This window comes from Erinaceus europaeus, chromosome 3, assembly GCF_950295315.1.
Source record: "Erinaceus europaeus chromosome 3, mEriEur2.1, whole genome shotgun sequence".
Lineage (NCBI taxonomy): Eukaryota > Metazoa > Chordata > Mammalia > Eulipotyphla > Erinaceidae > Erinaceus > Erinaceus europaeus.
Window position 1 is genome coordinate 99,704,518 of NC_080164.1, and position 72,089 is coordinate 99,776,606.

Genomic DNA, 72,089 nt, shown 5'->3' on the forward strand with positions numbered 1-72,089 from the left:
AGGGCTAGAGAATGGGAAAGCTATCGGGGGAGGGGGTGGGATATGGAGATTGGGTGGTGGGAATTGTGTGGAGTTGCACCCCTCCTACCCTATAGTTTTGTTAATTAATACTTTCTTACATAACTACTGCAGGGCATTGGTTTAATCCCCACTGGTTCATGATGTGTTTCTGCTCTGCCCCCTCTTGTAGTACACCCTGATTTGCACCAGTCACTTTTCGCTCCACCTTCTCTATGTCACATCATGTTTCCACCCTACTTGGCCAATATATATAAGGACAGAATAGTTCTTAAATATAGTAGTTAGTTTAGCTTAGCTCGGCTTAGATTGCGCTGTGTTCTGCATGAATAAAGAGATACTGCCTACAGCTCAACCATGAGTCCCGGGTCGTCTGTCAATGAAGCTCAGCCAGACATTTAGCAGTGGTCTTTTAAAAAATTGTTTTTATGAGTGAAAGGTGATAGACGATAGATTGATAGATGATGATGCTGATAGATAGATGATAGATAGATAGATAGATAGATAGGTGTATGGATAGATAGATAGAGATAAATAATAGATGTTATATGGGTGGTAGAAAAGAGTTCTGCTCAGCTCTGGCTTATGGTGCTGTGGATTGATGCAGGGACCTCAGAGTTACAAGCATGAGAGATTCTATTGCACAACACTTATATTGTCTTAAGAATCCTTTTAACAGTGGTCTTAAGGATAACCTTTTTTGCAATCCAGAGGATAGTGCACTGCACATTAAATATATTTAATTTTAATACTGCTGCAGCAGAGCTGCTCTTTGTTTCAACAGTATTTCACTGTGGTCGAAATGTTTACAGGAATGATTTGCAGTTCTCTCTGAGATAAAATTTTGTAACAATAGTTTAATAAAAAAGTGCATTATTATATACTTCCACAAATGCCTTTCCCTTCAATAAAACTTTTAGTTATGTGGACACTCCATCTTTTAGAATGACAAACTGATGAGATTTCTGCCTTGACTTTTGCATTCCAATAAGGGGTGGTGGAGCAAAATCTATTCCTCAGAACATGACCCAATCGCTTAATGACTTGTTTAACGGAACATCAATCTTTGCAGCTGCCATGTCTTTTCTCTTTTCTTCAGATAAGCTGGAATAATGCTGATGTGGCTCATAAATATACACATTGCACTCTGTCCAAGGGGGATAATCCTTAGCATTACCTCAGTGCAATTTGAAAGGTATCTCTGCTCTTAGAGACAACCCTTTTCTCCTCAAATAAAAGACAGTCTGCTCTCTACTCTTTCCAATACCCATTTGACTGGTGAAAGTAAGTTAAGTTTGGATAAATTACATACAAACTTTTTTACTATGGGTTTTATTGGAAAAAAACAGCTAAGATTCTATCTAAGGGATAATATTAGGTTACTCAGAGATTACTTGGTTTTTTCTTTTTATTTTCTATCATTATTTTCTGAATTCTGTCTTGTATGACTTCTGATTTAAACCCTTATGTTGCTTGGTCACAGATATAACAATTCACACCTCAGGTCCATACATGAACTTACTCTGCCATCCCTAGGACCACTAAAATTAATTTTACTCTTCCATGTGAATGAACTAAGGTTTATTCAGGCTAATATAATGTATTCCATATACTGTATGACTAATAAAAAGCAGGGATTTAGTTATTACAATTTAGAATCTGAGAAGTGCACCTTAAAGGAACTGGTAATTTTGGGGTTTGATGAAGAACTGCTTCTTGCTTTACAGAGGTAAGGTTGTTCACTGCATGGTAATAGAGCATGAGGGAATTCTTTGGAGCCCTATTTGGGTGGTGGTGCACCGAGCCAGGTGCATATATAACCATGCAAAAGGGTCCAGGTTAAAGTCTCTGCTCCCCACCTGTAGGAAGGGAGCTTCACAAGCAGTGAAGATAGTCTGTAGGTGTCTATCCACCTCTCCTTACTCCTTAGATCCCCCTCCCCTCTCAGTTTCTCTCTGTTCTATCCAATAAAATAGAAAGAAAGAAATATACTTTTTGGACACCACAGCTTCTCTTTGTGACCATGAAGAAGCTCTGCTTGCCTGACTTTTCTTTGGGGAAAGGTGTATTTGCAAACAATGAATCTTTCATTAAAGTGTAGTAACTTTTTACTAGCCCAACTTGTTTCTGTTACAGAGAACTGTGTGCTTCCAAAAAGAACATATATAATAAATACAAACAGAAATTAAAGAGCTAAATAATACAGTAGATTAACAAGTATCCAAATACTCAACAGCAGCTTGGCAGAGGCTGAAGCAGCTATCAAGCACAAAATAACTGTTGAGTCAATAAAGACATTAAAACAAATTAGAGACATATGGAATAGAAGATACAAGACATAAATCTATGAATACAACTAAAGAAGTGCTAAGAGGGAAATTCAAAGCAATACCACACCATTCACAGATCTCTAGTAAGAACTTTTTAGTCACTATCAGGCCACCCCATCAGCTGGGACTCTAGTTGGGGAGAGATGGGAGTCGTGGGATTCCCACACAACATAATGAGCCTAGACCTCAAATATATCCCTCTCTCCATTGTCACTGGTCATCTCCATCAGGGACAACATAATGGACCCCTTTGGGGGCCCCCAAAGGACCTTGTCCTTAATGTGGATCAACAATGGCAGAGAATGTTCCATCCTCTAATGGGGGTTAGATAATATACTCTATCTACAAGTTGAAGAAGATGGGTCCTGAAATTAGTGCAACTTGGAATGTTCCTACTCATGACCACAGAATGTGAGTTTGGACCTACAGGGATGGAGAGGTTACATATACTGAATACGGACCTCAAATCCAATCGATGGGGTTTTACAGTCAACAATATTATATATTTTTCCCATATGTGGGAGCTACTCTCTTCCCTGATCCAGCTTCTAGCCATTTTTCCCACCATGACATCATCTCCCCAGACAATAATCTGGGTCCACCTACCTATCATATGTCAGGATCAGGCAAAAACTAATAAAGTCATGGGCCCTTTGGAATATACCTAAAAGAGACCTACTTACTAGCTATTTCTAAAACGGAAACCCAAATATTCATCTGCAATATTGCAGCCTTTAGGTTCATGATTAGTCAACAATTTATATGGCTTTATATGTTAACTCTTTTTCAACCACCAGGTTCCATATGCTAACATGATGTCAGCTGGACTTCCCTGAGCAGAAGATCCCACAAATTTGTCCTGGAGCAGTGCTTTCCCAGAGCCCTGTCCCACTAGGGAAAGAGAGAGACAGGCTGGGAGTATGGATCAACTTGTCAATGCCCATGTTCAGTGGGGAAGTAATTACAGAAACCAGACCTTCCACCTTCTGTATATCATAATTACCCTGGGCCCATACTCCTAAAGGGTTAAAGAATAGGAAAGCTATCATGGGAGGGGAGGGGATATGGAGTTCCAGGGGTGGGAATTGGACCCCTTTTATTCTATGGTCTTTTCAGTGTTTCCATTTAATTAATTAATTAAATTAAATAGTATATAAAGTGTATATCAATAATTTTGATCTTAAAATCACAACACCTATTCATAATGAAATAAATCTGGAGAGATTTATATAGAGATAAAAATGTTAAACAGACAAATATATGATTGTAGTCTAAATCCTAGACTACTAGCATTTAATATGGTAACATAATATGGTTTGTCACCATTTCCAATTTGTAAATAAAAATTTAAAAAAGAAGGAACTGATATGGAACATTTCTTCATGATTCTGTGGGCCTTGTGTATCTCTTCTTTAGAAAATGGTTTGGTTCTTTGGCCCACTTTTTTTTTAATTTTTAAGATTTTAATTTATGAATAATATGCATGTACCAAATATGAGGATCTTTAGTATTCTGAGACTATGAAATACAAAAATAAATTTACTTAAATACAATTAACACCTCAAGCTTAGGTAGTTTTTTAAGGGCTGCAATAAACATGAGAATTCACACATTTAAAATATACCTCATAAACCAGAATACTCTGGAAATAAATCTCTTCAAGCACTCTACATTAAAAAAAAAATACATGTTTACAAGTGAAAATTTTAAGTTAATTCTCAGAATTTTGCCCACTATTTTGAATTTTACAAATCTTAATATAAAATTCAAAGTGTCTAAGTGCACAGCTATAAACTGACCCCCCCACCCAAGGGGGTTCTTATAAACAAAGGGCCCTAGAAAATGAACATACAAACACATCTATTGTAAACCCTGGACTGACTGTTCAGAAACCATAAACATATAAGAAACATATCCCACAAAACTGTCCTAGTAAAGAACTGTTTTTAATAGCTTTCCAGCATCACCACTCTTTGTTTTTCTGTTGACGAATAATAACTTACTATGATTCAGTGGGATCGTGGACGCTCATCTTAAGCCAGGAAATAATGAATGTTAGCTGTGATTTCAAAAGAATGAACAGGAAATGAACCTGGAAAGCTCCAGAGATACCAGTGTCAGTATTTAGCATCTGTCGGATCTAGTAAGATGTTTGTTGGCTCCGTATTCAACAGCAGATTGAACAGTATGTGGGAATTTTAGATTTGATGATGATAAGACTTTCACTTCCACCATGCTGCTCTAGTTTTTGTAATACACTGGTGATTGGCTCCTTGAATTTCTTGTCCCTTAGTCTCTTGGAAAGACTTGTAAGCAGATGCTTTAGATGGTCGTTTAGAGAAGGACCGACAGTGACACTTATCTGGACCAGCGCATTCAGTCCTCTCTCAAACACTTCATCATCAGAATGAACCAGAGCAGCCTTCAGTACAGGAATCAATTGAGGGAGCAAAGGCACGGCTTTTTCAGGAGCACCTTGGACTAAAAGTAATTCTCTGAAACCCTCCTTGGACACAAACGTGAATGGGTGTCTAGTCTCTCTCAGCCCCTCAGCTAAAGTAATAAGAAGAGGATCAAATGGAAGATTCTCAGGAGGACAGTCCCACTGTAATCTGTGCTTTACTGAACCATGGACCAACCTGCAAGGAATACCTCCTTTAGAGTAAATAGCAGCGAGTGCAGAAGGGGCTCGTGACTGTTCACCAAACGGGTTAATTGTTTTAGGATTAAGTTTATCACTTGGACGAGGATGAAGTTTTCTTGCAGACTCTGGAGAACTTGTCGATGATGAAGAGGATTTGCTTCCTTGAATGGTAGTCCTTTGTTGTACTTGCGTGCCTGTCGATGTCCTCTGATTACAGTTACCTGACACTCTGCTTCTCAACTGCACACCCCCTTGGCACTCGGACTTATGCATGGCTTCCCTTTCCACTCCGTCCACGTCCGCACGGGAGCCGCCACACCAGCTCGGCCACGGCCAGAGCGAGCCGGGCCGCCGGACCCAGTCACCACGCGCCCAGCAATCAAAGACCCGGTGTGGTCCCCGGATCTGGCGGCGCCGCTCAGTGACGTCGTCTTTGGCCCACTTTTGAGCTGGGTTATTTTTGCTTCTTCTGTAGCTCTATCTACATAAGTCTTGAGACTATATTATAATTTGGAATAAAATTGAGACAGGAACAATCCTCAGATTGCCCATCCGACTCCCTTGTTTGAGAGAATATTTATACAGGTAGAAGGAGATATGAGAAACTTCTTTGTCTAAAACAGAGGTTGGGGATGGGATGCAGGCAGTAGTGCAGCAGGTTAAGTTCACATGGCCCAAAGCCAAGGACCTATGTAAGGATCCCTGTTAAAGCCCTGGGATCCCCATCTATAGGGGGTAGCTTCACAGGCAGTGAAGCAGATTTGCAGTTGTTTGTCTTTCTTTCCCACTATGCCCACTCTGTCTTCCCCTCCTTTTTCAATTTCTTTCAGTCCTATCCAACAATGGCAATAGTAACAATAACAACAAAGGCAACAACAATGACAACAAAATGGAAAAAAATGGCCTCCAGGAGTAGTGAAGGCACAACAGGGTCACAGCAATAACCCCGGAGGGAAAAAAAAAAAAAAAGATGGAAGGTTGGAGTCTGGATAAAAATGATAAAACCTTGAAAACAGATTGTTAGCTGGATATCTAAATCACAATAGTTTCTGTGCATTTCCTTCTTATCAAAAGTTTAAAATTCTGTCACTAGCCTGGAGAACAAAGGCCAAGAATGAACAGACTCATTTTTTATGCTTTACTCTTTGTTTTTAAATTCAGTTTTTACTATTAACTGTTTCCATATATATATATATATATATATATATTTTTTTTTTTTTTTTTCAAATGAAGTGCTAACAATTGGTATCTTTTACTTAGCCTACTTTTATTTTTAACTTTAGGATTCTTTCTTCTCTCCAGGGCCTTATAAAGTATCCCTGCCCTTTAGGGTCAGTGATTTCATTATCAGGGTCAAAATATATTTCTCAATTATACATATGATGATACTTGTTATTTAACAATAATTACATAAGAACTTTTGCCCCACCAATTACTAATGATATTTTAAATATAAATAAAATGGATATTTCATGCTCAATTTTTCCAGTACCTTAATGCTGTTACAAAATAATAAAATATGCCCAAGACTATAAATTATAAACTTGCCAGTTAGACTCTTTTGCATGAAACTAGAGACTGGTTGTTTGGTTTTTCCATATTCACTTACAATCTAGTGGTGACAGCCATTTTTAAATATATCAGATAGAATGCAAGGACCTTGTTAATTCCAGAGACCTTCCCAACCTGTTAATTCCAGAGACCTTCCTGATGATTGATAATCATCAATCTCAGGTCCTGATCTTTCAGATTAATTTTCTATCTCCTAGACACCTTGTAGATTCCTGATCATTTAACAGAGACAGCTTACCCAACTGCTGATGGTCTATAACAGCACACATCAATATTGTCATACAAGAGCAACTGTCAAAGCATTAGCTAAGGATACAATTACATTGTGACATTTGACTAATTGTCATTCAGACCCCAAAGACAAAGATGCTGACTTTAAGTTCCAAAACTGACCTTTTCTGAATGAGTTAATTGAAAGGGTTCTCTCCCTTCTCAGGAACCTTCTATTTAGCATCTCTAAATACCTTACAGAAACATTTATTAGCATTAAGATCCATAGTACAGTCACTACCACTTACTTTGATCCTATTACATTTATCATTTGATCTGAAGTAGTAAAATCCTATCAAGTTCTTTCCTAATCTGTGGTAATTAACTCAAGTTGTTAACAGGCAATTCAATTTTAAGACCTTCAGAAATATGTCACTTCTAAAACAAGAAAAGGAACAATTAAAAAAAACTTAAAAAAACTGTGATGTGGGTGGGGGTAGATAGCATAATGGTTATGCAAAGAGGCTCTCATGCCTGAGGCTCCGCAGTCCCAGGTTCAATCCCCCGCACCACCATAAACCAGCGCTGAGCAGTGCTCTGGTGTTTCTCTCTGTGTCTTTCTCTCTCTGCATCTCTCTCAAAAGTAAAATAAATAAAAGACTTAAAAAAAAAAAACTGTGATGAACAGAGGCAGGGCCATAGAGAACTAAAAACTTAATTCAAAAAGTTTGTATAAGTATTTGAGTGAGTATACCTAAAGTTCTATTGGCAGTTTTTCTAAGAACTCAAAACTAAAGTTGCAGAAAACATTTGATAACCATTTATAGTTAATATGTGTTTTGGGATCTATGCTAATGCCTGTATACAGTTCATATATTCACATATATGCATTTGAAATATGTAGTCAAGCCTAATTCTTTCCAGTTATTAGAACATGCTAGTTTTAGCTTGTAGATCCTTAAGCTAAGTAACAAGTATGTTTGTAGATCATATGAAACAAAATACAGTTCCATTAGAAGTTGATACAGTAATGGGAATGCTAACAAAATAATAGATGCTTAGAATATTTATTGTCTTAACATCTTTGTGGATCAGGAATCTTGGTATGAATTATTTGGATTTTCTGGTTCAAGATTTCCACACAAATCTTTATTTGCTCACAAGTCATCTGGTGTTACATTTTTTTTCCTCCCATTTACAATGGTGAGGCCTCATGTGTGTATACTTTCATGCTACTCAGCTTCTTTTTTTTCTCTCAGGTAGACAGACAACAGCACAATAGCTTCTTCTGATGTCATCCAACGCCTGTGTGTTGCCAAAACTAAAATCTGGATGGTGTGTATTATCAACTATATGACCTACCCTGTGAATACTTTGACAACTTGAGTTGCAATCTCATTCCAGGCCAGATGAGGGAAGGATATACGTCCATACACATTCCCATGGTGGTTGACATATTTCTTTTTCTTATAGCTGATCATAGTGAGTCTTATTTACTCTGAGTTTTGGTCCAGCACCATCCTTAGTTTCTTGCCACTTGGTCCTCTTCACACAATGTGGCAGCAGCATGCTTCATCAGAAAAAGCAAGTGTGTCACAGAATAGGAGAAAATCTTTACATGCCATACATCAGACAAGAAAACAAATAACTCCATCCAAAAATGGGGAGGGAACATGGACAGAATATTCACCTAAGAAGAGATCCAAAAGGCTGAGGAACACATGAAAAAATGCTCCAAGTCTTTGTCAGAGAAATGCAAATAAAGATAACAGTGAGATATCACTTCACTCCTGTCATACATCAGAAAAGGTAACAGCAGTAAATGCTGTAGGAGTTGTGGGGTCAAAGGAATCCTCCTGCACAGCTGGTGAGTATGTAAATTGGTCCAGCCTCTGTGGAGAGAAGTCTGGAGAAATCTCAGAAGGCTAGAAATGCACCTATCCTATGATCCTGCAATTCCTCTCCTGTGGATATAGCCTAAGGAACCCAACACACCCATCCAAAAAGATTTGTGTACACATATTTTCTTAGCAGCACAATTTGTAATAGCCAAAACCTGGAAGTAACCCAGGTGTCCAACAACAGATGAGTAGTTGATCAAGTTGTGGTACATATACACAACTGGAATATTACTCAGCTATTAAAAATGGTGACTTCAACATTTTCAGGCGATCTTGGATGGACCTTGAAAAATTCATGTTAGGTGAAATAAGTCAGAAACAGAAGGATGAGTATGGGATGATTTCACTTTCCGGCAAAGTTGAAAAACAAGATCAGAAGAGAAAACACAAGTAAAACCTGAACTGGAATCGGCATACTGAACCAAAGTAAAAGACTCTGGGGTGGGCAGGGGGGAGAATAAAGGTCCAAAAGTGATAACAGAGGACCTAGTAGGGGGTGTAGTGTTATATGGAAAACAGGGAAATGTTATGCATGTACAAACTACTGTATTTATTGTTGAATGCAAAACATTGATTACCCAATAAAGAAATTTAAAAAAAAAGCAAGATCAAAAACCACAAAAGAGAGATACAATAAAACATAAAAAATAATGGTGTTTCCTGTCTAGGTGAAAAAAAAAACACATTTTTTCCCCTTTGATAACATTTTATTTGTTAGAAGCAAATCATTAGAACCATCTCACACACAGGGAAAGACGGTTTCATAACCATGTGAATCAGAACCACTATTTTAGAAGGCAATCTCCCCTAAGGAGTAATTAGGGTTTTGCTCAGTGTAGTCTCTCCAAGCTGATGCATCAAGTTTTCATACTTGAGTGGTGGCTCAAACTCTAATTCTGAACAACTTATTCAAGTAGCAGAATAAGAGGAAGATGACAGACGAGAGAAAATATAGGTAGCTAAATGTAGTTATATACAGATATAATTATTAAAACATGACCAACTATTATTTTTTGTTATTTTTGTTTTTCCATTTTGTTAGTTATATAGCAGTGTTTTATAGAATTATAAGATTTCAGGGGTACACTTTCACACTCATACAGTCACCACATCCTCTACCAAATGTCATGCCCCTTTATAGATAACTGTCATAGCTAATGGCATTATTTTCAGTTTACTAAAATTCCTTTTGCTGAGCAAGTATACTCCATATACTCCATATTACAAGAAAAGGTAATGAATTTGATGTCTATGTAACATAATTTTGAAAACCATTTAAAATTGTGTAGTCACTTGTAGGCTTCTAATACTAGTACACATACATTTAGCACTGTAAAAAAGTGATTGTTACATGATCCTATGCAAAGTTTAATACCTGTTCAAATATTGAATATATACACCTCCTTTGATCACATGTAATCTATATATCATTGTTCTGCTCTGTCAAACAATAACTGACATTCCTACCCTAGTTCTCTAACCCCTCCCATCCTCTGATCATGCCTGATCCATCTTCTCTCTGCCCTCAAGACTCCTCTCTGTCTTCTGGCTATTGATAACCCTATTTCCTCCTTCCTCCAACCAACTAAGCCCTTGCTTAACAGTCACTAATCAAACCCTGACCTTTTCTCAACCCTTAACAATTTCTTCTTTCCTTAGATCATTCACTAGAGAAACCCTGACCCCCTCCAGATACTTTGCCTCCCTACCATATATGGTATAGATATGTTACTTCCTCCTGAGACACCTTAAAAACCCTGCTTTGTTGTTCAATATATAGATTGTTAGCAAACACAGTCCCCGGGTCGTCTTTTGTCGCGTTACTAACAACGGATACTAAGAGAGTCCTGTAGTGCTCACCACTGCTGCCCTGAAGTACATCCTTCTTGACACCAATTTCTAGTGCGCAACAGAGCGTGCCCATCATAAGGCCTGTACCCAGGAGAGTTTCCCCCACAAGATCCTGGCAATAATTAAGATTATTGTTTGAAACCACAGTGATTCAATTGATCAAAAGAAACAGTATCAAAATAACTAGTAGCAAATAAATAAAGATGGCTTTTAATTCGAAGAGCTAAAAACTGCATTTTTACTTTTCTTTTTTCTATTTTATTTTAGTTGTTTATATGCCACTTTGAAGTGTTTCAATGGATATGGCATCATATGTGGTGATTTTTTTTTGCAAAGTCAGTGTTTTACTAATAAAAACAAAACATATCTGAGTAGTATTCCATTATGTACATATACCACAAGTTATTCAGCCAGATGAAGTGGTTTACAACATGGAAATTCCATGAAACTACAAAATGATACAGTTTCTGAATGATTTGATTATTAGAACAACTGCTATAGTATATAACTAGAGGAATAGATTTAAAAAGCACACAATTTTATATTTTCTACATTAGAAATCTATATCTCTCTTATAAATAAACCAGTCTCTCTCCCCTTCCCTTATTTATTTCAACAAAGCAACTCCTGAGCTCAACAACTCCTCAGCTTTGGTTTATGATGTTGCAGGGGATTGAACCTATGATCTTGGAGTCTCAGGCATGAGAATCTTTTGCATAAGCCATTATGCTATCTGTCCAGCATGTTATAAACCAGATTATAAAATCAAATTTTATTAATTTAGAATTAACACCTATAACGGTTTGTCAGTGCTTGTTTTTTATTAATAAAAATTATAAAAAATAATAATAATTATGAATCTCTTTAGCTAAATGTTATGTGGTACTTTAAAAAAGAATGAGAACAAACAATTTTTCAGGTAAATCTAATGCACAAATACACTATCAGACTATGATATCAGTTTAATATTCTTTTAAACATTTTTTTATTATCTTTACATATAGGATAGAGACAGCCAGAAATTGAAAGCGAAAGGGATGATAGGGAGAGAGACAGAGAGATGCCTGCAACACTGCTTAACTGCTTGTAAAGCTTTCTCCCTGCAGGTGAGGATCAGGGGTTTGAACCCAGATTCTTGTACACTGTAACATGTTTGCTCAGCCAGGTGTGCTACCACTCAGCCCCTGAGTTTAACATTCTTAAGTCGCTGTGTCAGAAAATGGCCCTGCTTTGTGCACAACATGATAAGCAAAATTAGGAAACATTCTGCAAAATCTTTAGTTCGCCAGGAATATTACTAAAAAAAGAAAATTGTAAAAGATTTTAAAAAAGGTTGTACATTAGAGCTTGATTATATACAAAGGCTAGTATGAACTGCACTAATATAACCCCCACCTAAATCCTTCAGTAGTTTAGTTTGAAGTTATAAATTGAGGTCTAGCAACTGTGTTCATATGCAGTCATATGGCCATTAAGGTAGATGTTCTCATGAAAGTTTAATACAAAATCTTCACTAATGTTTTGAGCAGCACTAGTGAGTGTTCTGAATAAATTCCCTTTTTGACATTTTACTCTTCATATGAGTGCTAGTGAAGTTACTGGAAAGAAGGATCAAAGAGTAGCAGAATAAACAGCATCAAAACTAAGGCCAAGTTCTCTCATTAAGTTAGGGTTACAAGCACAAAATCTATGTGAAAACTTTGCTATAAGAGTTTGAAGATATTCTCCATGCTCTTCAGGGGCATGGAAAGGGAAAAAATGTTTTTCTCAGTGCACTGGGTAATAACTGATTTTTAAAATTATTCAATGTTACAAGGTCATCTAAAACATCTCTCATCTAGATAATCATTTTTTTTTTTTTTTACAATTTAGTGTTTTTATACAGAAAATACATTTTGCTATTTCCTTTGGTGAATCATCTAGGGTACTCAGGCCTGGGCAAGTAGAAGATAGGATTCTGTGTTTTCATACTGACAGTTTCATTGTTCCCACTAATGTTTGCAAAGTTTTCTCAAATCTAAAAGTTTTAATGAAACTCTGCTCTGGAAAGACTGACTTTTAGTACATATTTCAGAAACATTGCACAGCTTTTATTCATGCCTTTCTGGCTGGCTTTCTTACTTCCCTCCCTTTCTTTTTTTAATTAATTAATAATTTTGTAGAAAGAGATACAAAGAGAGATCAGAGCACTGCTCAGCTCTGGTTTATAATTGTTCTGAAGGTTGAACCTGAGATATCAGAACCTCATAGATGAAGTCTTTTGCATAACAACTATACTGTCTCCCCAGTCAAATCTGGGAGAAGTGTATTAATATCATTAACTGTAAATTCCACCAATTTGATATGGGCTCTATATTCAGTGCAGCAGTATGTGTAGCCTTTGTATTCTTGTAGGTTTGGCATTTTGTGGTCATAGCTGGGAATGTTCTAGGCTGCATCCAGTGCCACACCGATCTTCCTCTAGTTGGAGAGGATTTTGGTCCAACCTCCCTTCTGAGAATGGGACAATCTCTACCATTGTTGATTCACATTGAGGACAATGTCCTTAACGGGCCCACATAGAGGTCTATTATAAGATGACCTGTGACAGTGGAGAGAGGGATCTATTAGAGGTTTAGGCTCATCATGTCTGTGTGGGAATCCCAGGATTCCCTGACTAGTGCCTGGATAGATGAGGTGGCCTGGTAGTAAGCCAAAGAGCCATCATCAGAATTTTCCAGTCTCTTGTCTTTATGCACTCTTTATAGTCCTTAGTGTGTCTGACAAAATTATCCTCAGAGTAAGTGAGGGAAGTGAAATAGAAAGTAAGTGAGGAGAGTATCTCAGTCTAAGAAGAAACTATTTGATTAAGTACATTATGTTGTCTTTTTTAGGTCTCCCTACTTGCTTGCCACATTTATTGGGTCACTGCAAACTATTATGTACTTTTGCTTTAAGATATATATTTTCCCCTAACGTGCTCTTTCTCTTGTGCCCTGGTACATATCAAGGTGTTGGGGCTTTATTAGGAAGTGCATTAGTGGAAATGGAATTAAGGAGTCCTATGAGGTAGGTAAAGTCTCACCATAGTACTCGAGCTGAAGGGTTGACATTGTAGGCCTGTTGTCTGTGGACACAGTCCATTGTGAAACATGTAGAGGTGGTACTGGATGCATTGATTAGGTTGAAATCAGCAGATGGAGTATCAGTTGGTATGGATCGAGAAAAGCCTTTTGAAAAACAAGCTGTGCCCCAATGGTTCTAAGAACTGGGGGAAAAATGGGTTTTATAAAGTATGGTGAGGGTTCCTTTAGTATTAGGGTTTAATAAGACAATAGATATTTATTTTTATAATGAAGTTATTTGGAAATTTGGTTGACATTGAAAAATCCCATTGTTAGGATTTCCTGTATCATACCAGATCTCATCATGATTTATGTCCTTTACTACTATTTACATATAGCTTTATCCAGTATAGTGACTAGCTATTGCTTCTGGTCTCTCTGGTCTAAGATTATAGTTTATTTAATATTTCAAAATATTATTGGAACTGTATTAACAATTTAACCTACAATTAAACTTAAATCAGGTTATCAATTTGAACCCTTAATTGCTTAGATTAAAGAAATATATTCTCAGAATTGGGGCCTATGCATCAATAAGTTTAAGGTAATCAATCCATTTTCCACTTGTCATATTGATTAAATAGTGAATTATAAGACTGTAAATTAATAAGAGTGTGTTTTAACTGCATTCCCACCACCAAAGTGATGTGTCCCTATCCCTACTCCCTTCTAGTAAAGCTGAAAATCTACTCCCTCCCCAGAGTGTTTTACTTTGGTGCAATACTCCAAACTCAGTCAAATTCTGCTTTGCATTTCCCTTTCTGTTATTTCTCAACTTCTGTTCATTACCAGGATCATCCTATACTCCTCTTTGACTTTCTGACTTATCTCACTTAACATAATTTCTTATACCTCCATCCAAGATGGATCAAACAAGGATGGTTCATTATTTTTAATAGTTGAGTAGTATCCCATGGTGCATATATATCACAATTTTACCAGCCATTTATCTGTTGTTGGGAACTTGGGTTGTTTCCAGGTTTTGGCTATTACAAATTGTACTGCTATAAACATAGGTGTATGCATATAATTTGGGGTGGGTGTGTTTGACTCCTTTGGATATATTCCTGGGAGAGGTATTACTGGGCCATATGGAAGGTCCATTTCTAGCCTTGTGAGGGTTATTTACACTGCTCTCCACAGAGGTTGGACCAATTTACATTTCCACCAGCAGTGCAGAAGGGTTCCTTTGTCCCCACAACCTCTCCAGAATTTGTTGCTGCTGTCATTTTTTTATGTATGACATTCTCCCAAGGGTGAGGTGGTATCTCATTGTTGTCTTTATTTGTATTTCTCTATCAGTGAACTGGAGAAAGTTTTCATTTTTGCTTGACTTTGGTGTACCTTCTGTAGTGAATATTCTGATCGTATCCTCCTCCCACTTTTGAATTGGGTCATTTGCTTGATTGTTGCTAAGTATGGTGAGCTCTTTATATATTTTGGCTATTAGCCTCTTGTCTGATGTGTGGCATCTAAAGATCTTCTCACATTCTGTGAGAGGTCTCTTTGTTTAGGTGATAGTTGCTTTTGCTGTGCAGAGATTTTTCAGTTTGATGTAGGTCTATTGATTTGTTTTTGTTTTAGTCTTCCTTGCAATTGGCTTTGTGTTATCAAAGATACCCTTAAGGCTTAGATGGGAAAGTGTCCCACCATTTTTTTTCCTCTATGTAGTTGATAGTTTCTGGTCTAACACCCAAGAACTTTTTAGTTGCTTCTGGCATACTTGGAATTTCTTCTAGGTTCCTCTCCTGATTCATTGTTGTAGTTGGTTTAATTGTCTTTGATTTCCCCATTTTTGTGGTGTGTTTTGTAGCTTGTGTTCTGGATGTTGCTGTTCAGTTACTGTGTTGTGCAAGGCAAAACCAAAGTCCTCTCACAAATGATATCAGAAATTTCAGCAAATGCAACAAAACTGAAGATTAATTAAACCAGAGAACAGGCAAAATAATAACAATAATAGTAACAACAACAATAATAATAAATAAATAAAAGAGTAAGATTAAAAAGAAGAAAAGTATAAAAAAAGAAACAAACAAAATATCCCAGCTAGACCCATTCAAATTTCTACCACTGAAGAGAACACCATCAACCATCAGTCATGGCAACAAAAGCAACTTCAAAAGCTTAAACAAGTTAGGGAGAAGGAAGGAACAGGATATTAGAAGGTGCACTACACCAGCTTTCTGTCACATATGAAATCATAAGCAGACCTCAGTAAATATAACAAAAATCATAGCAACAATATCACAGATTGGTCAAACCAGACAAAAAAAATCAATAATAAAAGCAACAGAGCAGTTCCAATCCATTGGTTTCCCCCAAATAGAACCAAATCAATCACTTATCTAATATAATAAATACAACAAAGGTGAAAGGATAGATTTATCAAACCTGAGAAAAAAGAAGAAGAAAAAGAGAAATAGCTAAGTAAAAATATGAAAATAAATTGAGGAAGAGGGAATCACAACAACACAGATGCCTCTCACAGGCAAAATTACAAAAAATAAATCTTCAGCCAATATCCAACAATGACCTAGCAAGATAATCAAGTCAGACTAGGGTTATGAAAAAAACACCTCATCCAAGGTGTCCCTTAGTTAAATGGAATGCAGTAGGGCAGCTTTAGATAACTCCCAACTGCTTTCTGACAAAAGGTTCCCCTTTGATGATTTTAACTCCACAGTTAAGTGGGCCAATTACTCTACCCTATTTCCCCAAACAACCTCTGCCTAAGGCTGTGTGTTGGGAGTTGGGTGATTCATGATTTTGCTTCTTTGTCCCTTAAACTCCTTCTTGCTGATTTATAGATGATTTATAATTTTCCACATTTGTTCCTTTTTGACCCCTCCTTTATAGTTTATATCCTACAGGCCTGAAAATCCTGTTTCTGTTTAGAATGTCCAGGGTTTGAATCAATTTTGGGGGAGAATCTGTCTCCTTACTTGTTTCAGGTCTCCATATTGACCTCCCACCACCCACATTCTATAGAGACCTTTGTTTTGGTGCAGTACACCAAATCAAGTTCTCATTTTACTTTATGTTTCCCCTGTGTGTTTTTATTTCTCAACTTCTATTCATGAGTAAGGTCAACCCATAGTCATTTATCTAATTTTGGCTTAACTCACTTAACATGATTCCTTCAGAATCCATCCAAAATGAGGTGAAGAAGACATCTTCATTTTAATAACTGGGTAATATTCATATATATAATATAGTTATATATATATTATAAATTTCTAAGCCACTCATCTGTTGTTGCACATCTAGGTTGCTTCCAATCTGGGGCTATTACAAAGTGTGATACTATGAACATAGGTATAGACATAGCTAATTGGATAATTGTGTATGATTCCTTAGGATATGTTCCCAGAAGAGGAATTGCTGATTCATAAGGTGATCCATTTATAGCCTTCTGAGAGTTCTCCAAATTGCTCTCTACAGAAGTTGGGCAAATTTACATTTCTATCAGCAGTGCAAAAGATTTCCTTCACTGTTACAAACTTTTGTTGTTACTTGCCTTTCTGAGTATAACATTTTCATAGGAGTAAAGTGGCATGTTATTGGATTTATTTGCATTTTTCTGATAATTAATGACTTGGAACATGTGTTTTTTTATGTTTGCTGGTTTTTTAGATGTCTTATTTGGGGGAATATCTAAGCATCTATGTTCATCAGAAATATTGTTCTGAATTTTTATTTTTTGTCATGTCTCTATCTACATTTGGAATCAGAGTGATGTTGGTTTCATAGGAGCTGGAAGGGTGTATTCCAGTGTCCCCAATAGTTTGGAAGAGCTCAAGAATGATGGTCACTAGCTCTCCCTTAAATGTTTTGCAGGATTTATCTGTAAAACCACCTGTGTCTGAACTTTTACTGTTGGGAGGCTTTTGATAGTTGTTTCAATTTCTTTAGCTATGATTGGCCTATTCATATTTTCTAGTTCCTCTTGGTTCAATTTTGGAAGATTATGTTTTTAGGAACTTTTCCATATCTTCCAGGTGGAAGATCCTTTTAAATTTTAGGTTGAAAAGAGTTCTTCCAGTGTTTTCCTCAAACTACATGATAGTCTCTAGTTTAATATCAAAATCTTTGATAAGCTTGACATTTGATTTTGTATATGGTCAAATGTAGTCCAGTTTTATTCTGTGTAGTTCTATCCAGTTTTTCAAAAAAAAAATCACTTGTTGGAAAGACTCCAATTTTCTATGTAATATTATGAGCCTTCTTATTAAAATTTAGAAGTGGGTCCTAGATCAAATCTATGAGATTTACAGTTAACAACATTTATCTAATTTTTCCCATATTTGAGAATTACTCTCTTCCCTGATCCATATTTCTAGTCCTATTAACAATTCTGACACCATCTCCCCAGACAGTACCATTAGCCCACCTGCATGTTAGCTGTCAGGCTCAGGGAAAAATTAGTAAAGTCATCGGTCCCCTGGAATGTAACTAAAATAGACCTCCTAGCTTTTTCCAAAATGGATACCCCAAATCTCATCTGCTATATTCTTACCTTTATGTTCCTAATTATTAAACAATTTGTTCTGCTTTATACCTTAATGCTTTTTCAACCACCAAGTTGGAGATGCTACCGTGACACCAACCTGACTTCGCCGGATAGACAGTGTCCTGGAATCCCACCTCTCCAAAGCCTTGCCACCCTAGGAAAAAATAGAAACAGTTTGGGAGTAAGGATCAACCTGCCAATGCCTATGCTCAGCAAAGAAGAAATTATAGAAGCCAGGCCTTCCATTTTGTGCACCCCATAATGATCCTGGGTTCATACTCCCAGAGGGATTAAAAAACAGGAAAGCTTCCAATGGAGGGGGATGGGATGTGGAAATCTGGTGGTGGGAATTGTGTGAAACTGTATCCCTCTTGTCATATGGTCTTGTTGATCATTATTAAATCAATTAAAAAAGAAAAAAAAACAAGAAATAAAAAAGTAATAAAATGAAAAAAAGAAGAAACACTAGAAGTCTATGGGCTTAGAAAGTCCACAGGACTTTCATTCCAGAGTTGGAATCAGAGGCCACATGCACTGAAAGTATGCACTTCACCTACTGGTCACCTATAATTTTTATCTGTATGTGTTGTTATGCTAAAACTATCTTGTTTAGTTTTATTTACTTTTGTAACAATAGAAAATATAAATTATTGCATTTCTTATACGTATGAAATCTGAGTTAGAAAAATGAAATTTACTAAAAAATAATTCACATAATTAGTGTAAATTTAGAACTAGAATTATTTTTAACTTTAAAAATGTGTTACTTTAAGTAGCTCTATGTTGCAATGGATAATGCATTGGACTTCTAAAACTGTTTTTGACAGAACAAAGACATATTTTTAGTGATTCTGAGAATAAATAATACAGTAGAAAAAATGTCATATAAATATTTTATATAGCACAGGATACCTCATATCTAAATGAAGATGGGGGCCAGATGACAGTTAAGGGCACATAGTACTAAGTTCAAGGACCTGGGTTTGAGACCCCCCCCATTAGCACCCCACTTACAGGGGGACGCTTCACAGGTTGTGAAGCAGGTCTGCAAGTTTGTCTTTTTTTCTCTCCCTCTTAATCGCCTTCCCTTTCTTTATTTCTTTATATCCTATCAAATAAAATGAAAAAAAAATGGCCACCAAGTTCAGTGCACTCATAGTGCTGTCTGGCACCGAGCCCCAGTGATAATTCTAGAGGCAATAGAAGGAGGAAGAGGAGGAGAAAAAAAGAACTGGCCAAATCTAAGTAATTCCACACCAAGTGGAAAAAAGTAACAAACTATATTGGTAAGGGGGTTAAAAGAAAATAAGGATTATTTTAGTAAATTATCTTTGTATATAAAAAGCAAACAAATATTTGGTGGTGTCTGACTCTGTAAGAAAGCCATGATCTACACACCTGTTATTTTCATGATTACTATTAAGGGAACATTTGTATTTGCTGTGAAATTTCAGCCCAAAATATATTTTTATTCAGAGAATGCCTCCTTCCTCTTGATAATGGTTGCTAGTTGTAGTGGAGGAGATGGGGAAGATACAAAAAGACTAGTACCCACACCTTCAGTATGCCTAAGACTTTCTTCCACCCACACTCTTCCTACAGTAGGTGATGGGGAAGGGTGAAAAGTCCAGGACTCAAAACTTCTAGCCATAAGGTCAATGGCCCTCCTTTTAGAACAGAGTAATTAATGGGCCTCAATTCCCTCTCCATTAATACAGAGGGTAAGGTCTTTGGGGAGAGGAGCGGTGGCCTTTTGGATCTCTTCTGTGGTGAATATTCTGTCCAAGTCCTCCCCCCATTTTTGGATGGGGTTCTTTGTTGTCTTGTTGTTGAGTCTAGCAAGCTCTTTATATATGTTGGTTATTAAACTCTTATCTGATGTATGGCATGTAAAGATCTTCTCCCATTCTGTGAGGGGTCTCTTGGTTTGGGTAGTGGTTTCTTTTGCTGTTTGGGTAGTGGTTTCTTTTGCTGTGAAGAAGCTTTTTAATTTGATGTAGTCCCAGAGGTTTATACTTGCCTTAGTCTTCTTTGTAATTGGATTTGTTTCATTGAAAATGTCTTTAAAATTTATGCAGAAAAGAGTTCTGCCAATATTTTCCTCTAAGTATTTGATAGTTTGTGGTCTAACATCCAAGTCCTTGATCCACTTGGAATTTACTTTTGTATTTGGTGAAATATAGTGATTCAGTTTCATTCTTCTGCATGTTTCAACCCACTGTTTCTAACACCATTTGTTGAAGAGACTCTGCTTTCCCCATGTAATAGTCTGGGCACCTTTGTCAAAGATTAGATGTCCATAGGTGTGGGGCCTCATTCCTGGGCTCTCAATTCTATTCCACTGGTCAGTGTGTCTATTCATTTTCCAGTACCAAGCAGTTTTGATGACAATGGCCCTATAATACAGTTTGAGGTCTGGGAGTGTGATGCCTCTGGTTCTGTTCTTTTTTCTCAAGATTGTTTTGGCAATTCTAGGTCTTTTCTGGTTCCAGATGAACATTTGAAGCATTTTTTCTATTTTCCAAAAAAAAATGTGCTTGGGATCTTGATGTGGATAGCATTAAATTTGTAGATGGCTCTGGGTAATATATTCATTATGATGATGTTAATTCTTCCAACCCATGAACATGGAATACCTTTCCACTTCTTTGTGTCTTTTTCAATTTCTTTGAGTAGTGACTATAATTTTCAGTATACAAGTCTTTCACTTCCTTGGTTAGATTTACTCCTAGATATTTTATTGTTTTTGTTGCTATAGTAAAATGAATTGATTTCTGGATTTCAGTTTCTCCTTAGTGTTTGCATAGAGGAATGCCACTGACTTTTGAATGTTAATTTTATAGCCTGACACCTTACTGTATTGCCTGATGATTTACAAAAGCTTCTTGCTGGATTCCTTAGGTTTTTACATGTATACTATCATGTCATCTGCAAATAAGGAGAGTTTGACTTCTTCTCTTCCAATCTGTATCCCTTGAATTCCTTGCTCCTGCCTGATTGCTATGGCAAGAACTTCCAACACGATGTTGAATAATAATGGTGATAGAGGGCATCCCTGTCTAGTACCTGATCTGAGTGGAAATGCTTCCAGTTTTTCACCATTGAGTATGATGTTGGCTGTAGGTTTGCTATATATAGACTCCACTATCTTCAGGAATTTTCCGTCTATTCCCATTTTTTGTAGTGTTTTGATTATAAAGGGATGTTGTATTTTGTCAAAGGCTTTCTCTGCATCTATTGATATGACTATGTGGTTTTTGGTCTTGCTTTTGCTGATGTGGTGGATCACATTAATTGATTTATGTATATTAAACCAACCTTGCATGCCTGGGATAAACCCCACTTGGTCATGATGAACAATCTTTTTGATATACTGCTGTATCCAGTTGGCTGGAATTTTGTTCAATATTTTTGCATCTATGTTCATCAGAGATATTGGTCTGTAGTTTTCTTTTTTGGTTCTGTCCCTGTCTGCTTTTGGTATCAGGGTGATGTTGGCTTCGTAGAAGCTGGCAGGGAATATTCCAGTGTCTTCAATCTTCTGGAAGACTTTTAAAATTAATGGTATTAGTTCTTCTTTGAAGGTTTTGTAGAATTCATTTGTAAAACCATCTGGTCCAGGACTTTTATTTTTGGGGAGATTTTGGATAACTGTTTCAATTTCATTAGCTGTGATGGGCCTGTTCATGTTATCTACTTCCTCTTTACTTAGTTTTGGAAGTTGGTAGGTATCTAGGAAATCGTCCATTTCTTCCAGGTTCTCTCGCTTGGTGGCATATAGTTGTTCATAGTAGCCTCACATGATATGTTGAATTTCTGCAGTGTCTGTTGTGATTACTCCTCTTTCATTTATTATCCGATTTATTTGGGTCTTCTCCCTTTTTTGTTTTGTGAGTCTGGCTAAAGGTTTGTCGATTTTGTTTATTCTTTCGAAGAACCAACATTTACTTTTGTTGATCTTTTGTATGGTTTTCCTATTCTCAATGTTATTTATTTCTGCCCTAACTTTAGTGATTTCTGTCCTTCTGGTTGCTTTAGGGTTCCTTTGTTGTTCTTCTAGGTCTTTAAGATGTGCAATCAGGCTGTTTATTTGTGATTTTTCTTGTTTCCTAATGTGTGCTTGTATAGCTATAAACTTCCCTCTTAGGACTGCTTTAGCTGTGTCCCAAATGTTTTGATAGCTTGTGTCTTCATTTTCATTGAATCTCGAAAAATTTTGATTTCTTCCTTGATTTCCTCTTTGACCCAGAAGTTGTTAAGAAGTGTACTGTTGAGCTTCCACATTTCGGCACTATTACTAATCTTTTGTTGATTGTTAAGTGTTAGTTTAATTCCACTGTGGTCTGAGAAGATGCTTGGGATGATTTCAATGGTCTTGAATTGGCTGATGCTGTCTTTGTGGCCTAACATATAGTCTATCCTTGAGAATGACCCATATGGATTTGAGTAAAATGTGTATTCCAGTTTCTTGGGATGAATGACTTTGAAAATGTCCAATAGTTCTAGTTTATCTGTCTCTTCATTTAGCTCCCTTATGTCTTTATTGATTTTCTGCCTGAATGATCTGTCAAAGTGAGAGAGTGGGGTGTTGAAGTCCCCTACTATGATTGTGTTACTGTTAATATATTGCTGTAGCTCTTTCAGTAGATGTTTGATGTATTTAGATGGCTTCTCATTGGGTGCATAGACGTTAATAATTGTTAAGTCCTCTTGATTGACTGATCCTCTGAGCATTAAGTAGACTCCATTCCTATATTTTTTAATTTTATGTATTTTAAAGTCTATCATGTCAGATATAAGAATAGCTGTTCCTGTCCCTTTTTGTGGGCCATTGGCTTGTATGATAGTTTTCCATCCTTTCACTTTAAGTCTGTGTTTGTCTTGTTGAGTTAGGTGGGTTTCCTGTAGACAGCATATTGTTGGGTTGTATTTTCAGATCCATCTTCCTACTCTGTGTCTTTTAATAGGTGAATTCAGGCCATTGACATTTACTGATATCAAAGATTGAACATATTTCATCACCATTCTTGTAGAGTTTTAGAGTGTTTTGATATATGTCCTATTTGTGGTGGTCTGATTGTTTATAGGAGACCTTTCAGAACTTCTTTCAGGGCAGGCTTGGTGATGGTTGATTCCTTAAACTGTTGTTTGTCTGAGAAGGTTTTGATGCCTCCATCTAGTCTGAATGACAGTCTAGCAGGATATAGTATTCTTGGCTGAAAGCCTTTCTCATTGAGCACTCGATAGATATCTTGCCATTCTCTTCTGGCCTGTAGTGTTTGTATGGAGAAGTCTGCTGCTAATCTTATGGGTTTTCCTTTGTAGGTGACTCTTTGTTTTTCTCTTGCAGCCTTCAGGATCCTTTATCCTTATTCCTTTCCATTCTAAGTATAATATGTCTTGATGTCTTTAGGTCTGGGTTAATTCTGTTTGGGACCCTCTGGGATTCTTGAATCTTTATGTCTTTGATATTGTCTAGACTAGAGAAGTTTTCAGCCATTATGGCCTGGAAAATGCTTTCTTCCTCTCCTTCTCTTTCTTCCTCTGGCATGCCAATAATGCGTATATTGTTTCTTTTGAAGTCATCCCATAGAACTCTGTTGTTGTTTTCAGCATCTATTAATCTCTTTTTGAGATCTCTTACTTATTTTTTGGTTGTCTCTAATTCATCCTCAATCTTACTAATTCTGTTTTCAGCCTCATAGATTCTATTCTCTCTGCCCTCTACTGTTTTCTGGAGTTCATCTATTTTGTTGCCCTGCTCTGATATTGTTTTAGCTTGTTCAGCTAGTTGCCTTCTTAGCTCAGCGATTTCAGCTTTCAGCTCTCTAATAACCATGAGATAATTAGTATTTTCTTCCATATTCTCATTTGTTGTTCCTGTATTTCTGATTACAATTTTTTCAAACTCTTTACTCACTCCTGTGATTATTTCCTTAGCTAATGTTTGTATGTTGAACTCGTTATTTTGTGCTTCACCCTCTGGAGGACTTTTAGCTGGACTCTTGTCCTGGTTCGATTCTCCGATATCTTTTCTTGTTGTTTTAACCATTTTATATATTATGTTATGAGTTCCCTTTATCAGTACTTTTCAAATTATTGATCACTATTACCTGGATTTACTTGTGTCTAAGTAAGTTAATTAAAGGGTTCACAGTGGTGGAAGTTAACAGTTGTTTCAATCCCTGAGTTGGAGCTCAGTGGTTTAAAAGCCTCTTTTTTTTCTTCCCTGTAGGCTATGGGAGCCTGAGGGCTTTTAAACTACAAGTAGGCTTCTTAGCTTAATCACTGACTCCTGACCAAGAGATAAAGCAGGGTGTGGCAGAGATAATCCAGTGGTTATGCAAAGAGACTTTCACAGCCCCTCAGCTATGCCACCGAGGTATAGGTCTTCTCCTGAGTTTCCTGGTTAGATCTCTGTTCCCTGGTGTCCCTCCCTGTCGCTGCTCCAGATTCTGAGGGAAGTAGCAATGGAGACTCAATGGAGAGTTGCGCTTAGTGAGTCTCTGGGGAGTCCTCTACTCCCTTAAGTTGTCACCTTGTTGGTGGAGCAGACTGGAGGTGGTGTCTCAACAGATAAACTGCTGAACTGTTAGCAGTCACTTAATCTCTCTTTAGGCTCCTCTCTCCTCTCTGTCACCAGCCACACGTGTTTGTACTCACTGGTAATTTACTGGGTTCCTGTGGTCATTCTAGTCCTGTCTTGTTTCAGTTCCAGGTGGTCTCCTTTGGTATTTCTAGTTGATCCTGGAGAGGAGAGGAGAGGAGAGGAGAGGAGAAGAGAGGAGAGGAGAGAAAGCGATCTGCTGCTCATAGCTCCGCCTCCGGAAGTCAAATCCCCCCGAGCAGTGGCATTCTGAGTCTCTGAAAGGCTCCCTTTTGTTTCCAGATTGATAGAACGCCTTCTGGATTTCTACACACTTCCTAGAGCCTAAACTTCTCATCTCAGTTCAAACCCAGTGCCTTTGGAGTTTGACTTCAAGTTCTCTATGTTTAGATATCCTTAATACACTCTGCTACAAAAAGAACATCTTTCACTTAGTTATTATTTCCTTTTTTTTTTTTCAGAAGGAAGGTGAGGATTCAAATAGCATTTATACGTCTGCTATTTTTGAGATGTTTTAAGTTCAAAATAATCTTGGTGCCAACTAGTATATTTTAGGTAACATGTTCTTCCCATATTTAATGGAGAGGAAAAGTCTTCATATGTGATGGAAGACAGCCCCTGATCCCTACAGATCTTGATACCAGAATTAGGAATCCTCATTTCTATCCCCTAGCCAGTAGAGCTCCTGACTTTGGAATTAGGAAGTATCCATTATAGTTCCTGGCCATGAGAGCATAGAATTTCAACATAGCATGTGGTTGATTTTCCTGAAGCTACTTAGCATAAGGAGACCATGCCTGGATTTGTCTAAGGGAATTGCCTTCCCTCCCCTACCTGCTCCAAGCCCTAGCCCCAGCTTGCCCCCTCATAGGGTAAATAACCCTGTTTCTGTAAGGGACTGTGCTGATCTAGACTCTCTTGTTCCTGGCCCCTCTCAAGTACATTTCAATAAACTTGCCTTGGCTTCCATAGATACCTGTCTTGCTTCCTCTGAGCTCTGACCATCAATTTTCTATCATGTGACCTGTGGACATTTGTGAGCAATGTAACCAGATACCCACAACTGACCATTAAAGGATTCCCAGGCAGAGAATCAAGACACACTGAGGATCTAATGCAGGAAGCTGTATTTATTCTGTCTGCATATCCAGCAAGACACATGTCCACAGAAGACTGGCCCTTGAGTACAAAGGCACTTTTCAGACTTTTCCTCTGAGTTCTGAATTTTCTGTTTTGTCCCTCTCCTCAGCTCAGCTATAACGAACTCAGCCGGCTCTTACTGTCTTATCTGGAAATTCTCTGGGTTCCCTGAGCCCCACTTAGGTTACATTTGCTCACATATATTTCCTTGACTTCAGTGCTTTATTAATTGTGAGATAAAGTTCTGCTTTGACTGTCTGACTATTAAAAAAAAAGTTACCAACTTTCCCATAGTTACAGCAACAAGTTGAACAGATGACTTTTTCTTTTCTGTATACAGAGAACACAATTTTTTTTTTTCCTTTATGGGGGCCAGATTCATGGTTTACAGTCAACTGTAAAATGCAGTAGTTGGGGCATGTATAACATTTCTCAGTTTCCCACATAACACTCTAACCCCCTACCTAGGTCCTTCTCCATCATCATGTCCCAGGACCTGAACACTCCCCTTCTACCCTAGAGTTCTTTATTTTGGTGCAATGCACCAACTCTAGTCCAAGATCATCATACTCTTGGGCAGAAGGAGAAGATTCTAAGGCCTCTTGGATGACAGCAGGAGAAAGCCCTGGATATGCTGGGAGGAGGGAAATATGGCCTCCAACTGTTTTTCTTTAACTAGGTGAAGCCCTGCTTCTCTCTTTATTTTAAATATAATTTTATTTAATTATTATTGGATATAAACAGAAATAAATTGAGAGGGGTGAGGAGAGACAGAGAGAAAGAGAGACACTTACAGCACTTGCTTTAACACTCATGAAGTTTTCCCCCTGCAGGTGGGGACCAAGGGATTGAACCTGGGTCCTTGTACACTCTAATGAGTACACTCAACCCAGTGCACCACTGTCTGGCCCTCCTGCTTCTTCACTCTTTAGAAGTTAACCCTTGATAGCTTCGTGACCATTATGATTGAGAGATGTTTCTAAAATAATACCACTTAGGTTTTGGAAGGATTAATCAGCATTCTCCTCCTCAGCTCTGGACCTTCATAGTTGATGCCCGGATTTTGATAAACACATGAAATTGGCAGATTTCTGTCTGTGAAGCTGGTGAATGTTTGTTCCCAGAAGCTAAATATTAAGCTCAACATGATTGATTTTGTTATTTTCAAGTCTACTCATTCCAGATTTATTAGTTAATATTTATAATTGATGTACATAATATAATTAAATATATTATCAATCCAATTATGACTGGCAGAAAGAGTTGTCTTCATAAAATTAGTTGTGTGATTTCAACTATAAGCTACACAAATCACTAAAAATTTACTAATTAAGTGGAAACTAAAAAAAACTATGGAAGACTGACTATTTTCTAACAACAGAAATGCTTTACACAAAGATAACTTTATGAATAGTTTATATCTTTGCATTTAAAATAACTTGATAAAATTGTACAGAATTAACTGTGGTTGAATACTCTCTATGCTGGGATGGAGACTTCAAATTTACCAGATTTTTCTCAAACTCAAAATCTTGACCCTTTATTAAAAACAGGTCAATAACAGAGAGAGAGAGAGAGAGAGGACAAATAAATAAAAAAATACAAAAAGAGAGTTTCATAAAAAATATCTTTTTTCATGACAGTGCTACCAAATATTTGCGTGTATATATATTCATGTGGCAAACTTAATGATGAAAAACAAAAGTCTTGTGTTATAGTTTTATATTATTTATAAATAGCACAGAAATATATTTCTCTGAGGTAAATGTTCATTTCAAAATATTTGCCCTTTACTAATTTGAGACTGAAGCTTTTCCTACTTATTAAAGATGATCATGCATTTTATTTTCAAATTTGAATTGTCCATTTGTTATTTTGTAAAATCCCCTTTCCTTCTCTTTTTCATTTTGTCATTATCTGAACTCTAGCTCAGGAATGCATTAAGAGTCTCCTTGCAAGTAGACCTACTTTTCACAGGATTATCCTATCCCCCCACCCCATTTTTCCAGCTTTAAAATGTCTTGAGAACTTCAACTTTTTCTTTTTATAGTATCCAGATGGCATTTCTTTTTCTTATGAATGCATCATTTTTACCTTTTTGTTTAAAATATCCTCCTTGGGGTCCTCAACTTCACTGATTTCTCTTACAAGGTATGCTGACCTCAATTCCATCCATTTTCTCCCTTCAGGGCAGAACCTCTAGCTCTTTGTGTGTTTATTTCCTCCCCTGTTGAGCCAATGCTCTCCAGGCTTCTTCATTTTCAAATTCAAGCCTAGGTTCCTATTTATTTTGGGGCTTTCAAGCTACTGACAATATTTTTGTGGATTTTAGTCATAGTTTCTTTTTTCGTTACATATCAATCTTTTTTCACTTTTTCCTTTTTTTTAAATTTCCTTAATCTTTGTCAGCTCTGCTTATTTTTCTGTTGTTGCATTTAAATCTGAAAATAGAACTTTGAGTACCAGGTGGTGGCGTATCTCATTGATCTATGTTATGATTCTCAAGGACTTGAGTTAGAACCTCTGGTTCCATCTACATAAGGAAAGCTTTGCAAGTGGTAAAGCAGTACTGTGGGTGTCTCTCTCCCTCTCTCCCTCTCTGTCTCCCCCTTTCCTCTCGATTTATGGCTGTCTCTATCAAATAAATAAATAAAAATAATGAAAATAGAACCTTGGATACCAGGTGGTTTTGCACCTGGTTAAGTGCACATGTTACCATGCAGAGCTACCCACATTCAAATCCCTGGGGCCCACCTGCACAGTACTTCTCTGTCTCTGTCTCTGTCTCTTTCTCATTTTCTTTTTTTTTAAATTTTTTATTTATAAAAAGGAAACATTGACAAAACCATAGAATAAGATGGGTACAGCTTAGCACAATTCCCACCACCAGACCTCAGTATACCATACCCTCCACTGATAGCTTTCCTATTCTTTAACCCTCTGGGAGTATGGACCCAAGATCATTGTGGGATGCAGAAGGTGGAAGGTCTGGCATCAGTAATTGCTTCCCAGCTGAACATGGGCATTGACAGGTCTATCCATGCTCCCAGCCTGTCTCTCTCTTTCCCTAATGGGGAAGGGATCTGGGGAAGCAGAGATCCAAGGCACATTGGTGGGGTTATCTTCCCAGAGAAGTCTGTTCACATCCTGCTAGCATCTGGAACCCAGTGGCTTAAAAGAGAGTTAATATACAAAGACAAATTGTTGAACAATCTTGGACCTAAAGGCTGGAATAGTGCAGATGAAGTGTTGGGGGTTCCTCTATCTTCCTTCTCAATCCCTCTCTGTCCTATCAAATTAAATAAAGTTTTTATTTTTTATGAGAGAATTGAACCTTCAGAGATCTTTACGTGCAGATTTGCCTCTTGCTGAAGTGACTGTTTATCTTGCTCCTTACTGATTGGTTCTTTTCTCTGTATAGTAACATAATCTTCTCTGTATGTGTTTTCAGTTCATTTCTTCCAGAGATATTAAACATCTGTTCCAGAGTAGATATTAGAAATGCTTTTTTCAATATTGTCCTTGGAACACACACACACACACACACACACACACACACACACACACACACACACACACACACTGGGCTTTACAGTAGTCCAAGTAAGTTATTATGAGGTAGAAGTTGCCCCTAACTGCTGCACAACTGCTGTCAACATTTTGTCAAGAGCAGAAAGAGTCCAAAATCACAAAATAAGTGTGTCTTGAATGTCTGAACAAATTCCAAGTAAAGTAATGGGGGCTCTTGGGGGCGGAGGTGACTCAGAAGGTTGAGTTCCTGTTGTGATTGTATGAGGCTCTGTTTTCTTTCACTTTATTTCTTGTAACATACTTAAGTACATATTTTTCCCTTGAAACTTTTTATTTATTTATTTATTTATTTGATAGGAACAGTCAGAGATTGAGAGAGATTGTGGGGGAGCAGAGAGGGAGAGTAACAGAGGGACACATATCGCCCTACTTCACCAATTGTGAAGCTTTCCTCCTACAGTTGAAGACCAGGGGCTTGAACCCCATCCCTTGTGCACTGAAATGTGAGTGCTTAACCAGGTGTGCTACCGCTGGGCTCAAAGTACATCTTTAAAAGTATAGCACTGGGCAGAGGGTAGATAGCATAAAGGTTATGCAAACAGACTCTCATGCCGGAGGCTCCATAGTCCCAAGTTCAATTCTCCAAACCACCATAAACAAAAGCTGAACAGTGCTCTAGTTAAAATAAATAAATAAATAAATAAAATAATAATAATAATAATAAATAAAAGCAAAAGTATAGCACTAACTAGAAAAACTCAAATACATACATTTTATCCTCAATTTCAAATTGATTTGCAGGGACTATAAGTAAATTTAAAGAACAGAAGTGCCCTAATGAAGATTTAATGAACCAATATGTTATTCAAGACATCCGTATTATTATCTGATAGATAGCAGTGCACAGTTGTTACTCAAATTTAGTATTTTAATATTCTTAGTCAGACATTTAATTGTGTTTTTTTTCTATGAAGGTTATTGCTGGGACTGGTATCAGCACTATGGATATACCACTCCTGACAGTCCTGTGTTTTCTTCTTCTCCTCCCCCTCCTCCTTCTCCTTCTGCCTCTCCTCCTCCTCTTCCTCCTCCTCCTCTTCCTCCTCCTCCTCCTCCTTCTTTTCTATTTTATTTAATAGGACAGAAGAAACTGAGTGGGTGTGGGGAGACAAGGAAAGAGTAAGACAGACACCTGCAGACCTTCTTCATTGCTCCTGAAAAGGGGTGTGTGTGTGTATGTGTGTGTGTGTGTGTGTGTGTGTGTGTGCATTCCATGGTCTTTACTCTTAGTACTGTGTGTGATCAACAGGGTGTGACACTGCTGGGTCTCTGGCATATTTTCATGAAGTTTGAATAAGAAACAAAGAAACAAAAAATGGTTAAATGAATGAGTATGAATCTAAGAATAGACTGTGTCCTGAGACTTCACATGTGGAATGACAACCCTTCAGCTTCATTACTCGGGTGAGACCTTTCCTTTCATAGCATTCTCTAATTCCATCCCAGGTGGATCACTTTCTAACAAAGTCCCAAAACCTAGATATAGACCAGGTTCTGTGAGAGAGAGCATATGTTCATAAACATATCCATAAACTAGTATCCATAAACTAGTGCAAAATATACACCTGAAAGCAGAGGTACACTAGAGTTTGCAGTGAGTACCCCCAAACACTTCATCTCCACTATTCCAAGCTTTGGTCCATGATTGCTGAACAATTTATTTGGCTTTGTATGTTAACTTTCTTTTCAGCCACCAGGTTCCAGATGCCATCAGGACGCTGGCCAGGCTTCCCTGGACTGAAGACCCCACCAATGTGTCCTGGAGCTCAGCTTCTCCAGAGACCCACCCTACTAGGGAAAGAGAGAGGCAGACTGGGAGTATGGACTGACCAGTCAATGTCCACGTATAGCGGGGAAGCAATTACAGAAGCCAGAAATCCCACCTTCTGCAACCCACAATGACCCTGGGTCCATGCTCCCAGAGGGATAGAGAATGGGAAAGCTATCAGGGCAGGGGATGGGATATGGAGATTGGGTGGTGGGAACTATGTGGAGTTGTACCCCTCCTACCCTATGGTTTTGTTAATTTATCCTTTCTTTTTTTTTTTTTTGAATAGGAGAAGAATTTATTTTATTTTATTTATTTATTTATTTTTATTTAAGAAAGGACAAATCAACAAAACCATAGGGTAGGAGGGATACAATTCCACACAATTCCCACCACCCAATCTCCATATCCCACCCCCTCCCCTGATATCTCTCCCATTCTCCATCCCCCTGGGAGCATGGGCCCAGGGTCATTGTGGGTTGCAGAAGGTGGAAGGTCTGGCTTCTGTAATTGCTTCCCCGCTGAACATGGACGTTGACTGGTCGGTCCATACTCCCAGTCTGCCTCTCTCTTTCCCTAGTAGGGTGGGTCTCTGGGGAAGCGGAGCTCTAGGACACACTGGTGGGGTCTTCAGTCCAGGGAAGCCTGGCCGGCATCCTGATGACATCTGGAACCTGGTGACTGAGAAGAGAGTTAATATACTAAGCCAAATAAATTGTTGAGCAATCATGGACCCAAAGCTTGGAATAGTGGAGAGGAGTGTTAGGGGGGTACTCACTGGAAACTCCAGTGCACCTCTGCTTTCAGGTACATACTTTGTGGTAGTTTATGGATACGTGTGAAGATATGCTCTCTCTCACAGAAACTGGTGTATATCTTGTTTTGGGACTTTGTTAGAAAGTGAACCACCTGGGATGGAATTAGAGTATACTATGAAAGGAAAGGTCTCACCCGAGTAATAAAGCTGAAGGGTTGTTTTGTTAATTTATCCTTTCTTAAATAAAAAATAAATTTTAAAAAAAGAATACATATTTTTGGGATAGATAAAAACAAAACATATGAAATTATTTCTGTGAGAAAAGTAGTTTTCCTAATCTCTCTCCTTTCTTCCTTATGGTTTCCCATTTGCATCAAAATCCAATGCCTCCACACAGTTTAAGAAGAGTTTGTAAAATGAAAAGCCTTCTTACTGAATGGAAGAAAATATTTGCATACTGTGGCTCAAAAGGTTGATATTCAAGATATATACAAAGTTAACATAACTTAGCAACACCAAAACATGACCTTATAACAGTGAGAAAGAGCAGCTGAAAAGACACTTCACCAAAAATACAGGGAGGTAGGTGACCAAATCGACATATATCCATCATCACATGTTATTAGAAAATATAAATCATGATTCTGGGTGCATCTGGGTGATGGAGACTTGTCTCAAGTGGCCTCCCCCAGGGCTCTGTTCTACACTATTCAATATTTACATCAATGACCTCCCAGAAACTTCTTCAAGGAAGTTCATCTACGCCAATGACATCTGCTGTGCAACTCAGGCATCCAAGTTTGACATTCTCAAGGAAACACTCACGAAAGACATGTCTCTGATATCTGATTACTGTAAAAAATGACGACTAATCCCTAGCACTGCAAAAACGGTATCATCTGTTTTCCATCTACACCATGCCTTGGCCTCGCGTGAGCTTAATGTGCAGCTTGGCCATAGGAGAATCCGGCATGAAGCCCAGCCAGTCTATCTTGGCGTTACTCTTGATCACACTCTGTCATTTCACAAACATCTCATAAAAACTGCAGCAAAGGTGGGCGCGAGGAATAACATCATTACAAGACTGGCCAGCTCCTCATGGGGCGCGAGCGCTTCCACACTACGATCATCATCTCTGGCATTATGCTATTCCACTGCAGAATACTGTGCCCCAGTATGGTTTCCTAGCCCCCATGTCCACTTGGTCGATTCCAAATTATATTCCTCCATGAGGATAATTTCTGGAACCATCCGTTCCACCCCGGTTCCATGGCTGCCAGTTCTTAGCAACATCGCCCTGCCAGATATTCGTCGGGATGCAGCATCATCTAAGTTCATTTCCCATGTCTACACTCGACCGGACCTGCCAATATACGTGGATATCTTCGCCCACCCTGTCCAACGCTTAACGTCTCGTCACCCAATCTGGTCCCTTACGTCTACACTGAACTTCTCTGTTCCAGACTCTTGGAAACAGAGTTGGCAGTCAGCTGAGGTAAAGAACAAACACCGCATCACAGACCCCTGCAAGTGTCAACCTGGCTTTGACCTAGCACATTATGATTGGGCCCTCCTCAATCGCTATCGAACAGGCCATGGCCGGTGCGCCACTATGTTCCATCGCTGGGGAGCCAGAGATGACCCAAACTGCCCCTGCGGCTACAGACAGACTATGACCCACATAGTCAACGACTGCCACCTCTCCAGATTCAAAGGAGGTCTCGAAACTTTACATCAGGCTCAACCTGACGCTGTTGACTGGCTACGGAAGAAGGGCAAACGCTAGAAGAAGAATCAAGATGATAATGAGATGCCACTTAACACAATGCTGGTAAGGGTGTGGAGAAAGGAAGAAAAAAAAAAAGAACTCTCACCCACAATTATTTCTGACTTTTTATGTGAACAGGATTGTGCTGGGTATGAGGGCTAACTACTTCTGTGATTCTAAGGCTAAAAATTATATTTGATTCCAGTTGCTCCAAAAAATCTGGATTGAAATGACATTAAATAACAATTGATAGTAACATATAGCTTTGCAATGCCTTTGTAGCATAATGAAAACGCATGTTTTTTTTTCATTCTGTTAGAGATAAAAAGAAAGCTAAAGAGAGGGAGAAACACCATGGCCTTGGAAATTCTTCTTGTGCTGTAAGATCTCCCAGCCGGTGCCAGGACTCCAGTACCTAGTTAGGCACACAGTGCCATCTTCCTGGCTCAAGAGAAAGATTCTGTTTATTTACATTTTAAAGATTTATTTACTAACAATAGATAGAGTCAAAGCACCGCTTTTGCATATGCTATGTGGGGGACTGATATTATATAAACCCAGCCTACTAGTCACCATGCCAACTCCAAGAATGCAGGACAATAATTGAGACTTTAAATGGTTTAGCTTACTAAAATAAAATATAATAATGTGTCTCTTCATTTAATATATTTCAGTATTTAAAATTATGTTTTATAAGAGATTTAAATATCAATTTAGAATGTTGAAATAAATGATGCACCAGTTAACTAGTTAAATTATTGATTCATTAATTGGAGTCCTTTTGACAACATGAAACTTCATCTTTTGAATTCATATTTAGTTTAGTCCTAGTATACATCCACAATACTAGATTCTGTTTTAAATAAGAGCCTCCTTTCTCCTAAATAAATGCTTTTATGATTTGTTGGTGCTCTACAATTTTAAAATGTCATGAAACATTAATCACTTTAAAACTAAAATGCAAGTAGTTGCCCTAAATAAAAAAAGGTTTTAGTCACTTACAATTTGAGATAGTCTGAAGGAGAAATATTGGAAGTCAATTCCTTCTCATCTCAGGTTTGAAAACATAAAATAGTTGTAAGATCTAGATTCATGTGTTTGGTGGTATTAGTGGTGATGTGTGCCTTTTCAGTCATACAGAAGAAACTTGAAAGACAATAGGAGGTCAGTCGTATTGATATAAGTAAGGTGTTTAGAGGAGCAATTAGGAAACTTTACCACATCAATAGTTCCACAGATTTTTATGTTAACAAATAAATATTTAAAAAGGATTATTAAAAAGAGAAAATACTATGAGGTAGATTGGGGTCAGATAACGAGAGGCCTTATATGCGGTATGGGAGCCAGTGTGTACATTTTCATTTGCAAATTGCAGATAATTACTTTACTAGGAATGAAAGAAAAGTTCTAAGAACTAATTAAAAATAATTGATACATTGATGCTGACAAATGAACTTTCCAGCAGCACAAATAGACTTGTAATTTGGTGGCATGTTGCTCACAGCAGCCTACATGAGACTATAATTTAAAAATTGCCATTCAAGTATGTGTCAAAGACACATGTGAAGAAAAGAAAGCAGATTAGATAACCCTCCCCTATAAAACACACACCAAACTATCTTTTCACAGAGGAGTTAGTCAACAGGAAGAACAAGATATGACTAAGGTTTAATCTGTTAAAAACATTTTGGCACTACACAGTAACATAGGCAGCAATGTTTTGGGAGTTGATAAAGGAATGTCATGATTTATTTTTAGCACAATATGTAACAGCACATTCTAGATAAAGGTAGTGGAAACTGAGATTAGATTGGGGGAAGTCTCTAGAAGAATCACAGAAGATATAGAGATCTTGTCCAGTTGAATATATATATGGATGAAACAAAGGAAACCAGTAATATGGATGATGAAAGAATGATTCAGAATTTAAGTAAATTTAGGTCTTAGATGTAGGTGAACAATTAAACTCTTAAGCATATTTTACAGGGTCGGGCGGTGGCACAGTGGGTTAAGCGCACGTGGCACAAAGCGGTGGGACCTGGTAAGGATCCCAGTTGGAGCCCCTGGCTCCCCACCTGCAGGGGAGTCCCTTCACAGGCGGTGAAGCAGGTCTTCAGGTGTCTATCTTCTCCTCCTCTCTGTCTTCCCCTCCTCTCTCCATTTCTCTCTGTCCTATCCAACAACGAACAACATCAACAATGGTAATAATAATAACCACAACAAGGCTACAACAACAAGGGCAACAAAAGGGGGGGGATAGCCTCCAGGAGCAGTGGATTCATGGTGCAGGCACCAAGCCCAGCAATAACCATGGAGGAAAAAAGAAAAGCATAGTTTAAGTAATTTAAATGCAAAATAATTAGGAGAAAATTCTGATTTGTATGAACATTATGAACTAAGTTGGCATTTCCCCTTAGTGTGCTGTCACCGCAAAAAGACCTTGTTGATTATGCCATTCAGACTTTGAGCATGTTTATCAAGAGAGTTAAGTTTGAACACACTTGTACAAAGTAAAGTACTTTTCTTTATTTTTTAATTTCTTTATTGGTGAATTGATATTTTACACTCTATAGTAAATACAATAGTTCATACATGCATAACATTTCCCATTTTTCCATATAACAATACAATCCCCACTAGGTCCTCTGTCATCCTTTTTGGACTTGTATTCTCCCCCCACACACACACCCTCAGCCACCCCAGAGTCTTTTACTTTGGTGCAATACACCAACTCCAGTTCAGGTACTACTTGTGTTTTCTCTTCTGATCTTGTTTTTCAACTTCTGCCTGAGAGTGAGATCATCCCATATTCATCCCTCTGTTTCACTCAACATGATTTTTTCAAGGTCCATCCAATATCGGCTAAAAACGGTGAAGTCACCATTTTTAACAGCTGAGTAGTATTCCATTGTGTATATATACCACAACTTCCTCAGCCACACATCTGTTATTGGACACCTGGGTTGCTTCCAGGTTTTGACTATTACAAATTGTGCTGCTAAGAACATATGTGTATAAACATCTTTTTAGATGGGTGTTTTGGGTTCCTTAGGATATATCCCCAGGAGAGGAATTGTAGGATCATAGGGCAGGCCCATTTCTACCTTCTGAGAGTTATCCAGATTGTTCTCCACAGAGGCTGGACCAATTTACATTCCCACCAGCACTTCAGGAGGGTTCCTTTGACCCCACAACCTCTCTAGCGTAAACTACTTCTTATAAGATGCACTGTCATTAAATGATTACATACATGGTGTGTTGGAAGTATCTCAGTCGTATCGGCATACAAGTATGTTATACCTTATATGATGAAGTTTTTATTTAGCTGTTGATCTTTGTGTATTACTCAGAAAAATTAGGATTAGGATATTATACTGGAAGGTGGTAGTGCTTTGATAGCTCTTTCTCTCCCTCTCTCTCTCTCTCTCACACACACACACGTATACAAATACACACACACTAAAATATGTAGCTAGTTCAGAGACTTTTCATGCCAAAGTAGGAACTAGGAGTAATTTAAGGGTAGAGAACAACAAAAAAAAAATCAATGAATGTGTCTTTGAAAAATCTGTTTTACTGTGTAGACAAGTAGAAACTGAGTTTTATCTCAAAGACTCATCAGAGGTTAAAGGTAGCAAAAGTTCATTTCTAGAAAAGCACAGTTAGAGGGTAAGGCAGTGGCACACCTGGTTAAGTGCACATACTACAATGTGCAAGAACCTGAGTTCAAGCCCCTAATCCCCATCTGCAGGGAGAAGTTTCATGGGTGGTGAAGCACAGCTTCAGGCATCTCTCTCTTTCCCTCTCTCTCTCTCTCTCTCTCTCTCTCTCTCCCTATCAGTTTCCCTCTGTCTCTAACCAATAATAAATAAAATTTTTAAAAAAATTAAAAAGCATAGTTAGGCTGAGAACACACACACAATTATTAATAAACAATAAGTCTAATGTCTATTAAGTGACAAGATATGCTAGCTATTGTAATAAAAATATTTACATTTATTTTTTTCTCTCAGTTTTGTATAATTTTACTGCCTCCAAGCTGACATTTTCATTTTAAGTAAAACTTCTCCTTTTACAGATGACATGGTTATATACATGGAAAACCCAAAAGATTCTATTAAATAATTTTTAGAAATAGTAAGCCAATACAGTAGAGTGACTGGAAAATCAATAGAAGTATGTGGCATTTACATATATAAGTGATGATCTAGAAAAGAAAAATCAAAAAAGCAATCTCATCCATAACGATGCGCAACAGTGTTTGGTACCCTGAAATACATTCAACGAAGGAAGTAAAAATATGTGTGCCAAATACTATAAGTCATTAAGAAGTGACTCTGTAAGAATGAGGCCTGGTGTTTTCATTCTCCAAATTGTAATTAATTTAGGCTGAGAGGCCAGTGACATACAAACAAAGATGTTAGGCCAGTAAAAAGGGCTCAGAGTTAGTATATGGGACTTACTTGCCTGTGGGCTCTTCAGGCTCCAGGTTTAATCCTTGGTAATTCTATGTCTCAGAGCTACGTGTTACTCTGGTCTCTTACATTCTCTCTCACACAAAAAAATAAACACATTCTTTTCAGGTGCAAATGAAAGATTCTCAAAGATAAACCGTGTTTTAGGGCACAAAGACAGGCTTAATAAGTACATAAATATTTAAGTCATAAAATGTATCTGTTCTGTCCATGAAGCAGAAAGGCTAGAAATCAACCACAAAAACAAAGAAATACACCCAAATTATGCAGACTGAACAAAATACTTCTGAGTAACACCTGTGACACTGAAATCAAAAGATAACTTAAAAATTACTTGCAGAACATTGAAAATCAAGACACCCACTACCAGACCCCATGAGGAGCAGCAGAAGATGTCCTAAGAGGGAAGTTTATAGCAATACAGGCCCATATTAACAAAGATCTAAATTAAGCTACCTAACATCACAACTGAGCCAACTAGAAAAGAAGCAAGAAAGAGCAGCAAAAGTCAGAAAGAAGAAAGAAATAGTCTAAATGAGAGCAGAAATTAATGGTATAGAATCCAAAATGATGATACAAATGATTAGTGAAACCAAGAGCTGGTTTATTGAAAAGGTAAATAAAACAGAGAAACCACTACTAGACTCACAAAAAGAAATGAGAGAATGCTATGATAAAAAAAAAAAATCAGGAGTAAGAGAGAGGGAGGTACAAAGATGGGAAGATACAAAGAATCATACTGGAACATTGAGAACATCTCTATGGAAATACATAAGACAAACTACAAGAAAAAGATGCATTTCTAGAACCATGGGGAGTCAAAGGAAAGGGAAATAAAAGACCCAGTACATCTATAATTAACACCCGAAGATAAAATGCCTTGATGTGAATCTCACAAAGGACATGAAAGACCTTTACAACAAAACTATAGGACACTGGTAAAAGAAATAGAGAAGGACACACAGAAGTGGAGGGACATTTCTTGTTCCTGGAGTGGAAGAATTACTAAAATGGCCATTCTACCAAAATTAATCTACAATGGAACTTTTCAAGCAATTAAATGTCTTGTCCAAAAATTCATGTGGAACCACAAGAGGCCATGGATTTCCAAAGGACTTCTGAGAAAAAAAAAATGTTATCATGCTCTTCATCTTCAGTTTATACTACAAGGCAACAGTAGTCAAAACAGCGTGGTAATGGAATAAACTTGGATCAGTGGAGCAGAATCAAAAGCCCAGAAGCGAGTCCACACATATACTACCACCTACTATATGACATAGGGGCCAAAACCATCCAATGGGTTAAAGAAAGTCTCTTCAACAGATGGTGCTGGGAAAATTGAACAGCCACACATAGAAAAGTGAAACTAGACTGCCACCTAACATTATACACAAAGGTCAAATCAAAATGAATAAAGATCTAGATATTAGACCCAAATCTCTAAAATTTATAGAAGAAAATATTGGTGAAACTTTGCAGGACATTCACATCAAAGATGTATTTGAAGACTCAACCGCCTGGGCATATGAAATGAAACTAAGAATAAATAAATAGGATTACATTATACTAAAATGCTTCTACACATCAACATATGCTGATTAAAGGAATTATGGAACATCTATTTCGTAGAATGATGGATAGAACTGGAGATGATTATGCTTAGTGAAATAAGTAAAGAGATGAAAGATAACTACCATATGTGGTTCCATATGAAGAATTTAGAGATATGTTTCACATGAAGTTTACAAAAATGAAGAAAAAAAAGAAGCAAGCAAAATCTTTTAAGACTTGTGAGAACTATAGTGTTTATCTTTGGAAGGTCAGAGGGTGGGGATACAGGACTTTGGTTGTGGGTGTAGTGTGGAACTATACACTGTACTCTTATACTCTTATAACAATAATTACTACCAAAAATTATTACCATAAAAATTAGATGAGTAGTTTAAATAGGGATAAAGTTAAAATATAATTAGCATACCCTCCTAATTTATGGCTCCCTAGAGATGAGAAATGAAAATAAACAGGAAAATATTATTAAAATATTCACTTTTTATTCCATATTTCATAAAAATATAAATATGATCATTTGGGAATAGCAATAATTTTATAAAGTAACGATAACTTATTGGCAAAACTAAATTTAACAATTTTCTTGAATTAATTTACCAGCAATAATAAAATTATTATTTGAGAATGCTGAGGAGGAACCAGGCAATGGTGCACCTGGTTGAGTGCATATGTTACAATGTGCAAGGACCAGGGTTCAAGCTTGGTCCCACCTGAGGGAGGGGAGGTTTCACAAATGGTGAAGTAGTACTAAAGGTCTCTCTCTCTCTCTCTCTCTTTCTCTTTCTCTCTCCCCCCCCCTCTGGATTACTTTCTAGTTTTTTATTATTATCATTATTGTTGTAGTCATTGTTGGGACAGAAAGAAATGGAGAGAGGAGGGGGAGACAGAGAGGGGAAAGAAAGATAGTCACCTGAAGACCTGCTTCACCCTGTGAAGCGACTCTTCTGCAGGTGGGAAGGTGGGGGCTTGAACCGGGATCCTTACGCTGGTCCTTGCGCTTTAAGCCATGTGTGCTTTCTGTTTCTATCCAATAAACAAACAAACAAGAAACAACAACAACAATAAAAAACGAGAATGCTGATAGTGTTTGTGTTTGAAACAGCTTCCTTATTTCTTATAGGAGCTTCCTCCACGTATTTCATATGTTTAAATATAAACATATACATGTAAAATAAGATATGAACAGATGTCTTAGTTTTTGTGACTCGGCTTGTGTACTTGGACACACCAGATAATGATATTTTCCATTTAATGTATTCTATTTAGTAAAAGAAGCACACTATATGTTATGGATTTTTAAATTCAAATGTGATTACTTAGGAAAGTGCTTGGAACAGTTCTAAGTACAACACAAATATGTGGAATTAATTGTTAATTATAGATGCATTTAACTTTATTTTTACAAGAACTTGTCTCACTAACTCATACATTTTCAAAGCCTTTTGACATCTACTTTTGACAACTTACTGTGTGCCAAAAACATTGCTAGATGTTATGGAGATAACAGTGAGCAAAAATATACTTATATATCATACACAGTTGCATTTAGTTGTATTTTCCATATTAGCTAGTACATAATTTTAGATATGAGTCTACAATAAATCCCCTTTCTATAATAAATAACTAAAATTATTTAAGAAGTTACAATAACAGACCCAAGCTACTCCTATTTTTTTTATAATTGATGTTTTGACAATAGAATGAAACAATTTTCAAAAGTATACATTTGTGTGTATGATCCAAGTAGGTTCACTTGATTTTCTCATATTAATATTCAAAAATGCTTCAGTATTTCTTTATAGTGTTAACAAAATATTATTTTCACATTCATTGGGCAAGCCCTAGGAAAATCACTTTCAAGTAAACATTGAACATTTTCAGTTAGAATGACTGTGAGGCAAAACAAAAGTATTTAGCATTGTCTCTAAACTGAAATTTAAAATCCAGGGAGTCGGGCAGTAGTGCAGCAGGTTAAGCACACTCTGGTGCAAGGCTCAAGGACCTGCATAAGGATCCCGGTTCAAGCCCCCGGGTCCCCCACCTGCAGAGGAGTCACTTCACAGGTCTGCAGGTGTCTTTCTCTCCCCGTCTCTGTCTTCCTCTCCTCTCTCCATTTCTGTCTTATCCAACAAAGACAACATCAATAACGACAACAATACTAACTACAACAAGAAAACAACAAGGGCAACAAAAGGGAATAAATAAATAAAGACTAAAAAAAATCTACTTCAATGTAAGATATTCTATAATTATATGGAAGTATTCATTCAAGTTTAATTATTTCCTTTTTAATGCCTCCATCACATAACTCTTGCCCCCGTCTATATTGATTAGTTATTATTACCTGAGAAATCATGAATTTCTGAGTTTCTGTGTTTTTAATACTGCTCCAAATATGCTCATTTTTTAAAATTATTTCATTCCTTTACCAAGGGTTTTATATATGTTGGACATTGTTCCAGGCCCTTGAGTTGTGCTGTGAACAAATCAAGTAGAGGCTATATGTAAATGTCACATTTTATATATTATAATATTAGAATTTGAAGAGTAAAAACAAGCTAAAAATGCTTTAAGATCTGTAACCTAATCAACTGGAAGAATGAATTTTCCATCAGTTGAGCAAAGGACACTGGGTAAAATATATTTTTGGAAATGTGTGAGCAGTATTGGAGCACATGCTTAATTTTGGTAAATTAGATCATGTGTGTTTTGTGTATATCCAAATTGGTTTAAATTTAGACTCTGAGACTAAGTTAAGATTACCATTGAGAACTAGTATTAAGGTGAAAATAGCAGTTACATATTTAGTCTGAAAACTTTCAGATGTTAGGAGGCTTTCTCTCCAGCTCACTGACTCCATTGCGAGTGCCAATGGTGTTCCAACTCTAGTGCTTTCAACTGTCTGCTTTCTTCTAAGGACATTAACTGCATTGCCTAAGAAGAAGATGATAACCTCCTCTGAAGGAGTTGCCAAGGAAGAAGTAATATTCTTTTTTAAATGTTTCTTTGAAATTTTGTATTATTTATTGGATAGAGACAGAGAGAAATCAAGAGGGACGGGGGACATATAAAGGGAGAAAGGCAGAGACACATCTGTACCCCAGCTTCACAACTTTTGAAGTGCCCTTCTTGTAGGTGGGGGCCTGGGACTTGAACCTGGCATTTGTCATTGTTACCTGTGTAGTCTATTGGATGTATCACCACCCAGCCCTAGAGACTATCTTTTCTTTTCTTTTCTTTTCTTTTCTTTTCTTTTCTTTTCTTTTCTTTTCTTTTCTTTTCTCTTTTCTTTTCTTTTCTTTTCTTTTCCTTTTTCTTTCTTTTCTCTTTCTTTCTTTCTTTCTTTCTTTCTTTTTTATTTTGTTTGTTTTACCTCCAGGGTTATAGCTTGGTACCAACACCACAAATCCACTGCTCCTGGTAGCCATTTTTCTATTTTATTGGGTAGGACAAAGAGAAAGGAGGGGGAGATACAAAGGGAGAAAGAAAGAGAGAGACCTGCAGATCTGCTTCATTGTTTGTGAAGCTTCCCCCTGCAAGTGGGGAGTGGGGCTAGAACCAGGGTCCTTGCATGGGTCCTTGTGTTTCACACTATGTCTGCTTAACTGGGTAGGCCACCGTTCAACTCCATGATAGTGTTCTTTATAGGTGCTCTCCTCTGCACATCTACTTGCTTCTAGACCTGTAATAATATTCGTTTCCTGATAGACCCCAGAAAGTGAATTATAAATATGGCCATAAAAAGGTGTTCTACATACAAAAAAAAAGAAAATATTTGTTTACATAAATATAATTGCTGAGGAGCCAGATAATGGTACACCTGGTTAAGCACACACATACATTACAGTGTACAAGTACCCTAGTTCAAGCCCTTGGTCCCCACCTGAAGGGAGGAAGCTTCAGGAGTGGTGAAGCACAGATGCAAATGTCTCTCTGTCTGTTTCTCTATTATCTGTCTGTCTGTCTGTCTGTTTACCTATCTGTCTGACTCCCGTTCCCTCTTAGTTTCTCTATCTCCATCAATAGTAAATAAATGAAAATATTTTAAAAATAAAAAATGCTGAGATCAGTGTAGGAATACAAATGTTGTGGGGTTAATTATAGAAGAAACACCTATTTGAACTTGGCCACATTTATTCATATTGATATGAGTTCACTAAGCAAAAAACTTGCATTTATCAATAGCATTGCAGCTTGGGTTGTTAGAAATTTTATCAGCTTTTCTGACTGGGTAAAATATAGACATGGTGAGTGAAGTGAAAATATTTTTCCATGTTCAATCCCCAGCACCACCATATATACCTTCTGTATACCTCTCTCTCTGTATCTCATATACAAATTAATAAAAGAAAGGCAAAGTAGAATAAAGAGAGGAAGAAAGAAAATAAAGATAGCATAACTTTTTTTTTTCATATTGAAGCCTAGGAGAAAACACAATGTTAAGGTGTATTTTTCACTCAAGAATTAATCACATAGTGAAGGCACAGAGACATATTTTTAACCAATACTTTCAGAATTACACTTGTGGTGGAAACCCAGCATCTCGGGCCGCCAGCGAAGTGGTGCACATGATTAAGTGCACCTATCACCATGTGTGGCCCCCTGGAGTGCCAGGGGCTCTACTTCAACCAGACTCCTGGTCTACTTGCAAGCTCCCCAGCCAGAGCTTAAGTCCCAAAGGGCTACTGGTTGACTCTCTGGCTCCACAACCACATCTGGGTGCCTGGGTGCCAGGGTGCAGGGAAAGCAGACCTACATGGTTTTTTTTTTTTTTTCTTCCCAGTCTATACACCTGTTCCCTTCAATTCCTCTCTGTCCTGTCAAATAAAAACATAAAAACAAAAACAAACAAAGAACAACAACAAAAACAAAACTGGTAGCAGTGGATCTGTAGTGCTGGCACCAAACCCCAAATATTAGCCTGGTGGTAAAAGAAGAAAGGAAAGGCGGGGTGGGGCGAGGCAAGGCGAGGCGAGGAGAGGCAAGGCAAAAGAAAAGGAAAGGAAAAAGAAAAAAGAGAAACCCATTTTCTTTGAAAATCACTTAGTGATCATTTTTTAAGTGTCGCTCTTTTCTGTGTAAGCCAGACCTTACATTTGTAACTACAACCACTTGATCAAAAAAATCTAAATACAAAGTAAATTAAATTGCAGAGTGTTAGGGGCCATGTGCTGACAGTCCATCACTAGAAACAAGATGAGCATAGCTAACTAATAAGTAGCTCAGGCTAGTTTTCAAAGAACTAGTTCATCACTTAATCTTGGTTTACATAGTGGTGTGGGTGATGTAGAACTGTTTCATCAAAAGCAGAGGATAGGTTACAGTATATGGATGCTTCTACAACCTAGAAAGAAAGTCACAGACTGTCACACTTGGGTGAAAAACTGTTATTTCTGAGTAGGGATTACAGGACAAGGATAGTCAGTCTAGTAATCAGATTCCTGAGCAAGTTCCTCTGTCATTTGAGTTATGTGATCTATCAATTCAATTAATGCATGAAGTGTTAGCAACTGAGAGGGGACATTATTTGTAGTCACTGACAAACCTCTATGAGTCATCATCTGGGGGGGGTTTACATTCACCACCTGTAAACTATTTTCATTTGAAAAATAGTGTGTGTGTGTGTGTGTGTGTGTGTGTGTGTGTGTGTGTGTGTGTGTTTGACTTTATTTTTGTCATCACTGGAGCTTCACCACTCCAGGACAACTTTTTTAGATAAAATGACAGAAACTGAGGGACAGAGAGAGACCACAGTACCATAGCTTCCTTCAGTATATTGGGGACTGCATGTGAAGTTGCACTGTGTGCAAAGCTAAATAAGTGAACTAGAAAATGACTTTTGAATTAAATTAACTTTAGTAAAAGTAAATTAAATTTTGTACACAAGCTAATGGCCTGGGTAAGGGAGTTTACCAATTACTAAACACAATAAAAAGTAGCAAGGGGGGGGGGAGTAGCAGTGAAACAAACAAAAAATAAATAATAATAAATAGAATAAAATAAAAAAAAAACAGAGATTTGGGATGGGAGACAAAGTAATGATTATGCAGTAGACATTCATGTCTGAGGCTTTGAGGACCCAGGTTAAATACCTGTACCACTACCAGTCAGAGCTGAACAGTGCTTTAGTCTCTGTCTCTCTAGGTATCTTTCTTATTAAAATAAATGCAATGTTAAAAAGAAAGGAAGAAGATTGGGACTTAGTGTTGTTTGAATTCCTGGGTCTGCCCAGGGACAGAGTAAGCTAAATGTACAGTAACCTAAAAATCTTCCTGATTATACAAAAATTTTGAGGTCAGAACAGGTTTGATATTTCCTCTTCCCCATAGCACTTAGCATCATGCCCTGCAGATACAAACTATACATCAAATATATTTAAAATGTTTTATTTTAATGACATTGAGAATGAAATAAATAAAGACAGAAAGAAGAAAGAGAAAGTTAGGGAGTACTAGAGTACTGCTCAGCTCTGGTATATGGTGGTGCTCGTGATTGAATCTAGGACCTTAGGGTCTCAGGCATGAAAGTATTTTGCATAAAGATTACGCTGTCTCAAAAAAAAAAAAAAAAAAAGAAGAAGAAGAAATTTTGAACCACAACTGAACTTAATAGAGGCTGGATGCTTGATTCTGGGTCAATAAATCATCATGAAAAAATTGAGTTGCCCATCAGTAACTGATGTTGGCCATACATAGCAACACTCCAAAAGTCACTCTATTTTTCCTTACCCCCATTACTACTCCACCAGCATCACTTTCCCAGACTGTATCTGTTACCACATGGGGATTTACCATATTCACTGGCAGAAAGATAAAACTAAGATCCACTTTATAGGTTTTACCAAGTCAACACAGCATATATGGGTAGATAATTTCATATAACATCTTGAATGAGCATTGGAACATATGAATAGCTAGAAAAAAATTCCATTATTAAGTGTGACTGTAAAGGTCTTTCTAGAAGAGTTGAACCTTTGTGCCTGTGTTCTGAAGATTGCTCTTTCCAATGCATGTGGATATCCATCAGTTAGTCAAGAACCAGGAGAGTACAAAACATGAAGGAAATGATGTCTCTGAGTTTTGGAATGTATTTCCTGCCTGAGCACATAAGTGCTTCTGTAAAGTGTTTTTATTTTTTTTTTCCTTGAGCTTGGGAATCAGACTGAAAATTATGCCATTATCTCTCCAGATTCCTAGGTCTTCAGTCTTAGAATAAACTATTCCATTAATTTTCCTGTTGTCTATCTTGCTGATGACAAACTGACTAAGATTCCTCAGCCTCCATAACTGCTTGGACAATTTCCTAAAATAAATTTTCCTAAAGATGATAGAGACAGAGAGATAATTATCTATACTACTAGTTCTGTTTTATGGATAACTCTGACTAATATTGTTCTTTATGTATGAGCTACTGCACATTATGCACTGAATATCTTTTTAATTTATAATCTATGCATTGTAAGAAAATATTTTAAACTATGATGTTCCTCTTAATGCTAGAGTTTTCCTGTCTATTATTCTTGTAATTTCTTGATTTGTCATTGCACCACTTCACTGTTTTTTGGTTTTTTTTAATATTTATTTATTTATTTATAATTTATTTATTTATAATATTTATTTATTTATTTATTTATTTATTCCCTTTTGTTGCCCTTGTTTCATTGTTGTTACTGATGTCTCCTTGTTGTTGGATAGGACAGAGAGAAATGGAGGAGGGGATGACTGAGAGGGGGAGAGAAAGATAGATACCTGCAGACCTGCTTCACCACTTGTGAAGCGACTCCCCTGCAGGTGGGGAGCCAGGGGCTCGAACTGGGATCCTTAGGCCGGTCCTTGTGCTTTGTGCCACCTGCGCTTAACCCACTGTGCTACCTCCCGACTCCCCCACCACTTCACTGTTAAGGATGTGACTGTTAAATAATACATTTGTCTAATTGCTCATTTTCATTTGACAAATTTATTCATGGTTTGTATTAAAAGGATAAGTGAATTTTGATTTTTGCATGAAAATGGAAGCACTGTGTCCAGCCTTAATGGCAGAGGCAAAATTCTAATTAGTTTATCATTCATTCATTCACTCATTCACATTATCTTCACCTCCTCTGACCAAATACCTATATGAAACATAGTCTAGTTGAATCACTGAATTGTCAGCATACTAATGAAGATAAAGAATAATAGTTTAGGGTCCAGCTTGTGGCATACCTGGTTGAGTGCACATGGCCCCCACCTGCAGGGAGAAAGCTTTACAAGTGGTGAATCAAGGCTGTAAGTGTCTTTCTGTCTCCTTTTCTGTTGTAATTTAACTTAAAAAGTGGTTTGTTGGGGCTTTTCAGCACATAAAAGGATTCACAGCGGGGAGCTGGGAACTGGTTTAAACAAAACAAGGTTTATTAGGGTGAAACAGGTAAAAGCCAAAATAAGAACTATCATCAAGGGTTAAGAGTATACTAGGTCCATAAAGTCTGAGTATAGTTATCAAAACTTTAGTCCCATAAGATAAACAATTATTAGCTGAGGTATAGATTGCTCATGGCTGTAGGGGATCTTAAAAGTTTACCAGTTTCGCTTCACAGGCAGTGAAGCAGGTCTGCGGGTGTCTGTCTTTCTCTCCTCCTCTCTGTCTCCCCCTCCTCTCTCCATTTCTCTCTGTTGTATTCAGTGGGGAAAAAAAAAAAAAAATTTACCAGCTAGCAGAGTCACATGTGTTCATTTCCAAGGCGAAGTAGCCATGACACACCTCTGTGGAGATGCTTCTCACCAGGAGAAGAAGCATCAGACAGAAAGATCAACCTGCTCAAAGTCCAGTGCTTTTATACATTCCCTTCTCTGAAGCACCTCCTCAGGGTGATGGCATTTGTATGCTAATAGTCCCAAACTCCTGTTGGGGTCACAAAACTTTTCTGTCTCCTCCTTCTCTATTTCTGAATGTCTCTAGCCAATAAATAAGGACATTAAAAATTTTAAAAATATTAGCATATAACTGATTTTTTCTAAAAATATTAGCTAGATCTGATGATTTAATCTAAATGAGAAACACAGCACAAAAATAATAATCCTATAAATGTGATATAATGCATACACTCAATTTCCATTTGGTGAAAAATATTCATTTTTGACTAACACAAAACAGTTGAAAGTCACTTTTTGTAAAACAAGCACATTTGATTTAATGTACAAATAAGTTCCCTAGTTTCCTTTTTATAGTGATTTAATAATGATTGACAAAATTGTGAGATAAGAATGGTGCAATTCCATACAATTCAATTCCCACCACCAGAGTTCTATATACCCACCAACATTAGAAGTTTCCCTACTTTTTACCCTTCTTAGAGTATGGATCAAAGATTTTTATGGGTTGCAGAAGGTGGGAGGTTTGACTTCTGCAATTACTTTTCCACTGGACATGGGTGTTAGCAAGGTTGATCCATACCCCCAGCCTGTTTCTATCTTTCCCTAGTGGAGTAGGACTCCAGGACATATTGGTGAGGTCATCTGCCCAGGGAACTCAGGTTGGCATCATGGTAGCATCTGAAATTTGGTGGCTGAAAAGCATCAAGATATAAAGCAGAACAAATTGCTTAATAATTAGGAACCTAAATGTAAGATACTGTTGCTGCCTACTAGTGATGGAGCACCCAGGAAAAGTGTACAGAGAGCCATGTGCATGTAAGTCCCAGCTCTCTCAACTCAAGATGGGGGGGGGGGGAGGATGGGTTGGGGGTGAAGACCAGCAATAGTGGATTTTCTGTGTAGTCTCTAAATCCTAGAAACAAACCTGATGATAAGAAAAGCAAACATGAATAAACTGGCTGTTGGTGGTATAGTGGTAAAGCATTCTTTTTTCCATGTGCAAAGACCCAGGTTCACTTATTTATACATCTGAGTCAATTCATATAATATTGTCTTGTTCTGGAAGAAGTCCTTTAACATTGTTTGTTAGGGAGAGCTTGAAAGTTTGATAGTACTCATTGGTAAAAACTGAAGGCCATAGTCTTTTTGTTTTTGAGAAGATTTTTGCTAACTCTTTCAAAGTCCTTGCATGGAGTCAGTCTATTGTTTCCTTTTCCCCTGATTTAGCCTTGGGAGGTTGTATGACTGGAAGAACTGATGTGATTCTTTAAGACTCAACAGCTTAGTGGCATATTGTTCACAATAATCACTTATGATCCTTTAAATTTATTTCATCTGTTTTGATTTATCGCCTTCCATCTCTGATCTCTTTTTTCTTGTGAGCTTAAGGGTTTCCAAAGATTGTTTAACTTTTTGAAAAACCAGGTAGTTTCACTGATTTCTTTGTACTATTAGTTTAATTTTGCTTTCAAGGCCTTTTATGTCTTCTCTATTTGTTCTTTATTTCTGGTTCTATGAGCTTAAAGATATGATTGTTAACTGCATGTTAACATTTTCTCTAATGGAGACCTGTATTACTATTAGTATGACTTCTACTTAGTACTGCTTTTCCTGTGTCCCATAGATTCTGATAGCTCATGTCTTCATTTTCATTTCATATATATATATGCAGTAATTTACTCTATAGTTACCTTCTTGGCTCTACATCTATTCTATAGCACATTGTTAAATTTCCAAACAGTTGAGTCTTTCCCAGTTTTCTTTTTAAGTCCACTGTTAAATTGCACTATTACTTTAAAAGAAACTTGTTGTTACTTCAGTATTCTGAATATATTAATGATAATTTTGTGACTCAGCATATGGTCTATCCTTGAAAATGTTCCATATTTATAGAAAAGTAATATATATGAGAATATTCATGTATGTATTTATATCTGTATATATTCAGTCTTTTGAGGTTGGCAAAATCTGCATCTAGTAAATTCAATCAATTTTTCTCATCTAAAAACTATACTATAATTAAGACAAAATTATTTTAAGGGAATGACCATGTGTATGATGATATTGACTCTGACTACATTTCTTTTTTTTTTTTTTTTTTTCCTCCTGGGCTCGGTGCCTGCACCATGAATCCACCGCTCCTGGAGGCCATTTTTCCCCGTTTTTGTTGCCCTAGTTGTTGTTGCAGCCTCCTTGCGGTTATTATTGCCATTGTTGACGTTGCTTTGTTGTTGGATAGGACAGAGAGAAATGGAGAGAGGAGGGGAAGACAGAGAGAGAGGGGAGAGAAAGCAGACCTGCTTTACCGCCCGTGAAGCGACTCGCCTGCAGGTGGGGAGCCGGGTCTCGAACCGGGATCCTTACGCCGGTCCCTGTGCTTTGCGCCACCGCCCAACTCCCTCTGACTACATTTCTAAATAATGATACTGACCAGACACACCCACTAATATAATGGGTGTAAAGTGTAAATGTGGAATTCATTTTTTGAGAAAATAGGATTGTGTTTGACTGCAAGATTATACTCTCTTATGTAGGTAAAAAAAAAATTCAGATAAAAAATGTGTAAATATACTTTTGCAAAACACTTTTTTATTTATGGAAATATTCATTTGCAATTAATATCAAATTGGTAATATTTTATAGTATTTTCAGGTTTGTTTGAAATATCTAGAACTTTTACTCATGTATTGGGGATGCTGAAATCCAGATGTTGATTATGTATTTTCTTCAGATCTCTCAGTGAGGGATTTTAAATAATTTTCTTGTGATAAGACTATAAATAAACCAATACTAACAATAGCTGTTGAGTGACTTATGCTTCAGATACGTACTATTTAGATTTATTGCAACAATTCTTTTTTGATCAACTTTGCTAAGAAAGAGTCTCAGATAATAATTTTAAATAATTATGATATTTAAAATTTCAAAAGGCAATATTTGTCTTGGCTTAGAATAAAGATACTGTGTATTCTCCCCCCCCCTTTGTTGCCCTTGTTTTAGCGTTATTGTGGTTATTGTTGTTGAAGTCGTTCGTTGTTGGATAGGACAGAGAAAAATGGAGAGAGGAGGGGAAGACAGAGAGGGGGAGAGAAAGACACCTGCAGACCTGCTTCACCGCTTGTGAAGCGACTCCTCTGAAAGTGGGGAGCCGGGGGCTCCAACCAGGATTCTTACACAGGTCCTTGTATTTTGTGCCACATGTACTTAACCCGCGCTACCGCCTGACCCCCCAGTGTATTATTTTTCTAAGTAAGCATTAATGTCCAAAGTTAAGTTCAGTGGAAAGTAAACCCCAACGATCTTGAGTGTAAACAACACTGTAAAGCCCCTCACAATCATTTCAAGGAGTGTATGTGGGAATTTTATCACAAGAAAGTGTGTGTGTGTGTAAGAAACATTTGAAATATTTGTGTAAGAAACATTATCTATCTGCATGTGATAAGACTGTTTAATTTTAATATCAGTAACAAAGGAACGTGTTTAGGGATAATCAACTATGATTATTCGACAGGATGACTTACACACATAGAATGAAACTAGTTAATTTTTATTTCAAGTCAAGAAAAATATGGAACATGGTTCTTTTGCTCTTTCAAAATTTGGAAGTGGCAGATTCTGAACTCTCTCTGAACATCCTGTCATCTTTTGACTTTTCTCCCATATCAAGAAAGGTTCTGATTCTGAGACTGAAAGACCACATGTAATGATTTCCCAAACTTCATTCATTCATTTGATTTTCTTTATATATATATATTCCCATTTGTTGCCCATTTTTTTATTGTTGTTGTAGTTATTGTTGTCATGGTTGTTGGATAGGACAGAAAGAAATGGAGACAGGAGGGGAATACACAGAGGAGAGAAAGACACCTGCAGACCGGTTGTGAAGGGACCCCCCCTGAAGGTGGGGGTTTGAACCGAGATCCTTATGCTGGTCCTTGCATTTGCGCCACGTGCGTTTAACCCTCTGCGTTGCATTACCACCCAACTCCCCCACTTGATTTTCTGTTCCCACTTCAAAACTTATGAACCACTTGAGGAAGAATTGAAACTATAAACTCATTTCACTATAGAGTCTTTAAAATTATTTTTATGTCACAAACTCATAGCATGATATTTGTAATCATTCCTGGAATCACTGCCTATAAATTATTATGATTATACGTTGAAAATATTTAGGAGATAGAGTCCTCTTACACAGAATTAACCCATTGAGTGATTAAAGTAGGTAACTGTAGAAATATTTTTCAAGCAGTTATTTTGTCTACTTATTAATATTTTCTATCTCAAGTCACAATACAATGATGTCCAAATTTGTTCTCAGTATCCTGTCGGTTGGATTCCATTAAGATTTATAAGAATGTGACTTCTTCCCAGAAAATCCATAGTTAATAGTTGCATGCTAATTTTCTTAAACTACTTCCCAATTTTGAAGGACAAATGCAGGACACAGGGCGTCCTGGGTTTGAACACATGGAACTGGGATGCATACTAGCACATTTTTGTTATCACTGTGTTTGCCCATTTTTCTTTTAACTGAGATACATGTTGGTGGAGGTCTTTCTCAGTGTACTAAATGAAGGGGGAGGAGCTCCATCTAGCCAAGAAAAGCGGGCCTCAGTGTGACAAAGAAGGGTTATAAAGGAAGGGATCGTAAAGAGAGGAGTCTTTTGGCTTTGGTCCTTTTGGTCTTTTACTATATTAGACAAGGTTCAGAGCCCCTTGGGGAGTCTATCTCCCCAGCCTTTTATTCTAACTTTATTTTTGTATGACTAATAAAAAACAAATCTAGAAATTGCATACCTGACACACATATACTTTGAAATTCATTTCCACCAAAGCCCTGTTGAACCCAAAAGGAAAATCTTTCCTCCCCAAAATCCTTCAACACTACGATATTGGTATTCACAATAATATTAAGTCTGATCACATAAAGAATCTTTCCTCACACACACATTAAAAAAAAAAACTTTCTCATCACTAAACATATTATTTTGTTATATCAAGTGAGTTTCTAGGGTCAACTGACCTTAAGGAAAAAAAATACAGTTACCCAGCTTAAACCTCTTGGAGCTAATGCAACATAATGTATATACTAAGACATATGCATATGTATTAAGCTAGACCACAGTCATGTTAACCTGAAATTTCCAGCCTCATTTTATAAACATGTGAGAATGCAAATCACCTTCTGCAGTATTGTGCAATCATTCAAATTGGTCTCAAAGAAAGCAGAAGGAAAGGTCAGCTTTATATCTGCAGAATCCAGGATTTAATCCTATGGATTAAAGTCTTTGGTGGTGGGAATTGTGTGGAGTTATACCCCTCCTACCTTATGGTTTTGTTAATTAATCATTTCTTAAATAAAAAATAAATAAATAAAAAATAAAGTCTCTCGTAAGCCTGATCAAGGCAAGTGACAGCTTTCTGAGCCCTGCTGTACTGCCATATGTGTCAGTGGCTCACCTTTGTCCTTTGGTCTTTGCTCATGCAATGCAGAGCAATGATAGTGTGTGTGAGTGTGTATGTGTGTGAGTGTGTTACTGATTGACTTCAGCTGCTAAATAGCTGCTGCCTAGCACAGGAGAATACTAAAGAGGAATTTATACACCAACACAGGTTTCACAGATCAGCCTCTCTCCCTCTCCCTCTCCCTCTCCCTCTCCCTCTCCCTCTCCCTCTCCCTCTCCCTCTCCCTCTCCCTCTCCCTCTCCCTCTCCCTCTCCCTCTCCCTCTCCCTCTCCCTCTCCCTCTCCCTCTCCCTCTCCCTCTCCTTCCTCTCTCTCTCTCTCTCTCTCTCTGTTTATGTTGCTAGATAATTTATTGAGAAAAGGCTTCTAAGTAAGGTTTTATAGCACCCGGTTGGAAATTTGCCACTAATCCCCTCTGGCATGATAAGCCTATGCCAGTCTCTTTGGCTTTCCATCTTCCTTCTATTTTCCCCTTCACTAAATTGATCCTCACTAAATAAAAAAACAAAAACATGTTGATGAATCAAGATGGGTTTAGCTTTAATAATTTACTGTGTAATTTCATGGCAAGCCTTTTAATGATGCTTAATGTTCTTAATCCTTTGTAAGAAAAATGTTGTTAATGCTACACATTATTATATCTGAGGAAGGAATGTGTTCCTGGTAGTAATTGCTTAATTACTTTAGTGGATTGTGTGCTGCTGACACTATGTACTTCTCCATATCTTTAATTTATGGAATTGATGCCATTTGACAAAAGAACAAGAAGGTGTCTCAGGAGACTGGGAGAATAGGCCATGGGCCTCAAGGCCTTTGGAAACATGGGCATGTAGAAAACTCCAGCCTGTCATCTGAAGTTAAAAAAAAAAAAAGTCATGGCCTTCAGTGCTGACTCTATGCTTACATTCATATTTAAGTGAATTCAAGAAAGCCTCAACTATCTTCCTACAAAATGGAACAATCAACCAATTTAGCTGATATATAATGAACTATTTTCATGTAGCAAACTTTTTCTTAGGAGCTTAAGTATGAAGATGAATAAAAACTGGTGATTTGTAACATGTCATCTGTTTTCTTAATGGAACTGATTGCAAACATCAGAAAAGAATGCCATGTGCAAACTTCTACATTCCTGAACTTGGATGAGCTGGCTTAATTGACCTAATTCTGTTCAACCTCTCCCTTTTTTATTGACTTTTTTCCTCCAATTATTGTTGGTGCTCCGTGCCTGCACTACAAATCCACTGCTCCTGGAGGGCATTGTTCCCATTTTGTTTTCCTTGTTGTTGCCCTTGTTGTTTTTATTGCCATTGCTGTTGTTGGGTAGGGCAGAGAAATCGAGAGAGGAGGGGAAGACAGAGAGAGGGAGAGAAAAACAACTACAGACCTGCTTCACTACCTGTGAAGCTACCCCCTTGCAAGCGGGGCATTGGGGGCTCTAACTGGGATTCTTAAGTGCAGGTCCTTGCACTTCAAATCATGTGCATCTAACCAGATGCGCTACCACCTGCCTCCCTTTATTGAATTTAAATACTTTTCCTAGTTTTCAAAGGTGGAAAATATTCATTACATACAATGGTTATCTACTATGCTAATGGAGGATTGAATTTTGAGAATGCACTTATGTTTTGCAACCTCTGTGAACCTGAAAGTATCATCACTCTCTTCTTCCTAATATGAATATCCTGAATAGTCAAGTTTGACTTGTGGTGTCAATATTCCCTCTGGATTTGCTAGGTTAACTTATTTGGTGGATAAACTTCTATGTTATCAGCACCACCTAGATTCAAGGTGTCCACAAGTGCTAAGGGAAGTTTGGTGCTATGGTCAGTCTGTCTGTCTGTCTGTCTGTCCGTCTGTCTATCTATCTATCGTCTATCATTTATCTATCATCTATCTATCATCTATTTATATAACATCTATCTGTATCTACCATCTATCATCTATTTATCTGTATCTATCACCTATCAGTCTGCCATCTATTATATCTATCTATCTATCTATCTATCTATCATCATCTTTATCCTTATCGATCTAGCTCATAAATTAGTCTCAGAACAGCGAAGCCCTCTTGACAATAACACAAAAGAAGAACTTAGTATCTACAATGTGATAATGCTTCTGAGATTCAGTCATGATTTTTCAGAAGTGTCTGATTGGATATAAAGATTTGGGGACTCATTTAGAACCTAACATTTATGAATATACACTAGATTTAAACTCAATTTGATGCAAGTTTGGGCTCAGCCAAGGGTGAAATATAAATCTGGGTAAGAATAAATTAAGCCTAAAATGTAGCCACAATCTCTGTAAATTTGAGATCATAACTTTCAAATCTGATGATTGTCTTAGATAAAGGAAGTGCAGGGTTTGGTACAGAGTAAACACTTCAGATGATATAGAGTATACCTAACTCAGTATGAAATTGCTGTGCTGTAACCATGTCATCTCTCATGCTCTAAAATAATTAGACTTGGATTGCTAAATTAATACTTTGAAAAATTTTTATTTTAGGAGCTTGGTGGTTGAGTGCAGATGTTACAAGGCGAAAGGACCCAGGTAAGTCCCTGGTCCCCACCTGTAGGGGGAAAGCTTTACAAGTAGTGAAGCAGTATTATAAGTCAGTCACTTTCTCTCCCTTTCTCTCTCTCTCCCTTCCTTCTTGATACCTAGCTGTCTCTATTAAATAAATAAAGATAAAAAGTGAAAGATATAAATATTTTATTCTATATAGGTTCTTAAAGTTAACAACCAGATTATTCCTAAATTATTACAAAGTGATTCATATATATATATTTTTTTTTTTTTTTTTTTTTTACCAGAGCACTGCTTAGCTCAGGTTTATGGTGGTTCAGGGGACTGAACCTAAGCCTTTGAAGTCTCAGGAGAGTCTATTCACATTAACCATAATGTTATCTACCTCTGCCCACAAAGTGATTCTTAACCTCACAATCAAAAAATAAAATCATAATAAATCTGTGATTGTACCAAGAAAAGTCTATAGTGTTGCTTGCAAGATTCCATGTCTTTAAGAATAAATAAGCTTTTAGAAGGTGGAAATAAGGGGCATGCTAGAAAAAATATTGATGTGCTCAGGGAGGTTGCTAGGTATGATAGCAAGGCATTTATATAGGTGTGTGCCCAGGTTTGTTCCCCAGCAACAAATATGTCACAATCATAGTGATACACTGATAGGAAAAAAGCATATATATGTGTGTGTGTGTAATTTTATTTGTATTAGTGATTTACAAAATTACAAAATAATAGGTGAAAAATCCCACACTATAACACCACCAGAGTTCTGTGTCCTCATTCCTTCTATTGAAAACTGCAGTCTCCCTAGGTAACAGTTATGGGATGACTATTATCTCTATACCTGTCTATATATTTCTCCCCATTTTATCTATGGTCCCCTCTTCTCTTCCTTTCTAAGTCACACCTTCTCCTCTTACTACTTTTCATTACTACTTCATATTTTTTTTATCTCTCCAGATTCTGACAGTATTAGAATTCAGAGCCATCTGGTCATCTTCCCCTAACATTTTAGTAATTTGAGACTAGAATGTCATCATCACTTTTTCTCTATTTGAAGGTAAAGAATGTGCTTATCCTTCACCTTCTTACTTGCTTCACTAAGCATAATCTCCAAATCCATCCAATGAAGGACAACTACAGATTGGTTTCACAAATATGCAAAATATAGACAATTGAATATATGAATGTGAAAAAAATTATTAACCTATCTTCAGGACTGTGGGAGAACTATAGTGGTTATTCGCGGGTGGTGGTGATAGGGACACAGACCTTTGGTGACAGAAGTGGTGAAAAATAAATGAATGAATTAATAAGTGACACAGTTAAAATGATACCCACAGAAAGCTACCAGAGCTTTGCTCAGCTCTGGATTATGATGGTGCTGGGGATTGTGCTGGGGCTCAGGCATAGAAGTCTTTTGTATAATCATTATGCTATCCCCTCAGATCCCTGCTTGACTCTCTCTAAAAAAAATTATAATAAAGGTCTATATATGCATCTATTGATCAAAGGAGAAAAAAGAGCACCCAAAGCAGTAGTCAAACCTAGAAGGGATGGGAATCAAACCCGCAACCTCATAGACACGTCTTGAGGACCATCACTGAATGCTTCTACAAAATAATACTGTAGGCATTCTGAGGTTCAGTTAAGAATTGTTGAGGCAACCATCACCAAGCCTGCCCTGAAAGAAGTTCTAAAAGACCTCTTATGATAAGAACATCACCATAATGCTTGTCATATAACAGAGCAAATAAAAAATTGTTGAAAATGTCACTACAATATATTAAATCCATAATATCAATAAATGTCAATGAATGGCTTAAACTATCCCATTAAAAGGTAAAGAGTGGGAGGATGGATCAGAAAACCCAACCCAACCATATGCTGTTTGCAAAAATCCCACCTGACCAACAGGAAAACCCAGACTTAAAGTGAAAGGATGGAAAACTATCATACAGGCTAAGAGAGGACAAAAAATGGCAGAAACAGTCATTCTTATCTCTGAAACAATATACTTTAAGTTAAATAAAGTAATAAAAGATAGGCAAGGCCATTAAATAATGATTACAGGATCAATCAACCAAGATTTAACAGTTATTAACATCTATGCACCCAATGAGTGCCCATCTAAACACATCAAACACCTACTGAAAGAAGAACAAAAGTACATCGATACTAATTTACTAATAGTGGTAGACTTAAACACCCCACTATCACACTTAGATCAACAAAGAAACAAGAGAATTGGAGTTGGGTGGTAGCGCAGCAGGTTAAACGCAGGTGGCACAAAGCTCAAGGACCAGTATAAGGATCCTGTTTGGAGCCACTGGCTCACCACCTGCAGGGTAGTAGATTCACAAGTGGTGAAGCAGGTCTGCAGGTGTCTATCATTCTCAACCCCTCTCTATCTTCCCCTCCTCTCTACACCTCTCTCTGTCCTATCTAACAATGATGACATCAATAACAACAAAAATAACTAAAATAATAAAACAACAAGGGCAACAAAAGGGAATAAATAAATATTTTTTAAAAAGAAACAAAAGAATTAAATTAGGAGATGGACAAACTAGATATCTTGGAGATTTTCAGAGTTCTTCACCCAGAAAACAGGAATGCACTTTCTTTTCAAATCCACAAAACACATCTTCAAGGATAGAACACATGTTAGGCCACAAAGATAGTATCAATAAATTCAAGAGCACTGAACTCATGCCAAGTATCTTCTCAGACCACAGTGGAGAAAAGATAACATTCAACAACAAAGAGAAAATTACTAAATATCAATAAAAGATAAACAGAAAACCACATGATTATCTTACTAGATGCAAAATCCAACATCCAACACCCATTCATGCTCGAAACACTACAAAAAATGGGAATAGATGGGAAATTCCTCAAGATGGTGGAGTCCATATATAGAAAACCTACAGCCAACATAATACTCAATGGACAGAAGCTGAAAGCATTCCCCCTCAGATCAGAGACTAGACAGGACTGTCCATTATCAACTTTACTCTTCAAAATAGTATTGAAAGTTCTTGGATGTTAGACCAGAAACTATCAAATACTTAGAGGAAAACATTGGTGGAATACTTTCCCACCCAAACCTCAAGGACATCTTTGATGATACACACCCAATCGCAAGGAAGACTAAAGCAGAAATAAATAAATGGGACTACAACAAACTGAAAAGCTTCTGCAAAGCCAAAGAAACAATCACACAAACAAAGAGCCCCCTCACAGAATGGGAGAAGATCTTCACATGACACACATCAGACAAGACACTAATAATCAAAATATACAAAGAGCTCAGAAAACTTGGCAACAAAATAGCAAATGACCCTATCCAAAATAAGGCAGAGCATATGAATAGAAAATTCACTACAAAAGAGATCCAAAAGGCTAACAAACACAAAAAATTGCTCTAGGTCACTGATTTTCAAATAAATGCAAATAAAGACAACATTAAGATACCACCTCACCCCTGTGAGAAGGGCATACATCAAAAAGGACAGCAGCGGGAGTTGGACGGTAGTGCAGTGGGTTAACTGCAAATGGCACAAAGCGCAAGGACCAGCAGAAAGGTCCTGTTTCTAGCCCCAGGCTCCCCACCTGCAGGGAAGTCACTTCACAGGAGGTGAAGCAGGTCTACAGTTGTCTATCTTTCTTTCCCCTCTGTGTCTTCCCCTCCTTTGTCCATTTCTCTCTGCCCTATCCAACAACAACAACAATAATAATAACTACAACAATAAAACAACAAGGGCAACAAAAATTAATTAATTAATTGATAATATTTTTTAAAAAAGGACAGCAGTAACAAATGCTGGAAAGGCTGTGGGGAAAAAAGGAACCTTTCTGCACTGCTGGTGGGAATGTAAATTGATCCAACCTCTGTGGAGAGCAGTCTGGAAACTTTCACAAGGCTAGACATAGACCCTCCATATGACCCAGTAATTCCTCTCCTAGGTGTCTGGCTGTGCTGCGGAGAAGAGAGAGAGGAGATCCGGAGCAAAGAGGGAACACAAATCTTTATTTGCATGGACACCTCAGAGTTGGGTGAGAGCACAGTGGTTCGGCCCATGAGGAGGTAACAAAAATGGCTTCCTCCTGGAGAAGGGCTTTATAGGGTAACAACCAAGAGTGACGTGTAGAGACAGGATTGGTTGAAAAAGGCACTGTGAGAGTGTTGCGGAGAGTGGCAAAGCCTGAGGGGACAGCTTGGCAGATGTGACTGCAATTGCATAATTCCCCAGCATCTCCCCCATTTCCTTTTTATCTAATGGACACAGTATAGGAAATATAGAGTGGAACAGGCTTAAGTGTTTTTAAGGAGTGCCATGCTCAGGTGGGAAGATGTAGGATGTTTTTGTGGAGAGGAAAGACTTACATGGCCACCAACCTTGTGAGATTCATGTGTCCCCCTGTGATCAACCCCTCTTTAGAGAAAGAGAATTACCTGGAGGGACTCATCTCATAGGTTAAGCTCTGTCAGGCTCCACCATCTCATATATATATATATATTTACATTCTTTTCTATCTATTTATCTAGTCATCACATTAAGATGGTTCAATGTCTGCAAAACACTCTATCTGTGATAGAGGAATAATAGTGTAGGAGTGAGCAGAAAGCTTTTGGGCATAAACCTGAATGCTATAACAAAACATGAAGGGACAAGTAGGGGAGCAGTAAGAGCTAGTGTGATGCCAAGGGGAGGCTTGGTATGGAAAGGGGCATTTCTTGTCTCTGGGGGTGTCCCCTGCATCTGGGGCAGGGTCAACTAAGGAGGTGGGGGTTCTGCCTTTGGGGCATCTCCTGCCTCTGGGTGGGGCAAGGCTTTGTAATGAGGGGGCATTTCCTGCCTCAAAGGGCAGGGCTTGTAGGCGGGAGAATGTGCCTGTCAAGCGAAGGGGCTATTTGGCTATTTGGCACTGTACAGTACCCAAGGCAACTGGCTGCAAGGTCCATGAACTATTGCAGGTCAGTCTTTGTAAAACCAGCAATGTGAAGGGAAGAAAGCTGCTGTAAAATTGTGTAAAGTGTCCAATGGGTATACCAGCAAGTCTGATAGAAGTCTCAGCCCAAAGTAGGCAACTAGGGGGGGAAATGCCAGGGGATGAAATGCTACACATCTATCTTTTCTTTAAGGCAGGAATAAAAAAATAACATAGGGCACAGAGATCTGTATCTAATTCTCTCCATATTAAGATGTCATCCATGTAGTGAAAAACCTTAAGGTCCTTAAGAATATATGAAAAAAGGGCAGATTTAACAGCCTCTTGAAAAATTTTAGGACTATTGGCCATGCCCTGGGACAGTACCACCCATTCAAATCTATCGGTAGGGCTGGTATTATTAATAGAAGGAACAGAGAAGACAAAATGCTTACAATCTTGTGGGTGCAAGGGAATAGAGAAAAAACAATCGTGTACATCAATAGCTATGATTAGAATTCCTGTGGTAATTGCAGAAACAAGAGGCAAACCCCTTTTGGGGGAGCCCCAGACCTGCATGGTTTTATTAACCGCACAGAGATCTTGGAGGAGGCACCATTTTTCTGAGCACTTTTTAATCACAAAGACAAGAGTATTCCATGGAATTTGGGAATGATGAATGTGTCCCAAGGACAACTGCTCTTGGATGAGCTCTTCTAAAATTTCTAGCTTCTCCCTAGGCAAAGGCCACTCTTCTACCCAGACAGGCTCATTAGAAAGCCAATCTAAGCAGGGAGTTTGGTTACAAACAGTGGCAGTTAGTATTGGGGGTGCTGGTTAGATCTAGAAGTCTCGCAGGAGCAGGTGTTGTGCTTTGCAGAGGCATCTGTGGATATTATAACATCAAGAGATTCCAGAAGATCCCTGCCCAGTAGGTTTGTGCTAATATCAGCTCCCAAAGGGCGGAAGTGTCCAGTAGTCCCTTCAGGATCTTCCCACATAAGTGAATCTTGGCTTGGGTAATAAGTGAGAAAGGCTTGGGTAATCCCTCAAACTCTGTTTAAATGGGGCCTTAGGAGGAGTTCCCAACTCTGGGGAATCTCTGCTTGCCTTAAAACATCTTTTCTGCCCCGTGTCAATCAAACATTTAAAAGGAATATTGCCAATCCTTACTGTCATAGTAGGGTGACCTCATTCTAAGACAGGAGTGGTCCACAAAATCTCAGGCTCTGAATTTGCACCATTCAGGGGCATGCCATTTTTATGAAACTTGGACCAACAATCTCTACTCTAATGAAAACCTTTCTGACATCTAGAACAAGGTGTTCCTGGCCTTTGGCTCCCTGACTAGAGGCGGGGTTTCCCTGACTGGAGGCATTGTTGTCCTGACTGTAGGTGGGGTTGTGGCTTATCTGGACATTGGTTACACCAATGCCCTTGGCGACCACACTGAAAGCAGGCCCCATTTTGCTTATGTGGGGTAGCTGCATAAACCTGTGTCATAATGAGTGCCCCATAAGAGCGTAGTCTAAGTTCCTGTGTCACTAAAATCCAATTATCTGGGTGTTGGTGTTTAAGACTGAGGCATGCCTGATGGAATTCTGGTAGCATTGCATCCCAGACAATAGAACACAGGAGGGTAAAATGGGCTTCAGGATTATAAATCTTTCTCTCTAAGCTTGACCGCACCCTGGCAATAAAGTTAGCTAGGGATTCATCGGTTTCTTGGTGAAGGGAGTTAATGGGGACTGAGGCCGCTCCTGTGGATGGGGTTAACCTCTCCCATGCTTGTGATGCCCAGATGCATACCTGTTCAAAATAACCAGCTGGAAACTTGGCTTCTGCCTGCTGAATTTCAGTTTCAAAATCTCCCTCTCCAAACAGTGCATCAAAATTCCACTCCAGCTGATTTTGACTATTTCTCACGGATTGCTTTGAACATTCATCATGAAAACATGCTTCCCATTGCAGGTAGAGGGGGTCTGGGAGAGTAGCACGAACTAAGTCCCTCCAATCTTGGGTGGTATTAAGGTGCTGGAGAAAGCCTCATAAAATGGACTTGGTCCATGGAGCATAAACACTATCATCTTTAACTACCTGTCTGAGCTCCATAAGTTCTTTGGAGAAGTATGGATGCCATGCCTGAGGGTTTTGTCTATTGGGGGCCACATTTACCAGGAAGATGTGTACTTGCTTTGATAATGAGGTAGCAGTGGGGGGAGGAGTCACAGAAGTGGAAGTCACTGGAGGAGCAGCAGTTGCAGTGGCAGCCAGAGAAACCAAATGCGTGCATTCCAAAATGGAACTCTTGGGGCATAATGCAATAGGCTTAGGGTGGGTAAGCACCAAGACAATATACCTTAACTCTTGTATCTCAGCCTCAAGGTCTCTTAACTTTTTGGCAGGGCACCTTATATATATCCCAAAAGCTGCAAACATATCCAAGAGGATCCATGGTGTGGCCCCAAGTAAAATGTCTTCCAGCAAATGTGCTACCAGAGATCAAATTCAGGACCTCATACTTGAGAATCCAAAGCTTTATCACTGCATCACCTTCAGGACCATGAAAAAATGATGAACTTTAAATTTATTAATATATTATGATTTACTTTCTGCCTGAACTGATAGTTGTGAATATCAATGCCTTCATTGCATAGTCACTGCAGAATATTAATTGAAACATGTATTTGTAGTATAATTAATCAAAAAATAATCCTGGTTACTTTTTCTCTCTGGGATGGGTTTTAGATTCTCAGATATGAGGCCAAACAGTACTGTATCTGATAAAAGGTATTTCCAACTCTGATACCATCTCCCCGGACAATACCTTTGGTCCACCTGCATGTTAACTATTGGTGTCAGGCAAAAATTAGTAAAGTCATAAGACCCTTGGGATATATCTAAAATAGACCTACTAGCTTTTTGCAAAATGGAGACCCCATATCTCACCTCCTATATTAATGCTTTTAGGTTCCTGATTATTTAATTGTTTGTTCTGCTTTATATCTTAGCTTTTTCAGACACTAAGTTGCAGATGCTACCATGACTCCAACCTCACTTCCCTGGGAAGACAATTCCACCAATGTGTCCTGGAACCCTACTTCTCCAGAGCCCTGCCCTCACTAAGAAAAAATAGACATGCTAGGAGTATGGATCAACCTGCCAACAGCCATGTTCAGTGGAGAAACAATTACAGAAACCAGACCTCCCACCTTCTGTACCCCATAAAGGTCCTGGGTCTATGCTCCCAGAGGGTTAAAAAATAAGGAAGCTATCAAGGGAGGGGATGGGATGCGGAGTTTTATTGGTAATAACTGTGTGTAATTGTACCCCTCTTATCCTATGGTCTTGTCAATATTGACATTTTATAAATTTAAAAACTGTTAATTATTGACTCCTTCTAGAGATACTCCAATCACCCACAATAGCAGGACACTGAAAATGAGTTGTTTGAATAAAACTAAAAATAATAAAATCAAGATATCTCAGTGTTCGAAACTTCTCAAAGTGATAACTAAAGAATATTTGTTGTCATCTTCAATATTGTCTATTAATAATAGAGCATGACATGCATCAGCTTCTGTGGCAAAGCCTCCACTAATCTCACTGTTTCACTGCATGCAGTGCTGGATGAAAAATTTGATGAGTGGGGATAGAAACCGTATCTCTTGTCATGTTACACATACTGATCCATTTCTCATAATATCTTTTTATGAAGAGAAAATATACTGGGGGCCAGGTGGTGGTGAACCTGGTTGAGTGCTTGTTATAATGCACAAGGACCTAGATTGCAGCCCCTGGTCCTCACCTGCAGGGGGAAAGCTTCATAAGCAGTAAAGGAGTGCTTCAGATATCGCTCTAACCTCTCTATCTCCCCCCTCCTCTCAATTTCTGGATACCTCTATCCAATAAGTAAATAAAGATAATAGAAAACTAAAACATGTACATATTGAACCATTAAGCCATCAACAATGTGAGAAAACATTTATTTATTTATGAGAGAAAGAAAACAAACATACCCTTTGTTCCCCAAGAGAGCATCACTCTGGTATATGCAATACCTGTGATCAAACTCAGTAGTAGATGTCACATGCCAGTAGATAATATATCAGTTATTTGCAACTGATCACCTTTGACATCCATGAAAATAAGCATTATATAGTTAAGCAGAAATACTGTCGAAATGAGGGTGAACTCACCCCCAAAACGAAAGTACACCCACCAGAAAGTTAGCTCTCCAATAGAGGGGATTGCTGTGATTTCTCTTGATGCCAGTAAAGTTTATTTTATTTTTCAAAAGATGAAGTTTTAATTTGTTTCTATTGGTAGAGATAGAGACAGATATTATGTCTTATTTCACCAATTTATGTGATTCTATGAATAAAATCAAGCGCTTTACTCATTTTAAACCAAAGACTCTGCCACTGAATCATTTCCTTGGGCCCCAATAAATTTACCTTCTGACCCTACTTGCTTTAGGACTTATATTTAATTGATTAAAATGGTTATATGTTACTATATGTTTACATCTGGTAATTTTATAAGGTGTGATCACTTACACACACAGTTAGTACCTCATTCTAGAGCCTTTGTTACACTGACACATTAAATGTCATATTTATAACCTCTTCTCAACCTTTGCAGGCTTGTAAACCCAAGAAAGCATTTATCCACTCAATTTAAATGGTTCTACAACATGTCAATACTATTTGTACAGTAATGATGAAATAACTTGATTTGTGTTAATATTGTTTGGTCATCAATGAAAAGCTTATTATCAGGTTAGTATGTTATTATGCTTATGAGTTAATCATGTTTAGTTGACAATGGTGAAATAAATGACCGAGTAAATTTCAGTTATTTCAATTTAGCTTGAATATATTTCAAAGCAGATGTTTGAGTTTATATATCTATATTCAAGGAAGATATATACTGTATATATTATATATCACATATATATCCCTTAGGCTTATTGAAAAGTAAATCTCCCTTGATATACAAGGAAAATAGAGTCTCTACAGTAATAAAAGTGTGGCATCATTTACCATCTGGATACTCAAAATGATTAATAAAAATTTAAAAAATGAAGGGAAAATATACTAGATCACACTTACCCTTCCACTGAATGCAGCAGTGTTCCCTCTGTATATCCCACCCACACATGACACCTGTTGTCTTATGCCCTGCTGCTGCATCTTGCTAAGATTCATTATTAACTTCTTATCTCTCTTATTCTAACCCCCTTTTGTTGTATGCTTTACATTGGGTTCTAGTTCTCCCCCACCGAGAGAATTAGATCAGTCCAGATAATTTCACGGGCCCACTTGGCCCCGCCCCTAGGAAACTTGCCAGAGTTCCAGATGGCCAGAGTTCGAGGGTTGAAGAGTTCAAGAGTAAGAGAGAGTGCTTGTGCCACCGCAAAGAGACAGCAGAGTTCTGTTTGGTGATTAGTTGGTCTTAGTTTATGAATCGTTGTTCCTGAATAAAGAAATACAGCTTCCCTACCCAGCCGTTGCCTCCGCGTCTCTGTTCACCACCGTGAAGCAAGACCGGCCAGCAAGAGCCTTACAAATTTTAACAACAAATGGCGCCCATGTGGACCTGACCTGCGCATCTCTCAGATAAGTAAAGACAATTTGGCTACCTATGCACTATGGCCTTCTCTTCTGCTTGTGAAGAGATCTCCAAAGGCCTCTGCTCTTTCTTCATGAGACTGTTTTGCTGTTTCTGGAACATTTATCTCTGGACCACTCTGTGGTTTCCACTCGCTAGGGCGAACTCAGAACAGCCAGCGGGAAGAGCCAGCGGGAGGGAGGCGAGGCATGTAGCTGCTGTTTCCACCTGGTTAAACAGCCAGCCAGCCAGCTGTGCCCAGACAACCCCGCGCACCGCGCCCGCAGCCCCGCAGCCCCACAGCACGCAGGAGGCCGACGCCAGCACACAAGAGCCCCAGGAGCCTGATGCCAACATGCTGGAGCCCGATGCCAACACGCTAGAGCCCAAGGCCAGCCCACAGGAGCCAGCTCTCCACTGCGTGGCGCAGGGCACTGGACGCGTGATCCCTCCACACTGCTCGGCCACTGCGAACAGGGCAGCAGACATGTCAGGGCCATGGGGCAGGGCCGCGGCGGCCTATCATGGCTGCCACCCCTGGGCACCTAGGCCCACGCCTTCTACAAAACTGGCCTGCCTGCCCTCTTGCTATAAATTCTGGAACCATCCCAGGCCTCCCGGACCCCCGGGCTCCCTGCCGAAACTGGGCACACGAGATCTCCAGCCGCCAGTCCGGTCTGAAGGCAGACAAGCTGGAGTACGCAGAGATTTGTGCAGAGATCACAACCTGCAATTCCTAAAAGTGAAGCTGCGTGGGAAGCCACCTATGGATGATGAACCCCCCCCAACAACTAAGACAGTACAGATTTAAATTCGTGTTTAAAATGACATGTCTTCGTAACAAAGGTTTCTCTCCTTGTGTATTAATGACCATGTTTATGTGTGTGTTTAAAGTTTGGTAAACAGTAACTTTAAGGCTAAATTCTTACTAGACAAAGTTAAATGAAAAAGGTTTTCAACATAATTCTCATAAAGATAAAATTAACTTACATTTAAAGTCTAAGGTAAAAATTAGTTAACAAGCAATATATTTTAACTAAGTTGGTCTAAACAAAAGGTTAAATAGACTTGTTGATATGTAAAACTCTCCATTACCTTCTCTATTAGAAATGGTAGATGGCACAATGGCTATGCTAATTATTCTCATGCCTGAGGTTTCCTCTCCAGCCCACACCTAGGGTGTGTCTCCATCTTGAATGGGTGTAACAAAAGGTTAAAAGACATTGTTGATATGTAAAAGTCTCAAATACCTTCTCTATTAGAAACGTTGGATCGTGCAGTAGATATGCTAATAACAAGTTTTGTTTCATAGTAAGTTGCAGCCAGCTGCCTTTGGGACTCTAGGCCGTTCCCCGCCCCCATGCAAATGCCCCTCGAGGCAAGTAGCCCCCCAGAGGCAAGAAATGTTTTTTTTTTAAGCTGATAAAGTTTAGTTTGTGCCAGTTTCTTTTTTAAAAAAAATGCCTGTACGATATAGGTTTCTGTTCACCCCACACCCTTGATACTATAGTCATTTAGTTAAAAAGAAAAGGGGGAATTGTTGTATGCTTTACATTGGGTTCTAGTTCTCCCCCACCGAGAGAATTAGATCAGTCCAGTTAACTTCGCGGGCCCACTTGGCCCCGCCCCTAGGAAACCCGCCAGAGTTCCAGATGGCCAGAGTTCGAGGGTTGAAGAGTTCAAGAGTAAGAGAGAGTGCTTGTGCCACCGCAAAGAGACAGCAGAGTTCTGTTTGGTGATTAGTTGGTCTTAGTTTATGAATCGTTGTTCCTGAATAAAGAAATACAGCTTCCCTGCCCAGCCGTTGTCTCCGCATCTCTGTTCACCACCGCGAAGCAAGACCGGCCAGCAAGAGCCTTACAAATTTTAACAACACCCTTTACTGATGATCAGACAATATTCAGACAAATCAACTAATTTAACTATCACTGTACAATTAGTATTATGATTAACACTCTGGAAAACCATTTAAATTGTGTGAATGAATGCCTTTCTTGGGACTTCCAGCCATTTTGGGGTTTTTCAGCACATTTTTATAGGAGGCTATAAATGCACCAGTCATAATGCTATGGTAATAATGTCAGATACTACCTCTGGGTGAAATAATTACACCTATAAAATCAAGTATGTAATCTTATAATTACTTACATATTTTTATTCATGGCGAATGGAGAAATACATTAAAATGGGTTGATGTGTATTTTTCAAAGAGAATTAGATTTCTCTCAGGCTGATAAAAGGAATAAAGACACTGAAATTGTGATTGATGATTTTCTGTGGCAGCCAAATGTTCACTCAATTTGAAACTCTACAGACATACTGAAAAGAAGTATGGATATGGGAGTTGCAGTTTCTTCAAATTCTGACTAAGCTAAGAAGACAATTAAAGAAGAATAAAAATGCCTATTTTAATTTGATAGGACAGAGAAAAATTAAGAGGGGAAGGGAAAAAGAGAGACACCTGCATTACTGCTTTACTGTTTGTGAAGCTCCCCCTTGCAGGTGGGGGTTGGGGGCTTGAACCTGTGTCCTTGCTCAAAGTAACCAAGTATGCTACCACCCAGCCCTATATTCCTTAGTTTAAGTATAAAACTATTTGTTTTTCTATTTACTTAGGTTAACATTTAAGTAGTTCCCTACTCCCTATCCACCTGCCTAGTTTTGGTTCATTTTGGTGTTATATTTCCTATGTGTGCTATTACAGTATGCTAAAAATCATTCTTGAACACAGGTTAGAATGTATGTAGAAGGAGTTGAAATATTTACTAGAAAATTATGTGTCTTTTAACTCTACTAGACACTGCCCTTCTGCTCTATGAAATTAGAAAAACAATTTCTGCAGAAGCAGTTTCCTAGGTAATCATTTATATTGTTAGGCCCTCAGATGCGTATTGTCAGCTATATGAAGCAGCACTTACTTGCTGTTTTAATTTGCTTTTCCCTGGTTACAGGGGGAGTAGATTGTTATAAGTGTGTGATTATTTGATTACTCAGGTTCCTTATTTGTTAATTCCATTACTGTATTCTACCAGTTTAAGAAGTATTTAAGAATTTAAGTATTTAAGAATTTAAGAAGTAGCCAGTAGGAGCAGTAAATTTGTAGTGCAGGCACAGAGGCCCAAGAAAACTCTGGTGTGGAAACAACATCAAAACCATTCTCTAGTAATTCTTATGTAGTTTAGTTATGACAAGATAGGAATTTAGTCTAATTTTCTGGGTTTATCAACTTAACAATTTTTTTTTCTTTATTCTATTCATATATATGTCATACTATATCAATATTTAGATGTTAATCTGACCTTTGATTACTCTGAGGATTCTATTTGGTAGTGATATTTTTTTTTATGATTTACTTTTCTTTCTTTATGATTTACTACTTAATTTTTGCTGATATTTTGAGGAGTTTTGTATCTATAGTAGGCAGTATGTAGAACTATTATTTTGTTTTAGTTTGATGCTTTTGTCTGGTTTTGTTTTGAGAGTAATGCCGGATGTGTAATACTGAATCATGCTCCTTTCTCATATATATCTTAGAAGAATTTAGGAAGAGATGATATTAATTATCTAGTATTTGTTTTTGTCTATATTACATATTTCTAGCATTTACCAGTTCAGTCATCTAGAATGTGTATTCATAAAAACTTATTTCATTAGTTTTTTACATTTTATTATATATATTTATTTATTTTCCCTTTTGTTGCACTTTTTATTGTTGTTGTAGTTATTATTGTTGTTATTGATGTCATTGTTAGATAGGATGGAGAGAGGAGGGGAGGACAGAGAGGGGGAAAGAAAGATAGACACCTGCAGACCTGCTTTGCCGCCTGTAAAGCTACTCTCCTGCAGGTGGGGAGCCAGAAGCTCAAACCAGGATCCTTACAGAGGCCCTTGTGCTTTGTACTACATGTGCTTAGCCCGGAGTGCTACCACCCAACTCCTGACTCATTATTATTTTTTATAAGAGAAAGAAGCTCAAAAATAGAGTGAGACCAGTTTTATAATAAAGTGTTGGCAGGGAATGAACCTGATATCTCTGCTTCTTGAACAAGCAAGTCTGGTGAGTTACTGCTGTGATCTCTGCCTAGTCCTGAATGTATATTTTAATATTATTAACTTAACCTCTTTAGTACTCTGGTTCTATCTATATTTTTAATTGTCTTAAGTCAATAAATACGTAAGATATTTTTCCTAAGTTATTTAATTAATTGGCATCAACTTAGATGTTCTTCTAAATCCTATCAATGTAAGGTTGATAATAATGTTTCCTACTTTCAGTTCTGATTATTTGAGTGACTTAGTTAAATTTATATCATTTTATTATGGCCAGTTATAAGCTAGTGACATTGTTAAAGGTAATCATTTCTACCATGTAGAAAGATGTAAAACCAGAAAAAAAGTGCAAAATAAAGAGGAGTTGAATAGTATTGAGACTGAATTAGGCTTTGTGAAATATTTACTTTCAAATTCATGGGATTTAATTTGAAACCACTGGTTTTATTTACTACCTGTATGATAAAAAGTGTAACATTGACACTTAGTTCTCACTAATCATAAAATTGGTTTCAGTACTCAAAATCTGGAGTTAGCTAAAATTTAGCAAGACTTCACTAAAGTTTTCACATGAATTATTCAAATGTATTTATTTATGGGAGTAGTGACATCAAAATATAGTTTATAAGGGATCTTTAATGAAGAGAAAGTAATTATTGGTAATAAACAAAAAAGATGTCTCACTCAATAGGCTCTGCTATTTATGGGCTTTTAAAAACTTGAAACACAGACAATGAATTGAGAACAAATACCTAATATATGTTAACAAACACTGTCATGGAAGTTCATTTAGATCATTTGTGGTCGAGAAAAAGCAGCGTGAG

At 37.8% G+C, this 72,089-nt stretch overlaps 1 protein-coding gene and 1 pseudogene across 1 annotated transcript; both read right to left on the reverse strand.

The window, feature by feature from the left end:
- Positions 1 to 4,206: 4,206 nt before the first annotated feature.
- LOC103124077 (PACRG-like protein) lies at positions 4,207 to 5,283 on the reverse strand. The gene has a single exon (XM_060188595.1). The coding sequence runs from the start codon at positions 5,263 to 5,265 to the stop codon at positions 4,516 to 4,518; it is 750 nt and encodes a 249-aa protein (XP_060044578.1). The 5' UTR covers positions 5,266 to 5,283; the 3' UTR covers positions 4,207 to 4,515.
- Positions 5,284 to 11,963: 6,680 nt separating this feature from the next.
- Positions 11,964 to 42,675, reverse strand: LOC103124079 (F-box only protein 8-like; annotated as a pseudogene).
- Positions 42,676 to 72,089: the final 29,414 nt, after the last annotated feature.

Coding starts and splice junctions, on each gene's coding strand:
- LOC103124077 (XM_060188595.1), bottom strand. CDS start 5,265: ATGCATAAGTCCGAGTGCCAAGGGGGTGTGCAGTTGAGAAGCAGAGTG.